Genomic DNA, 71,835 nt, shown 5'->3' on the forward strand with positions numbered 1-71,835 from the left:
TTCTATTGTTTTCTGTTCTCTATTTCATTCCTCTGCTGACTATGGATTAGTTTATTCTTTTTTCCCTGGTTCCTTGATGTGAAGCTAAGTTGTTTATTTGAGATCTTTCTTCTTTCTTAATGTAGTATCCATCATTATAACCTTCCTCTTAGAATTGCTTCTGCTATATTCATATGCGTTTGCATGTTGTATTTCCATTTCAGTTTGTTGCAAAATATTTTTTATTTCCTTTTTTTATCCTCATCTAAGTATATTTTTCTCATTACTTTTTAGAGAGAGTAGAAGGGAGGGAGGAGGTAGAGAGAAAGAGAGAGAGAGAGGAAAACATCTTTGTGAGAGAGATACATAGATTTGTTGCCTCCCACATGGGCCCTGACCAGCCTGGGAACCAAACTTGTGACCCTTCAATACATGGGCCAATGCTCAAACCACTGAGCGATAGTGGCCAGAGTTTTATTTCCTTTAGAGTTCTTCCTTAGCCCATTGGTTTTTCAGGAGTGTATTGTTTAATATTCATGTCTTTGTGAGGTTTTCAGTTTCCTCCCTGGTACCGACTTCTCTAGTTGCATAGTATTGTAGTCCGACAAGATACTTGGTGTTTTTTCAATATTTTGAAATTTGTTAAGACTTATTTATATATACACCATTTCAAGACACTGAACAAAAAGCTGCTCAGGACTGATCCAGAGATGATGAGTCAGGTGTGCAGAAAATGAAAATGGGTGACAGCTGGAACCTCCACAAAGGATTGAGCCACCTAAAATAGTGAATAGGTGGATAAACAGAAAAGATTTTTTTTATCATTTAAAATTTTCTTCAAAAGGCAATTGAATCTTAAAATCAAAATAACAATATATGGTTGTGTTGATATTTTACATACATGTTCAATGTATAATAAGACTAATGCACAAAATGGGAGGAGGAAGGAATAATATAATGTTATAGAGATCTTACAGTATTTGTGATGTGATATAATATTCACTGAAGGTAGATTATGGTTATTAAAGGAGCATATTGTAAACTGTGGAGCAACCATTAAGAAAATAAAATGAGGTACAGATAGTAAAGCAATATTTGAAATTAAATGGAATTTAAAAATTCACCAAAGAAGCAGAATAAAGGGACAAAAGTAAAATAAGTAGCAAGATGATGAATTTAAACACAACCATATCAATAATCCTATCTAATAAAAGAGTAATATGCAAATTAACCATCATTCTGCTACACCCACCAGCCATGCCCACCAGCCCAACAGGAGCAAATATGCAAATAAACCCAAACAAGATGGCTATGGCTACAGAGAGCAGGAGGGAGGCTTGGGTTTCCCTGGCAATGGAGGAAGCCAAGCTTTCTGCCTGCCCTTACCGACCTCCTTCTATCATTGAAACTCAAGGCTACAAAGTTTCAATGATAGAAGATACATAAATTCAAACAGAAATGGTGGCAGCCACAGAGCTGAAAAGAGCAGAAGGCTAGGGTTACCCCCGGCGATGGAGGAAGCCAAGCTTTCTGCACACCCTGGCCTGCCCAGGCCTCCATTTAAGGCTACAAAGTTTCAATTATAGAAGATACATAAATCCCAACAGAAATGGCTGCCACCACGGAGCAAGCAGAATGCTTGGCTCCACTCCAGGTTACAAAGTTTCAATTGTAGAAGATAAATAAACCCCAGATACCAGGGCCTCTGCTTGGGACACCAGGGGGCATGGCCAGCCTGCAAACCACCACAGGCCCCTCACCCATGCCCAAAGGGAACCCCCACCCTGATCTGGGACATCCTTGAGGGCAAACCAGCCAGCCCCGACCCATGCACTAGGCCTCTATCCTATCTAATAAAAGAGTAATATGCAGATTGACCATCACTCCAACACACAATATGGCTGCCCCCATGTGGTCAAAGATCGTACCCCCATGTGGCACAAGATGGCCACCACAAGATGGCCAGCAGGGGAGGGCAGTTGGGAGGCACCATGTCTGCAGGGAAGGGCAGTTGGGAGGGACCCAGGCCTGCAGGGGAGCGCAGTTGGGGGAGACCAGGCCTGCAGGGGAGGGAAGTTAGGGGCAAACAGGCTGGCAGGGGAGCAGTTTGGCATCAATCAGGCTGGCAGGGGAGTGGTTAAGGGGTGATCAGACTGGCAGGCAGAAGTGGTTAGGGGAAATCAGGAAGGCAGGCAGGCAAGCAGTTGGGAGCCAGCAGTCCTGGATTGTGAGAGAGATTTCCCAGATTGGAGAGGGTGCAGGCTGGGCTGAGAGACACCCCGCCCCCCCCCACCCTCCCGTGCACGCATTTCGTGCATTGGGCCTCTAGTCATCTATACTAATAAAAGGTTAATATGCTAATTAGACTGGGTTGACCACCCATCTTCCGAATGTCCAACTTCTTTCCGGACAAAGACATGGTGGTGGGGCTGAGGCAGAGGCAGTTAGAGGCTATCAGGCTGGCAGGGGAGAACAGTTAGGGGCGTGATTGGCTGACAGGGGAGGGCAGTTGGGAGCAAGATCAGGCCAGCAGGGGAGGGCAGTTGGGGGCATTAGGCAGGCAGGCAGGTGAATGGTTAGGAGCCAGTAGTCCTGGATTGCAAGAGGGATGTCCAACTGCCGGTTTAGGCCTGATCCCCAGGTTCGGGCCTAAACTGGCAGTCGGACATCCCCCGAGGTATCTTGGATTGGAGAAGATGCAGTCCAGGCTGAGGGATAACCCCCTCCCCGTGCACGAATTTTGTGCACCAGGTCTCTAGTATTATATATTAATTATCTAAATGCTCCAATTGTGAGATAGTCAAATTAGATAAAAAACTAAGCTTCCCCCTGGCTGGTTTGGCTCAGTGGGTAGAGCATCAGCCTGTGGACTGAAGGATCCAAATTTTGATTCCAGTCAAGGACACATACCCGGGTTGCGGGCTCGATCCCCAGTTGGGGGTGTGCAGGAGGCAGCCAATCAACAATTTTCTCTCATCATTGATGTTTCTATCTTTCTCTCCATCTCCCTTCCTCTATGAAATCAATAAATATATATTAAAAAAAGCAAGACTCAACTATTAGTATATGCTCTCTAAAGTAAATCTTACTTTATATTTAAGGACACAGAAGGGTTAAAGGAGAACTTAAAAAGATATACCATAAAAAGATATACTAGCACTAGCCAGTTTGGCTCAGTGTATAGAGTGTTGACCTGCGGACTGAAGGGTCCCAGGTTTGACTCCCATGAAGGGCACATGCCTGGGTTGCAGGCTTGATCTCCAGTAGGGGGTGTGCAGGAGGCAGAAATCAGTGATTCTCTCTCATCACTGATGTTTCTATCTCTCTCTCCCTCTCCCTTTCTCTCTGAAATAAATAAAAAAATATATTTTTAAAAAGATATACCATATACAATTAAACACATGAAATCTGCAGTGCTTGAATTAATATCAGATAAATGGGTTTCAGAGTGGTACCATCTTTATACCCAGATAAAGAAGGACCATTCATAATGATAAATAGATTAATTCATCAACAAGACAATAATATTGAATGTGCATGTACCTCTTAAGTAACTGAGCTTCAAAAAAATAATAGAACTTCATAATCAACAAGTAAATGCTGACACAAACAAAAGGAGGAATGGTCAAATCTATGTTTACAGTTGGAGATTTTAATTCTTCTTTCTCAATACTGGATATAATTTTCTGTTTTTCCTAAATTGAGCACAGACAAAAGGAGAGAAACTGTGTTTTCTCATTCATGTTTCACCCTATCCAACTCTGATTTGTGGTTTCATTTCCATACCAGTTGTAGCTGATCAAGCCATAGGGCTATTGTGAATAATGCTGCAATGAACATGGGAGTTCAAATGTCTTTTTGAGATCCTGTTTTCATTGACTTTGGATAGATTTTCATATGGATCATGTGGTGGTACTATTTTTTAATTTTCTGATGACTCTCCATACTGCTTTCCACAGTGGCTGTACCAATTTCCACAACAGTGTACAAAGGTTCCCTGTTCTCCACATCATAACCAACACTTACTATATCTTGTATTTGTTCTAATAGCTACTTTAACAGGTGTGGGGTGATGTCTCATTGAGGTTTTATTTGTATTTCTCTGTTAATTAGTGATGTTGGGTATCTTTCCCTTTGGTCATTTGTATGTCTTCTTTGGAAAAATGTCTATTCAGGTCCTATGCCCATTTTAAAAAAAACGGGGTTATTTATTTATTTTTTTAACTACTGAGCTATATGAGTTCCCTACATATTTTGGATATTCACCCCTTATCAGATATATGACTTGAAAATATTTTCTTTTCATTGTGTTAATAGTTTTCTTTGCTGTGCTGAAACTTCTTAATTTGATATAGTTGCATTTATTTATTTTTGCTTTGGTTTCCTTGTTTTTGGTGTTAAATCCAAAGAATCATTGCCAAGACCAATGTCAAATAGCTTACCCCCTTTGCCTTTTTCTAGGAAACTTAAAGTTTTTGGTAATATGTTCAAGTCTTTTTTTTTTTAATATGTTCAAGTCTTAATTCATTTTTGTATATGGTATCATATAGGAGTCCAATTTCATACTCTTGCATGTGGCTATCCAGTTTTCCCAGCACCATATATTGAAGAGATTGTCCTTTTTTCATCATATATTATTACTTCATTTGCTGTAAATTTATTTTGGGGGATCTCTGTTTTGTTTCATTGATCTGTCTCTCTGTTTTGATGCCAATACCATACTGTTTTGATTAGTATAGCTGTGCAATGTACTTTGAAATCAGGATGTGTGATGCTCCCAGCTTTGTTATTCTTTCTTAAGACTGCTTTGAATAAGCAGGATCTTTTGTGTTTCTGTAAGAAATTTAGGTTGTTTTTTTCAATTTCTGTGAAACACGCCATTGGAATCTTGATAGGAATTGCACTGAATCTATAGATCACTTTGAATAGTATGGGCATTTGAAAAACATTAATTCTTTCAATTCATAAGCACAAAATATCTTTCCACGTATTTGTGCCTTCTTCAATTGCTTTCATCAGTATCTTATAGTTTCCAGGTCTTTCAACTTCTTGGTTAAATTTACTCCTAGGTATTTTATTCTTTATGATATTGTTGTAAATGGGATTATTTTCTTAAAATTTTATTTCTGATAAATAATTATCAGCATATAAAAATGAAACTGTTTTTTATATTTTATATTGATTTTGTGTCTCACAAATTTACCGAATTTGCTTATTATTTTTCACAGTGTCTTGAGAGCAGCAGGCAAAGCAGGAACAGGACGCCCATCAGTGCAGCCTTGTGCAGCTTTCTCGCTGCCATCCACTAGTGCAGCTGCCCAGCAGTCCTGCCTCTGCTGCCCCAGGACACTGCGCATCAGGCTCTTGGCAATAAGGTGCCTCTGCTCCTCCTGGTCCTTGAAGGCCAGTGTCTGTGCCAGGTGGTACACCTCATGGGAGTAGGGGGCACCCAAGTGGCCCTGCATCAGGGTCATGGGCCCCTAAACTTGGGCCGCTCACTCCCTGACAACTGCCCAGATGTCCATGGTACAGACAGGGCCTCCCTGCACTGAGCCACTAGGGCCAGCACTGCTGGGTGTCCACGTCACCATAGAACTCCGGAAGGGAGCACCCAACCAGGTTCTCTTTGTGTGTAAACAATGTGACTGCACATGCCGCCATATCCTCCTCAAAGAGTTCTAAAGTGCGCTCAAGGCCAGCTGGTCCTGCTCCATGAAGCAGCCCAGCTGAATCACCAGGAGCACTGCGTGGGACCCGGGCTCCTCTAGCAGGTAGCAGTGGCTCACTACTCCCATCCAGGGCCTATCTTGGGGACTAGGGAGCTGAAAAGGTCTGGGGTGTACATGACTTCACTTGTCCCAGGTGATTGGAGCCTCTGACTCTGCTCTTGGCAAATCACTGTCCTGTCTCAATGTGTTTAAATATGTTCAGTTTCCTGGAGAGACTGGGACACTCCCCTCCAACTCCTGACATCCTGCCCCCAAGCTGAGGCTTCTCCAAGTAAAGTGGCTCCAGCCAATCAGTATTTAATACAATCGAACATTCTATGCTCACCGAGTCCCTGTGCACAGTGCAGTCTGTCCTCAGTCTACCTCTCCAGCCTCAGGACAACTAAGCCCCTCACTCATATGCTCCCCAGAGCAGAATCCGGGCTTTGCCAGCTGCCTTGTGCTCTGAGGCCTGTGACCATTCAGCCTCCCCCACACTCTGTCTGAGTCCTGTCTGCATTTCCCCTTCCATTTCTAACGCAAACTCTTCACATTGTCTACCTGGTTACCACAGTGACTGTTCTCTCCAGTTGGCACCGCACAAGGAGAAGCCAAGGGAAGGTGGGCTGAATACCTTGTCTCTGGCCAAAGGACTTAGATGATGGGCTGGCCTGGTCCTCAATCCATAGATGTAAATGTCTCTGCAGGAACTTCCCTTCCCCCACCAAAGCCTTCAGTAATGTTCACACCACCCCCTTCCCAGCATTATGTGATCAGTTGTTTTGTGTGTAGAAATCAACACACTCTCAAGACTGACATGAAGAGCAGAAATGGAGAAAGAGCCACAGATGCAGAACAAAGACAAGGAATTTAGCTAAAGTTGAGGTGTCCTGGGCAAAGGTGGAGATGGGAAGGTACAGGAAACTCACAGTACCTGTGGGTAAGCCCTCTAGAATTCCCCACAGAGTTTAGAGTAGGATTCAGAAAGTTCTGGTAAAGGTCCAGAGACTGAAATCTGGGGTTACAAACAGTGTCACTGAGGAATGGAAAGGATGTAGGATTCATATGTTAAACCTCCAAAGGACCGAGTCTATTTACCGAGTCCAGAGCTTCCTGAACCTCCTGTCTTCAGGAATTATAGGGCATTCTGTAATTGCCTCTTTCCTTTATCTCTCAGTTAATCTGTGTTAATCTGTGTGTCTCTATTGATATTACACACAGCTGTTAGGCCTGTTAATGACAAACTGATTACTCTCTTGTTTTATGACAATGTCTTTGGGCATAAATTGCTCCACAATTTTTTGTAGGGGTGGTTTTTGTGGCCAGTATTTAAGGTTTTTTCTGACCCCAGAAGACCCTTTGTACCTGTCTCTTTTCTAGGTTGTCTCTGGTAAAATAGTGGGCCTATAGTTTCTCTTGTAACTCCTATAAGATACTAGTCCCCTCTACATTACCTACCAATAAAATCTTCACTGTTTTCAAGAGAACCCTTTGTTCTCCCCACACTCTGCTTCAAATAAAGTCATTTCCTTTGAGGAGAGCTTTGGAATTATCTGTAATTATGGACTTCATCTTCTCCTGAATAAAATCACTGACCCACAGCTCTGGGCTTTATCAGGGGATGGTAGCCTCTGCTCTTCTCAACCTGGCTCTTCCAGTATGGACCCTCCATCACATGAGGGAGTATGGGCAGCTGGGCTCCAATTTTGTTGACCACATCTGCACAGAATGGAATTTTTTTCAAGCTGAGCTGAAGGTGAGTTGAGAAGGGAGAAATGAAGTAATGACTCAAGCACTATATAGACTCTCAGTCTGCTTATTAAGATTTAGTAGACTTAAAATTAAATGAATATTTCTTCATTTTCTACATGGCCTTTATGGCAATTTTTGAGATTTTCTACATCAAAATAAAAAGCTTCTGCATAGCAAAAGAAACCATCAACAAAACAATAAGAAAGCCCACTGCATGGGAGAACATATTTGCCAATGTTATCTCCAATAAGGGTTTAATCTCCAACATTTACAGGGAACTTATACAACTTAACAAAAGAAAGAAAAAATACAATAAAAAAATGGGCAAACGACCTAAATAGACACTTTTTGAAAGAGGACATTCAAAAAGCCAAGGGACACATGAAAACATGCTCAAAGTCACTAATTATCCAGGAGATAAAAATCAAAACGACAATGCGGTACCATCTCACACTTGTCAGAATGGCTTTCATCAACAAATCAACAAAGGACAAGTGCTGGAGAGGATGTGGAGAAAAAGGAACCCTCGTGCGCTGCTGGTGGGAATGCAGACTGGTGCAGCCACTGTGGAAGACAATATGGCATTCCCTCAAAAAATTAAAAATGGAACTGCCATTTGACTCAGTAATACCACTTCTAGGAATATATCCCAAGAAAACAGAAACACCGATCAGAAAGGATATATGCACCCCTATGTTCATAGCAGCACAATTTACAATAGCTAAGATTTGGAAACAGCCTAAATGTCCATCAGCAGATGAGTGGATTAAAAAACTGGTACATCTACTACGCTGCTGTAAAAAAGAAGGAATTCTTACCATTTGCAACAACATGAATGGAACTGGAGAGCATTATGCTAAGTGAAATAAGCCAGTCAGTGAAAGATAAATACCACACGATCTCACTCATTTACAGAATATAAAGAACATTATAAACTGTTGAACAAAAATAGAAGCAAAGAAGCATTGAACAGACTTTCAAACTACAGGGAGAATGTAGGGGAGGGTTGGGGAGTTAAGAGATCAACCTATGGGCTTATATGCATGCATATAAGCACAACCAATAGATGCAAGACACTGGCGGGTGGGGGAAGAGGAGGGCAAGTGCTGGGGGGTGGGTAGGGGAGGCCAAGGAGAGATCAAGGTGGGGGGAAGGAGACATATGTACTACTATTTGTAATACCTTAAACAATAAATTAAAAATAAAACAAATTAAAAAATAAATTTTAACCAGTTGTTGTTCTACCATCAATAATTCTGCAAGGTTCCTCATGATGTTGTCTGGATGTAGAAACCCTGGCTCTATTTTTAAAAATTTTTAATTACTATTATTATTATTTAATTAATATATATTATTATTTTTCCCATTTTTATTAAAGTATTATATGTGTACATATCTTACCATTGCTCTTCCACCCCACTCCCATACATGCCCTCACCCCCCAGTGTCTTGCATCCATTGGTTATGCTTATATGCATGCATACAAATCCTTCTGTTGATCTCTTGTCTCCCCCACCTCTCCCTAACCTTCTCGCTATAATTTGACAGTCTGCTTTACTGCCTCTGTATTTATCATTTTGTCCATCTATATATATAAAAGTCTAAGTGACCGTTACGATGGAACAACCAGTCGCTTGATGTGCACTGACCAGCAGGGGGCAGACGCTCAATGCAGGAGCTGCCCCCAGCCCACAGGCCCCGATCGCCTGATGGGGGCTGAGCCCCCAGGCTGGGATGGGGAACTGGGGTGGGTGGCAGTAGACACAGCCCCTTTCCCAGGGTGGGCCAAGGGCCAGCTCCCTCCCTCCATCCCTCCCCCGGAAGGCAGGCCCTGATCACCCGGGCTGGGACGGGGAACCGGGGTTAGGTGGCAGCGGATGTGGGAGCAAGGGAAAGAGGAGGCAGGGAGGCAGGGAGGTGGGGAACCTGATCAGCCCTGATCGCTGGCCAGGCCTAGGGACCCCACCCATGCACAAATTTTGTGCACCAGGCCTCTAGTCAGTTTATAATGTTCTTTTTTTGATGCTTTACTGCCTCTGTATCTATCTTTTTGTCCATCAGTTTATAATGTTCTTTTTTTATCCACAAATGAGTGAGATCATTGACTGGCTTATTTCCTTAGCATAATGTTCTTCAGTTCCATCCACGTTGCTGCAAATGGTAATAATTTCTTCTTTTTTATGGCAGTATAGTATTCTATTGTGTAGATGAACCATAGTTTTCTGATCCAGTCATCTACTGACAGGCACCTAGGTTGTTTCCAAATCTTAGCTGTTGTAAATTGTGCTGCTATGAGCATAGAGGTGCATATATCCTTTCTGATTGGTGTTTCTAATTTCTTAGGATATATTCCTAGGAGTGGTCACTGGGTCAAATGGGAGTTCTATTTTTATTTTTTTAAGGAAACTCCATACTGTTCTCCACAGTGGCTGCACCAGTCTGCATTCCTACCAGCAGTGCATGAGGGTTCCTTTTTCTCCACATCCTCGCCAGCACTTGTCATTTGTTGACTTGTTGATAATGGCCATTCTGACAGGTGTGAGATGGTACGGCATTGCTGTTTTGATTTGCATCTCTCTAATGATTAGTGATTTAGAGCAGGTTTTCATATGTCTCTTGGCCTTCTGTCTTCTTTCAAAAAGCGTCTCTTTAGATCAGTTGCCCATTTTTTGATTGGGTTGTTTATCTTCTTTTTGTTAAGCTGCATGAGTTCCCTGTAAATGTTGGAGATTAAACCCTTATCGTTGGCATCATTGGCAAATATATTCTTCCATGCATGGGCTTTCTTGTTTTGTTTTATTGATGGTTTTCATTGCTGTACAAAAGCTTTTTATTTTGATGTAATCCCATTTGTTTATTTTCTCTTTAGCTTCCATTGCCCTAGGAGCAGTATCAGCGAAGAAGTTCTTTTGGCATATGTCAGAGATTTTTCTGCCTGTAGATTCCTCTAGTATTTTTATGGTTTCCTGTCTTATGTTTAAGTCCTTGATCCATTTTGAGTTTATTTTTGTGTATGGTATAAGTTGGTGGTCTAGTTTCATTTTTTTTCATGTATCTGTCCAATTTTCCCAACACCATTTATTGAAGAGACTGTCTTGACTCCATTGTATGTTCATGCCTCCTTTGTCAAATATTAGTTGAGCATAGTGATTTGGATCTATTTCTGGGTTCTCTATTCTATTCCATTGATCTATATGTCTGTTCTTGTGCCAATACCAGGCAGTTTTGAGAACAGTGGCTTTGTAATATAGATTGAAATCTGGTATTGAGATCCCACCTATTTTGTTCTTCTTTCTCAGGATTTCTGTAGCTATTCAGGGTCTTTTTTTATTTCAGATGAATTTTTGGAAAGTTCGTTCTAGGTCTGTGAAGTATGCCGTTGGTATTTTAATGGGAAGTGCATTGAAATTATAGATTGCTTTGGGTAGTATGGACATTTTGATGATGTTGATTCTACCAATCCATGAACATGGTATGTTCTTCCATCTGTTTATGTCTTCCTCTATCTCTTTTGTCAGTGTTGTGTAGTTTTCCGCTTATAGGTCTTTTACCTCCTTAGTTAAGTTTATTCCTAAGTATCTTAATTTTTTTGGTTTGATGGTAAATGGGATTGCTTTTTTAGTCTCTCTTTCTGTAAGTTCATTATTGGTGTATAGAAATGTCATATATTTCTTAGCATTTATTTTGTATCCTGCTATTCTGCTGAATTCATTTATTAAGTCTATTAATTTTTTGATGGAGTCTTTAGGGTTTTCTATGTACAATATCATGTCATCTGCAAATAAGGACAGTTTTATTTCTTCTTTTCCAATTTGGATGCCTTTTATTTCTTCTTCTTGTCTAATTGCAATGGCTAGTACTTCCAGTACTATGTCAAACAGGAGTGGTGAGAGTGGGCCTCCCTGTCTTGTTACTGTTCTTAGGGAAAAATGGTTTTAGTTTTTGCCCATTGAGTATGATGTTTGCTGTGGGTTTATCATATATGGCTTTTATTATGTTGAAGTATGATCCTTCTATTCCCATCTTGCTGAGAGTTTTTATCAAGAAAGGGTGTTGGATTTTGTCAAATGCTTTTTCTGCATCAATTGATATGGCTATATGGTTTTTATCTCTCAATTTGTTTATGTGATGTATCACGTTTATTGATTTGCGAATATTGTACCATCCTTGCATCCCAGGGATAAATCCTACTTGGTCATGGTGTATGATCTTTCTGATGTACTGCTGGAGCCGATTTGCTAGAATTTTGTTGAGGATTTTGGCATCTATGTTCATGAGGGCTATTGGTCTGTAATTCTCTTTCATTGTGTTATCTTTATCTGGTTTTGGTATTAGGGTGATGCTGGCTTTATAGAAGGAGCTTGGAAGTGTTCCTTCTTCTTGAATTTTCTGGAATAGTCTGAGGTGGATAAGTTTTAGCTCTTCCTTGAGTGTTTTGTGAAACTCCCCTGTAAAGCCATCTGGCCCTGTGTTTTTGTTTGCTGGAAGCTTTTTGATGACTGCTTCAATTTCGTCCATAGTTACTGTCCTATTGAGCTGTTTAGATTCTTCCTGATTGAGTTTTGGAAGGTTATATTTTTCTAGGAATATGTCCATTTCCTCCAGGTTGTCCAGTTTGTGGGAATAGAGTTGTTCATAGCATTTTGAAACAATACTTTGTATTTCAGCGGGGTCAGTTGTTATTTTGCTCCTTTCATTTCTGATTTTGTTTATTTGGTTCTCTCTCTTTGCTTCTTGGTGAGCCTGGCTAGAGGTTCATCAATCTTGTTTATCCTTTCAAAGAACCAGCTCTTGTTTTTTTTGATCTTTTGTATTGTTTCTTTGGTCTCTATGTCATTTATTTCCACTCTGTTCTTTATTATTTCCTTCCTTCTGCTTATACTGGGCTTTTCTTGTTGCTCTCTTCCTAACTCTTTGAGTTGTAGTGTTAGGTAATTTATTACCATTGTTTCTTGCTTTTTGCAGTAGGTTTGTAGAGCTATGAACTTCCCTCTCAAGACTGCTTTCACTGTGTCCCATAGATTTTGGATTGTTGTGTTTTCATTGTCATTTGTTGCCATGATGTTTTTTATTTCTTCCTTGATCTCTCTGTTAACACAGTAATTGTTTAATAGCATGCTGTTTAGTCTCCATGTGTTTGATTTCTTTGGATTGTTTTTATTATAGTTGATTTCCAGTTTTATGCCACTGTGATCTGATAATATGCTTGATATGATTTCTATCTTCTTGAATTTGAAGAGACTTTGCCTATGTCCCAACATATGGTCTGTCTTTGAAAATGATCCATGTGCACTTGAGAAGAATGTATATTCTTTGGCTTTGGGGTGAAATGTTCTGAAGATGTCATTTAATTACATCTGGTCTAATGAGTCACTTAGGATTGATGTTTCTTTGTTAATTTTTTGTTTAGAGGAGTTGTCCAATGGTGATAGTTGGGTATTAAAGTCTCCTACTATGATTGTATTGCTGTCAATCTCTCATTTGATATCTTCCAGGAGTTTTTTTTTTAATATATATATTTGGATGCTCCTGTATTGGATGCGTATATATTTACCAGAGCTATTTCTTCTTGTTGGATTGCTCCCTTTAGTATTATGAAGTGGCCTTCCTTATCTCTTGTTATGTCCTTCACTTTGAGATCTAATTTGTCAGATATAAATATTGCTATCCCAGCTTTTTTTTTTCATTTCCATTCACCTGGAAAACCTTTTTCCATCCCTTCACCCTCAGTCTGTGTGTGTCTTTTTTTCTGAGGTGGGTTTCTTGTAGATTTTCTAATCCAATCCGTTATCCTATGTCTTTATGTCTTTTGATTGGGGCATTTAATTCTTTTACATTTAAAGATATTATTGACAGGTACTTATTTGTCTCCATTTTTATTCTTTACCTCTGTCTTCCTTCTTTGCTTCATATATATATATATATATATATATATATATATTTTTTTTTTTTTTTTACAGCAGACCCTTTATTATTTCTTGCATTGCTGGCTTGGTGGTAAAAAATTCCCTTAATCCTTTTTTTGTCTGTGAAGCTCCTGATTTCACCTTCAATTTTGATTGATAGCCTTGCTGGATACAGTATTCTTGGATTCAGACCCTTCCGTTGCATGACCTTGTATATTTCATTCCATTCCCTTCTGGCCTGATGAGTTTCTATTGAGAAATCAGTTGCTAGTCTGATGGGGGTTCCTTTGTATGTAACTTTCTGTCTCTCTCTGGCCCTGGCTCTATTTTAGAGTGAACCTGTTAGCTCTTCTCATCTACCTCCCCGCTGAGTGCATGGATTTTTTATAATTTAGTTTTCCATTTTGTAGTTCTTTAGTGGAGTAGAATGAACTATTGCTAACTGGGCCTAGGTGACAGCTGCCATTGCCTTCCTGGTTGCTATGTTTATCTGGGGTCCTTGGCTTTCCAATCAATGCAGCTGTGTTATACTTGCAGAGGATAGGAGAAATGCTATATTTCCAGATAGTCATTTATGGTCTTTGACAGCTCAAAAAACGAGTTCCTTAATTCTAATTTTAGGTGATATTTCAAAGTGATATTTATTCAAGAAATATGAAAAAACAATGATGCTGAATCAGCTGTTTATTCACGAGTTAAGCTTTGATAATATAATTGTTAGAATTTGAAAAATGGCAACATCCATGAGCACTGGCTCCAGTTCGGAGCATTTTATTTTGTTTGGCTCAGGTCAGAGTCAAAGTGGAGGAGGAACAGGTGAGGGTTTGGAGACTCACAGGAAAACTCCTCCATTTCATCCTCAGGCCAGCACCAGCCTAGGAGGGGTCTGAATAGATCCTGAACACAGTTCAGGGTGATCTCCATGGTGAGGTTTCTTCTTGGCCCAACCTTCTCCTTTCACCCCTCTAAACACTTCAGCAGGTACAGATAAGGGGACATGGGCCCTGAAACCTAGCCATTCTAGCCTGTGTTGTGACCAAAACTTTAAGTGATGAGTTAAACAGAATAAAGATGTGATACATAAATGGGCTGTTGCAGAGGCAGGATGCATGCTTTCCTGTGCACAAGTATATTTACAATAAATCATCCTGTAGTTTATTTCTAGGAAATAGAATTATGAAAAATAAAAAGAATAGTATGCTGCCATATGCTGAGATATACATTAAAATTGTCCATCTTTACTTTGATAAGATGTATCTACAGCATTTATCAGTAGTCATAAAGCACTTAAGAACATAACTTTATGAGAGGATTGAATTGAATCAACCAAAGGTGTCAAACTAAAACCAAAAGGAAGAAATTCAGATAACAGCAGAAATTGTGCAAACCTAATTGAAAATCCCAGAAAGAGGGCAAGTGACTGAATGCTACCAGTATCAGAATTCTTTCCCTAGTTATTGTTATAAGCAGCCTCTTCTTCTGCCACTTGTATCATGGAATGGCTAGAATTGAGGGGTGTCCAAGGAGTCATGTGCATTTTGGAAAGAGGGGACTGAAAAGTGGGGGCAGATGAGTAAGGAAGGGAGTGGAGGGTGTGCTGAGAGTGGCAGAGACTGTGGGAGAAGCATACTTGTTTTTCTGCTTCCTGCCTTCTTGGCTGTTGGTGCCACATGGTAATGGGGCTGGGATCTGTCACTGTATCTAACTACACATGACTCTGATGACCCCCGGGACTCAAAGCATGGGAGCTGAGGCCCACAGTGATATTGCTCCTTCACACAGACCCTCAAGCCAAGAGGCCCAGTACTGGTCCCTCCAATGGTCTTCCATGAGGACCCCTGTTCGCTGTCACAGGTTTATCACTACAACCACCAACATCCGAGAAGAAGTGTGGGTAAGCAGTCATGGCTCAGGATTCAAACCAGTAGGAGAGTCTGAGGTCTTGATATGGGGCAAGACCCAGATATAGGTGCATGGTGTAAGTCCTTGGAGGCATCAGACTTGGATGTTCTGACATTTATCTATCTTCTTATCTGTAGAGATTCCAGGCCTCAGAGCGGTTATTATGTTGTCCAAAACCATAGATGCTGCTAGTGGCAGAACCAGACCCACATAACTTTTCTGACTGCATTTCACATGTTAATGGTGGAGACTAGTGCTGATGTGCTAATGTAATAATCTGTTCTGTCGCTCATGGAACAAAACCAATGTCACTGAGATTAACAGAAGGGGACACACTGTCAGACACATTAGCATTGTATGCTGCCAGCTGAGGAAGGTGGCACCTGTATATTTAAATGCATGAATGCTCTTTTTGTTTTACTTTGTAAGGGATGAGGCCCTATTCTATTTTTTTAGATGAAACTATTTATACTTTTCTAAATTAAATTTTATTTTAATTTAAAAATAAATTGGTTATTAATAGTATGTGTATTTCTAGGGTGAAATCCTATGGTACATTATCTGTATATTACATGGTGTTCCCACCACCAAAATTCTGGTCTCCTTCCATCACCATAGATTTGACTCCATTTACCCCTTACAAACCTCCATCCTCCTTTTCACTATTAACCACGATACTATTGTCTTTGTCTCTGAGTTTTTGTAAAACTATTTATTATTTTGTGTCAATTTGTTGTTCTGTTGGAGTGTGAGGTCGGCTCTTGCCAGTGAGCCTGGAGCATGCTCTCATGCAGTGGTGGTTTCAGGACCTGCTGTGCTCACATCATCCTGGTAGTCTGCCTATTCCCTTAAGAGTCCAGGAGCCCTTCATTTTCACTTTCTCTCTCAAAAAGAAAGAATTTGAGGTTTGTTTTGGTGCTGCATATCTCTGTTAACAACCACTAAATTCTTCAGTAAAGGGCCAGAGTTCAGACACTGTAAAAGTAAGAAGAATGGGGTGGTGCTGATTATAGGGCCTGGGAGCCCTGGACAGTGAGTCGTTGCTGACAGACAGGGTCAGGCAGAGTTTAAAGGCCTTTGTGAGAAAGCCAGTCCTTCCCTCATTAGCAGCCTCTGTGGTCCACCTGGGCCAGATGTACAGGTGTGGGTGGGAAGGACTACTGTAGTAAACACAAGCTCATGCAGAAGGGGAAATCTCTGGGATGCTGAGCTTACGGAACATGCGGAGGGAAGGAGAAAGGTGTGTGAGATTCCTAGGGCTGATGTAACACAGTACTCCTAACTGTGTAGCCTAAAGCCACAGAAACATATGGTCTCATAGTTCTAGGGGTCCAGCATCAAAAGGTTGGCAGAGCCACTCAATTTCTGAAGATGCTGGGGAGGATCATTGCTGGTTCCCAACTCCTTGTGGCTGCTGGCGACCCTTGGAGGTCCTTGGCTTATGGATGCATTGCTCTCATTTCTTGACTTTTGCATTTTACAAGGAGGAACCAGGCTGTACCCCCCAAACTGTCCTTGGAAACTCAAGTGTATTGCTTTCAAGCTCTTCTTTCCACCCAGCAGTAAAACATAACTCAGCAACTTCTCCCCCACTTTGTATCAAGTATCACCTTTCTTCCAGTAGCCAATATCACGGTCCTCACTTTGAACTGAGATCTCACCTTTAATATTCAAATTTCCAGCAACAGACTCAGCAAGGATATCTAGGCATTTTCTATTAAGTGCCCCAGAATGCCCCCAGTATCTGTGCATTACCCAACTTCACAACTACTTCCATATTTTAAGCATTTCTTTTACAGCAGAACCCCTCTTCCTGGTATAACCACTGACCCTATGAAGTCAATACTCCGTTTTAAAGATCAGTAAAGGGAGTTACAGAGAGGTTGACTTATCCACATGTGGTAGGTTGAAAATCACACACCCCTTATTTCCAAGATAACCATGTCCTAATCCTCAGAACATATAAATGTTACCTTATTGCAGTTGTGATGAAGTTAATGATTTTGAGATGAGAGATTGTCTTGGATTATCTGAGTGGGACCTACATGTAATTACAAAGGCCCTCAGAAGAGGGAGGCAAGATCAAAGGAGGAAGAAGGCAATGTGATGATGGCAGCAGAGATTGGAGTGATGTGATCACAAAACAAGGGATTCTGGAAGCTTCTAAAAGCTGGAAGAAGCAAGTGATGGATACTCTCTAGGAGATACCTTCAGCCGCGAGGATACCTTCATTTTATCTGCATAAGACTAATTTCAGGCTCCTGACCTACAGAACTCTAAGAAAATTAATTTGCATTGTCTCAGGACTCTAAATTTTTGGTAATTTGTTATGGCATCAATAGGCAACTGATATACCAAGTTAATTGTTCATTATGGAAGTGTCGTGACAGTTTAATAAACCATTCCTTTCACCTCCTGTTATTATTTTTGCAAAGCGGTAATAATTTTGAGCTTTGAATTTATCTAGAATATTTCAGCAGAAAAAGCCTTAAACTCTATAAAACAGACTTTGATAGAAATTAAAGAAATGTATTTAAACAACTCCCAATCTTTTGAAAATCCATATATTTTGACACTGCCTTGTATGACTATGATGTAAAGCATAAAGTGGGGGGGGGGTGCGGTGAGAATAATAGGGAAATGTAAAATAGGAATTCGTGGCTTTCTCTACATTCATATCTTTTCTTTTTTTTTTAATATTTTTATTGAGGTATTATATGTGTACATATCTTACTATTACCCCCCCCACTCCACACCCACACATGCCCTCCCCCCCCAGAGTTTTGTGTCCATTGTTTATGCTTATATGTATGCATACAAGTCCTTCGTTTGATTTCATAACTCCCCCACCTTTCCCAAACTTTCCCCCTGTACTTTGAAAGTCTGTTTGATGCTTTACTGTCTTTGTATCTATCTTTTTGTTCACCACTTTATAATGTTCTTTACTATCCCTAAATGAGTGAGATCATGTGGTATTTTTCTTTCATTGACTGGCTTATTTCACTTAGCATAATGTTCTCCAATTCCATCCAGGTTGCTGCAAATGATGAGAATTCCTTCTTTTTTATGGCAGCATAGTATTCCATTGTGTAGATGTACCACAGTTTTCCGATCCAGTCATCTTCTGATGGGCACCTAGGCTGTTTCCAAATCTTAGCTATTGTAAATTGTGCTGCTATGAACATAGTGGTGCATATATCCTTTCTGATTGGTGTTTCTAGTTTCTTCGGATATATTCCCAGGAGTGGGATTACTGGGTCAAATGGGAGTTCCATTTTCAGTTTTTTGAGGAAACTCCATACTGTTCTCCACAGTGGCTGCACCAGTCTGCATTCCCACCAGCAGTGCACGAGGGTTCCTTTTTCTCCGCATCCTCGCCAACACTTGTTGTTTGTTGATTTGTTGATGATAGCCATTCTGACAGGTGTGAGATGGTACCTCATTGTTGTTTTGATTTGCATCTCTCGGATAATAAGTGACTTTGAACATGTTTTCATGTGTCTCTTGGCCTTCCTTCTGTCTTCTTTTGAAAATATTCTGTTTAGGTCTGTTGCCCATTTTTTTTATTGGATCATTTATCTTCCTCTTATTGAGTTGCATAAGCTGCCTGTAGATGTTGGAGATTAAACCTTTATCAGTGATAGCATTTGCAAATATGTTTTCCCATGCAGTGGGCTTTCTTGTTGTTTTGTTGATGGTTTCTTTTGCTGTAAAAAAGCTTTTTATTTTGATGTAGTCCCATTTGTTAATTTTCTCTTTAGCTTCCATTGCCCTAGGGGCAGTGTCAGTGAAGAAGTTCTTGTGGCATATGTCTGAGATTTTGTTGCCTGTGGATTCCTCTAGTATTTTTATGGTTTCCCGTCTTATGTTTAAGTCCTGTATCCATTTTGAGTTTATTTTTGTGTATGGTGTAAGTTGGTGATCTAGTTTCATTTTTTTGCATGTATCTGTCCAGTTTTCCCAACACCATTTATTGAAGAGACTGTCTTGACTCCATTGTATGTTCATGCCTCCTTTGTCAAATATTAATTGAGCATAGTGGTTTGGGTCGATATCTGGGTTCTCTATTCTGTTCCATTGATCAATATGTCTGTTCTTGTGCCAGTACCAGGCTGTTTTGAGAACAGTGGCTTTGTAATACAGCTTGAAATCTGGTATTGAGATCCCACCTACTTTATTCTTCTTTCTGAGGATTGCTGAGGCTAGTCGGGGTCTTTTTTTATTCCAGATGAATTTTTGGAGAGTTCTTTCTAGGTCTGTGAAATATGCTGTTGGTATTTTGATGGGGAGTGCATTGAATCTGTAGATTGCTTTGGGTAGTATGGACATTTTAATGATGTTGATTCTACCAATCCAGGAACATGGTATGTTCTTCCATCTGTTTACGTCTTCCTCTATCTCTTTTTTCAGTGTCCTGTAGTTTTCTGCGTATAGGTCTTTTACCTCCTTAGTTAAGTTTATTCCTAGGTATCTTAATTTTTTTGGTGCGATGGTAAATGGGATTGCTTTTTTAGTCTCTCTTTCTGTAAGTTCATTATTGGTGTATAGAAAAGCCATAGATTTCTTGGCGTTAATTTTGTATCCCGCTACATTGCCGAATTCATTTATTAAGTCTATTAGTTTTTTGATGGAATCTTTTGGGTTTTTTATGTACAATATCATGTCATCTGCAAATAAGGACAGCTTCACTTCTTCTTTTCCAATTTGGATGCCTCTTATTTCTTCTTCTTGCCTAATTGCGATAGCTAATACTTCCAGTACTATGTCAAACAGGAGTGGTGAGAGTGGGCATCCCTGTCTTGTTCCTGTTCTTAGGGGAAATGGTTTTAGTTTTTGCCCATTGAGTATGATGTTTGCTGTGGGTTTATCATATATAGCTTTTATTATGTTGAGGTATGATCCTTCTATTCCCACCTTGTTGAGAGTTTTTATCAAGAAAGGGTGTTGGATTTTGTCAAATGCTTTTTCTGAATCTATTGATATGACTATGTGATTTTTATCTCTCAGTTTGTTTATGTGATGTATCATGTTTATTGATTTGCGGATATTGTACCATCCTTGCATTCCTGGGATAAATCCTACTTGGTCATGGTGTATGATCTTTCTGATGTACTGCTGGGGCCGATTTGCTAGAATTTTTTTGAGTATTTTGGCATCTATGTTCATGAGGGATATTGGCCTGTAATTCTCTTTCATTGAGTTGTCTTTATCTGGTTTTGGTATGAGGGTGATGCTGGCTTCATAGAAGGAGCCTGGAAGTGTTCCTTCCTCTTGAATTTTTTGGAATAGTCTGAGGAGGATAGGTTTTAGTTCTTCCTTGAAAGTTTGATAAAACTCTCCTGTGAAGCCATCTGGCCCCGGGCTTTTGTTTGCCGGAAGCTTTTTGATGACTGCTTCAATTTCTTCCATAGTTACTGGCATGTTGAGCTGTTTAGAATCTTCCTGATTGAGTTTTGGAAGGTTGTATTTTTCTAGGAATATGTCGATTTCCTCTAGGTTGTCCAGTTTGTTGGAATAGAGTTGTTCGTAGTATTTTGTAACAATCCTTTGTATTTCGTCGGGGTCTGTTGTTATTTCACCTCTTTCATTTCTGATTTTGTTTATTTGGGTCCTCTCTCTTTGCTTCTTGGTGAGCCTGGCTAGAGGTCCATCAATCTTGTTTATCCTTTCAAAGAACCAGCTCTTGGTTTTGTTGATCTTTTGTATTGTTTCTTTGGTCTCTATGTCGTTTATCTCCGCTCTGATCTTTATTATTTCTTTCCTTCTGCTTACACTGGGCTTATCTTGTTGCTCTCTCTCTAACTCTTTGAGTTGTTGGGTTAGGTAATTTATTACCATTGTTTCTGGTTTTTTGAAGTAGGCTTGTAGAGCTATGAACTTCCCTCTCAGGACTGCTTTCATTGTGTCCCATAGATTTTGGATTGTTGTGTTTTCATTGTCGTTTGTTGCCATGATGTTTTTTATTTCTTCCTTGATGTCTTTGGTAACCCAGTCATGGTTTAATAGCATGCTGTTTAGTCTCCAAGTGTTTGATTTCTTTGGGTTGTTTTTATTGTAGTTGATTTCCAGTTTTATGCCACTGTGATCTGAGAAGATACTTGATATGATTTATATCTTCTTGAATTTGGAGAGACTTTGCCTATGTCCTAACATATGGTCTATCTTTGAAAATGACCCATGTGCACTTGAGAAGAATGTATATTCTGTGGCTTTGGGGTGAAATGTTCTGAAGATGTCGATTAATTCCATCTGTTCTAGTGAGTCATTTAGGATTGATGTTTCTTTGCTGATTTTTTGTTTAGAGGATTTGTCCAATGGTGATAGTGGGGTATTGAAGTCTCCTACTATGATTGTATTACTGTCAATCTCTCCTTTGATATCTTCCAGGAGTTTTTTAATGTATCTTGGTGCTCCTGTATTGGGTGCATATATGTTTACCAGAGTTATTTCTTCTTGTTGGATTTCTCCCTTTAGTATTATGAAGTGGCCTTCATTATCTCTTGTTATGTCCTTCACTTTGAGATCTAATTTGTCAGATATAAGTATTGCAACCCCAGCTTTTTTTTCATTTCCATTTGCCTGGAAAACCTTTTTCCATCCCTTTACTCTCAGTCTGTATGCATCCTTTTTTTTGAGGTGGGTTTCCTGTAGACAGCAGATATCTGGGTTTTGTTTTCTTATCCAGTCTGTTACCCTGTGTCTTTTGATTGGGGCATTCAATCCATTTACATTTAAAGTTATTATTGATAGGTACTTATTTGATGCCATTTTTATTCTATACCCCTGTGTTCCTTCTTTGCTTCCTATTTCTTTCTTTCTTTCTTTTTTTACAGCAGACCCTTTAGCATTTCTTTCATTGCTGGTTTGGTGGTGATAAACTCCCTTAGTCCTTTTTTGTCTCTGAAGCTCCTGATTTCACCTTCAATTTTGATTGATAGCCTTGCTGGGTACAGTATTCTTGGATTTAGACCCTTCCTTTGCATGACTTGGTATATTTCATTCCATTCCCTTCTGGCCTGATGAGTTTCTGTTGAGAAATCAGTTGCTAGTCTGATGGGGGTTCCTTTGTATGTAACTGTCTGTCTCTCTCTGGCCGCTTGTAAGATTCTTACTTTGTCGTTGGTGTTTGCCAACTTAACTATAATGTGCCTTGGCGTCGGTCTTTTGGGGTTCATTTTGCTTGGAACTCTGTGAGCTTCTTGGATTTGTGTGGGTTTTTTCTTCCCTATATCAGGGAAGTTTTCTGTTATTATTTCTTCAAACAGGTTTTCTATTCCTTGCTCAGTTTCCTTTCCTTCTGGCACCCCTATTATCCTGATGTTGTTTTGTTTTGTATTGTCCCGAAGTTCCCTTACGCTCTCCTCAATCTTTCTAATTTTTGTTTCTAGAAGCTGTTGTAATTGGGTATTTTTTTCCATCTTGTCTTCTAGCTCACTTATGCGGTCCTCTGCTTAATCTAGTCTACTCTTGATGCTTTCTATTGAGTTCTTTACAGGAGCGATGTCATTTTTCATTTCTTCTTGGTTCTTCTTCATTTCTTCTTGGTTCTTACTCATATTGTCGAATTTGTCTTCCAACCTTTTCAGCCACTTTATGACCATTTCTCTGAATTCTTTCTCTGATAGGTTGTTTGCCTCTAAATCGTTTACTTCCTTTTCTGGTGATGCCTGCTTCTCTTTCCTGTGGGGGCTGTTTCTTTGTCTCCCCATGGTCTCTCCTCTCCAGATGTCTGGTTATATAGATTTCTCTCTCTGGCGTTGATCCAAAGGTATAAAATACAACACAACCAGGCACAACAGACAAGGCACTGAACAGAATTGTATTCACGATATTAATAACCTCCAATAAAGGTAACCACCAGAGAAAGACAAATTAGGGAATAGGAGTGGAAGAGGGAGAGTAAAAAGAAAGAACAACAACGAAGAAAAAAACAACAACAAAGAGTGTGAATCTGAACTTGGGAAAAGAGCAGAAAGAAAGAAAAGAAATAACAGAAAAGAAAAAGAAAAGAAAAAAAAAAGTAAGAGAGACAAGAATGATACTAAGAGAGAAAAGGGGAACAAACTATATATATGGGGAGTAAACTCCACTAGAACAACCACTATTCCCAGCAAATTCCAGCAACACGAGCCTGGAGATTAATACAAACTGCAACAGCAGCTAATATCAAGTGAGGCAAGGGAAAACAAAAGTAAAAAACAAACAAAAACAAAGCAAACAAAAGAACCAACCAAACCAACAAAAAGAATAATCAAAACAATCTCATAAAAAAGCATAAAAATTCAATCTAATCAACATTCAAGCAAACAACAACAAAAGGCCCGAGAGAAAAATAATTTTTTAAAGGTAGCGTAGAGAGAGGTTTGTATGGATTTGGAGCAGGGGGTTGGGAATTAGATATATAAGTAGGGTGAAGTTTTAGCAGGGAGTAAACTGAAAAAGTAGGGAAAATCTAAAGCCAGAAAGGGTTAAGATAAACTGGGGACCAAAAGGGGAAAGGTTAGGAGGAGAGTGATGGCATAATTTTAGCTTTGAGATAGGGTAAAGCGATTGTAAGGGAGAGATGCAAATCGAATGTAGGACACTAATCCAAAAATAAAAGAAAGAGAAAATCAAATGACATTAAAAAAAAAAAAGGTAAAATAATAGTAATAATAGTGCTGATTGAAAATAAAAATGTAATAATTAAAAAGGTGAAAATCAAGTGAGGAAAAAGAAAAAAATATTAGTTTCTTAAGTAAAAGATGCAAAAAATGAAAATAAAAAAATATGAGAATAAAAAATTTAAAAAATTGAAAAAAGAATTGAAAATTAAAAAATAGGAAGACTAAAATGTGCAGTAGCGGCTGTCATTCACTTCCTCTATTATTCTGTTTGGTACGCCTTTTTCCCAGTCTGGGCGGTATTTCAGTTCAGCTTCATTCCAGGGCTCCTCAGTGTTGGAAGCCAGTCCTGCTTTTTAAGCCAGCCCTGTCTTAATTTCTCGTATTTATTTTTGATTACACCAGAGACAATTAGCGTTTCAGCCCCTAGGTGGCAGTGTTTCTGAATTGACTTCCGGGCCTCTCTAGCTCTTTTTTCGTTTTTTTTCCCCTTCTATGGCTCTCACTACCGGTTTGTGGAGGTGTGCGCCTCAGAGCTGCCTCTCTGATGGTCACACGCAGCTCTGGCCCCAGGTTCCGAAAAAACACCTTCCCCCTGCAGTCTTTCAGGGTTTCCACCTGGGTTTTTCTATGTGTTGGGCTTAGCAATCAGAGTCGGAAAGAGCCCAGGTGTGCGGACCGTGGGTCTGTGCCCCAGACTAAGGAGCCTGCACTCCTTTGAAAATTCTTAGTCTGACCCTCCTCGTCAGATTAAAATGAGTTGCTTTCAAGAGGTCACTTCTGTTAGCAGCTCAGAAGACCCCCCTCCTCATTCACGGATCAGGGCAGTTCCAACTGCCGCCGATTTTTCTAGGCACGGACCTCCCGGCTCCTGCCGGTCCTGCGGCTGCCGCGCTTCCCTCACCCAGCGCTTCTCTCACCCACCGCGGGGATTAGAAACTGCCCCTCATTTCAGGCGAAATCTGACCTTTCCGTGGTGCAGTGAAGAGTTTCTTTGAATCCAAATGTTTGCGCTGATAGGGGACCGGTGGTCTGGTGCTCCCAGCAGTTCAGTGTTTGCAGTTGTCGCGGAAAGTCAGGTTTCCACTAAAATCCTCCTTTCCTTGCAAGATGGCGAGGCGCCCGGCGAGCCCGCAGCTCCAGGAGGGGACCCAGCCCCTGTGGGTGCTGCGCGGTCAGAGGAACACTGCCCAGCACTCCCCCGCCTTCTCCTGGAGTTTAGCTGTCCCTTGGCTTGCCCACATACACTCCCTCTGCGAGCCTCTGCTGCTCCGACTCTCCGCCCCAGGAATAGACTCCAAACCCGACTCTATTCCGTCGCCATTTTTTTCGACCTTCCCCATATCTTTTCTTCTGAGTATGTGGAAGGAGCAGCATCCTGGGAGGGGGGAGAGCACCTTCATGGAGTTACAGCTGGGGACCAGCAGCATAGATACAGGTGACTCACAGCAGAGCTGGACGTGGAAAGGAGTTCCTAAAGATGAGAAGCATGGCCAACTGAACAGCACGGGAGAGACATGAGGCATAATTCCTTCTATGAAAAGTCTCCTAGAAGGAGGTCACTCCAAAGAGAGGGTTCAGGGGTGGGAGCCATGTTCCAAATGTTCCTCCATGGCCAATGACCTCAGGTCTATGACCACTCAAGACTGGCATCCTATTCCCTGTAGCATCTCTGGATTCTATTTCTACCACTTCCCTCTTCCCTTTTGGGGAACTATGAGTGTGAGTTAGTTGTCAAAGAAAATGTAAAAGGTAGCTTCTGGCAGGACAAGTTTTATTCAGGAAATACCAGGAATGAAGGGAAACTGGGCTGTGGTGGAGATATTTTGAGCAAGAGATGCAGTTTTGACTGTGCTCTTGACTCACATATATGCAGCCTGTCAAGGTGAGCTTCCTCTATGTGTGACTTGTTGCTCAAGGTCCTGTGCTTAGAGTGTTTAAAGCTCTGTAATGTCATCTTGAAATTCTTCATGATTTTTAAACAATGGGCTTGGTATTTTCTTTTTGAGCTAGACCTTGTGAATTACATAACTGGTCCTGATCTGTGTCTTTATTGGAAATAGAAAATGTTCCTTCAAGGTGACTGAAGTCATCAATACCAATAATTGGTCCAATAATATGACCATTTACACCATCATTTCCAAATCTATCTGCTTCCCTCCATTGGTAGCAATCCCATTCTCCACTATTTCTGCCACATTTGGTCCTCTTAGTACCTACCCTCAAGTTTAAGCATTGACTAATCCACTTTCTCAATCTAGTGAAGCAAATCCTATATAGTAAAGAGGTAATATACATATTGACCGTCACCCCTCACAGAAGATGGCCACCCCTATTGGTCACAAGATGGCCACCCCAATGTGGTCACAAGATGGCCACCCCCATATGCTCATAAGATGGCCACCTCCCATGTGGTCTCAACATGGCCATGCCCATGTCGTCACAAGATGCCTGTAAAAAGATGGCCGGCAGGGGAGGGTGGTTGGAGACAAGTAGGCCAGCAGGGGAGGGCAGTTGGGGGCAAACAGACCTGCAGGGGAGGGCAGTTGGGGGCAACTGGGCCTGCAGGGGAGGGCAGTTTGGAGGATCCAGGCCTGCAGGGGAGGACAATTGGCAGAGGGCAGTTAGGGGTGACCAGGCCTGCAGGGCAGAACAGTTAGGGGTGACCAGGCCAGCAAGTGATAGCAGTTAGGGGTGACCAGGACAGCAGGAGAGGACAGTTAAGGGCAATCTGGTCTGCAGGGGAGGACAGTTAAGGGCAACCAGTCCTGCAGGGGAGGGTAGTTGGGGGCAACCAGGCCAGCAGGGGATGGCAGTTTGGGGGAACCAGGTCTGAAGGGGAAGGCAGTTAGGGGTGACCAACCCAGCAGGGGAGGGCAGTTAGGAGTGACCAGGCCTGCAGGGCAGAACAGTTAAGGGTGACCAGGCCTGCAGGGGAAGACAGTTAGGATGACCAGGCCTGCAGAGGAGGGCAGTTAGGGGTGACCAGACCATCATGGGAGGGCAGTTAGGGGTGACCAGGCCAGCAGGTGAGGGCAGTTAGGGGTGACCAGGCCTGCAGGGGAGGGCAGGTGGGGCCAACCAGGCCAGCAGGGGAGGGCAGTTTGGGGGAACCAGGTCTGAAGGGGAGGACAGTCAGGGGTGACCAACCCAGCAGGGCAGGGCAGTTAGGGGTGACCAGGGCTGCAGGGAAGGACAGTTAGGGGTGACCAGGCCAGCAGGGGAGGGCAGTTGGAAGCAACCAGGCCTACAGGGGAGGACAATTAAGGGAAACCAGGCCAGCAGGGGAGGGCAGTTGAGGGTGACAAGGCCTGCAGGGGAAGACAGTTAAGGGCAACCAGGCCTGCATAGGAGGGCAGGTGGGGGCAACCAGGTCTGAAGGGGAGGGCAGTTAGTGGTGACCATCCCGGCATTAGAGGGCAGTTAGGGGTAACAGGTCTGCAGGGCAGAACAGTTAAGGGTGACCAGGCCTGCAGGGGAGGTCAGTTAGGGTGACCAGGCCTGCAGGGTAGGACAGTTTTGGGGGCCAGGCCTGCAGGGAGGGCAGTTAGGGGTGACCAGGCTGTCAGGGAAGGGCAGTTAGGGGTGACCAGGCTGTCAGGGAAGGGCAGTTAAGAGCAACCAGGCCTGCAGGGGAGGACAGTTAAGGGCAACCAGTCCTGCAGGGAAAGGCAGTTGGGGGCAACCAGGCCAGCAGGTGAGGGCAGTTCGGGATGACCAGGTCTGCAGGGAAGGACAGTTAAGAGTGACCAAGCTGGCAGCGGAGGGCAGTTAGGGGTGACCAAGTCTGCAGGGGAGGGCAGTTAGGGGTGATCAGGCCATCTGGGGAGGCAGTTGGTGGCAACCAGGCCAGCAGGGGAGGGCAGTTAGGGGTGACCAAGCCTGCAGGAGAGGGCAGTTAGGCACAACCAGGCCTGTAGGGGAGGGAAGTTAGTGGCGACCAGGCGGGCAAAGGAGGGCAGTTACAGGCGATTGGGACAGCAGGGTATGGCATTTGGGGGTGATCAGGCTAGCAGGGGAGCAATTAGGCATCGATCAGGCTGAGTGGATAGGGGGCAATCAGGCTGGCAAGCAGAAGCTGTTATGGGCAATGAGGCAGGCAGACAGGTGAGCAGTTGGGAGCCAACAGTCCTGGATTGTGAGAGGGATTGTCAGTTTACAGGGATTGGGCCTAAACTGGCAGTCAGACATCCCTGGAGGGGTCCCAGATTGGAGAGGGTGCAGGCTGGGCTGAGGGACACACGCCCCACAGCATGAAATTTGCACTGGGCCACTAAGCCTATCTAATAAAAGAGTAATATGCAAATTGACCATACCTCTGCTACACCCACAAGCCACGCCCATAAGCCATGCCCACCAGACAATCAGGAGCAAATATGCAAATAAATCCAACCAAGATGGCTGCAGCTACAGAGAGAACAGGAAGGAGGCTTGGGTTTCCCCAGCAATGGAGGAAGACAAGATTTCCACCTGCTCTTGCCAGCCTAGGCCTCCACTCAAAGCTACAAAGTTTCAATGATAGAAGATAAATAAATCCCAACAAAAATGTCGGCAGCCACAGAGCTGGAGAGAGCAGGAAGCTTGAGTTGCCCCTGGAAATGGAGGAAGCCAAGCATTCCACCTGCCCTGGCTGGCCAAGGGCTCCACTCTAGACTACAAAGTTTCAATGATAGAAGATAAATAAGTCCCAACAAAAATGGCTGCAGCCATGGAGCGAGCAGGAGGTTTGGCTCCACTCAAGGCTACAAAGTTTGAATTATAGAAGATAAATAAATCCCAGATACCAGGGCCTCCGCTTGGGTTGCTGGGGGGTGTGGCTGGCCTGCAAACTACCACAGGCTCTTCACCAAGGCCACCCCACACCCCAAGGAAACTCCCACCCTGATTCGGGACACCCTTCAGGGCAAACCACCTGGCCCCCACCCATGCACCAGGCCTCTATCCTATCTAATAAAATAATAATATGCAAATTAACCATCACTCCAACACACAAGATGACTGCCCCATGTGGACACAAGATGGCAGCCACAAGATGGCTAGCAGAGGAGGGCAGTTGGGAGGGACCAGGTCTGCAAGGGAGGGCAGTTGTGGGTGATCAGGCCATCAGTGGAGGGCAGTTGGGAGGGACCAGGCTGGCAGAGGAGAGAAGTTGGGGGCGGCCGGGCCTGCAGGGAAGGGCAGTTGGGGGGGACCAGGCCTGCAGGGGAGGGAAGTTAGGAGTGACCAGGCCTACAGGGGAGGGCAGTTAGGGGCAAACAGGCTGGCAGGGGAGCAGTTAGGCATCAATCAGGCTGGCAGGGGAGTGGTTAGTGGGTGATCAGGCTGGCAGGCAGAAGCAGTTAGGGGCAATCAAGAAGGCAGGCAGGCGAGCAGTTGGGAGCCAGCAGTCCTGGATTGTGAGAGGGATGTCTGACTTCCCGTTTAGGCCCCATTCTACTGGGATCGGGCCTAAACAGGAAGTTGGACATCCCTGGAAGGGTCCCAGATTGGAGAGGGTGCAGGCTGGGCTGAGGGACACCTCCTGCCCCCCTTGCACAAATTTCGTGCACCAGGCCTCTAGTATAAATATAAAAGCCTAATATGCTAAGTGTCAGACCATTCGACTCTTAGACCGGTCGCTATGACATGCACTGACCACCAGGGGGCAGACACTATGTGTGGTAGGTTAGCTTTCTGCTGAGGTCTGTCTCATTGGGACTGGGCAAGATGGCCAGACATGTCCTGGAGCCCTCCTATGGTCCTCCCTGGCAGGCCAATCTCCTGTGATCCCTCCCTGGCCTTTAAAATATTTCTTCTAATTAATTTCCTTTCAATGTGCACAAATGTATGCACCAGGTCTCTAGTGTATAATAAAAAACTCAATGTTTTTTTGGTGATACAACAACAAGTAGAACATCTTGTCAACCATGAGAGATTCAATAGTCTGTCTCTCACCTGAAAGTAATTTCTAGATCCTTTTGGATCCATTTGCTGGTAAATCTAGGATAAGTTGCCTCTGTCTGGGCTGGAGTGGGAGAAGGTAGAAAGGCTGGGAGGAAAGGTTGCATCTACTCCCTAGGTACATCTTTATATGTCATGTAATGTAGACTTTCAATCATGCAAGAACCATATGAAACAAACAAACAAACAAACAAACAAACAAACAAACAAAGATATTGTGATCATTGGAAGACTTTTCCCAGGCCTCTCCTTCCTCTTTTCCACTTGACTCATGATTTATACCCCTTTGGCTTTGTACCTGAGTTTTGTTAATTTCTGAATGAGTAACTTGAGACCCTTCTGAAAGAGTAGGGTCAAAATCCATATTGTACTATCACTAGCAAGATCCACGAATATTCCAAACCCCATGTTAAACTTTCTTCTTTCAGATGACCCCAGAGTCTCCCACTGCACCAGGGAAGATGACGGACACTTGTACCTGTTTTTTTTGTTTTGTTTGTTTGTTTATTTGTGTGTGTGTGTGTGTGTGTGTTTGCAAGATTTATGTAATTTAATAAGGGCCTTTGGATCCACTACTATAACCAAAAACACCAAATATAGCTTTGGTAATTTTGGTACAAGAGCAAGCACATGGAGGAAAAGGTTTCAACTTGGCAAAACCGAAGCACCCTCCAAATTAGAGGCAATATTACTGACTCTTTAAAGGCAACGGTTTCTCCACTGGCTCCACCCAATCTGAGCTTCCTGCCTTCATGGTTTCAGAGGGTGTGAACACTTTTTCTTCAGTTAAAACAAAAGCACCAGCTGGAAGAGTGTCTTTGGAGAAAATCTGAGAACTCACCAACTCGTTGAAAAGAAGGTGAGTCTGGCTGAGAAGCAGCCCAGAGCACTAGCGTTCTTTGGGCAGTAGGTCCATGGAGTGAGTGTTCATGGTGTGGGTTCTCATCCCAGGAAGGACCAGGTTCTGTGCCCGAAGCACAGCAGGGGGGATGCTGTCTGAGGGTAGTGAAGGGGGTAGGGAGGGGAGTCAGGAGTGTTATTAGCACAATGTCCCACGTCTCATATTGAACAGGACACATTTGTGCTGAGTGGTGCACCTTCATGCATTTGCTGTTGTGATAGACACTGAGGGCTGTCTGACAAGCCCTCCTTTTCCCTGGATAGGAAATGAGTGTCCCCAACGCAGGTCTTTAGAGTTCAAAAGCAATCTAGAGACCACCCTGTCTAACTTCCTCTTTTTACTGAAAAAGAAGCAGGATCCCAGGAAGTGTGGTGACCCTAGGAGTTGCCCCTGTCACTAAGGTCAGAGGAAATCTGCACTGCAGTTTTCTGAATTCTTTCCATCATTTAGCAGAGCGAAGCACTGACCTGAGTGCATGACATGTGAGGTGAGGAGAGGGTGTCATGGGTAGAGGTTTGGCTATTCTTCAGGAACAATGTATGTGAAACCCTCCAGTTAATGCCCCTAGTTACAGGTTTCCTAAAAGTGTTCTGTTCTGGAAAGAATGTGGACTTTTCTCCCTGCCTTCTCTTGATCTGGCTCTGATTCGATGTAATTTTAGAATTCTGGGTCTGAGAAGACCCTGAGAGGAGGCCGACGTGTGCAGTGCTTAGGAGAGAAGGAGGTAGTCAGACAGACTTTGAATTTGATGCCTGCTCTGCCCAATACCTGTTAGCACTGTGACCTTGGGCAAGTGTCTCCGCATTTTCAAGGTACATCAATGTCTCTATTTAAAAAAGTTAGAAAAATAAAATTAGCTTTTTGCAGGCTACTATAGTGGAGTAGGTGAGATAATGTACAAAAAATTATCAGGGTGTTTGGTATAGAGTGTCAGCAGTGGTTCTATTACACACATATCACATTTTTTTATTGTTGAAAAATGTTAATTTACTCAAACATGAATGAACAATACAAGGAACTTTCTTGTACCTAGACCAAGCTTCCACAATTATTAAGTGATGACAATAGGGTTACACTAATGTATACACACCACTCCCCAGGCACTCCACATTATTTTGAAGCAAATATAAGACATTGATTCATTTTATCAGTAAATACTTGAAACCATTTAAAAATATGACCATAATCAGACTTCAAAAAGCACATAGAATTTTTTTACAAAGTTACCAGTTGCCTTCAGATTTCCTGATTGTCTCATACTTAAAACAAAGAAAAAATTGTTTGAAGTTGGATCCAATTAAGATTCATAAATTACAATTGTTTGGTTTCTCTTATATTTAATTTAATATATAGCTTTCTCACCTTCCCTGTTTCCTTCTGCAGGAAGTCTTTTTTCCAAAAGAACGGTGCAATTTACATTTTGTTGATTGACATTCTCCTGGGTTCATTTCACCTCCTTTTCTAGTTCCAGTGTTTTGTGTGAAGTTATATTTAAGGAGAGGCTTGATCTGACTCAGGTTTGACTATTTGGTGGGAATACATCATAGGTTCAGCTGTAAAGTTCCCTCTGAAAGCACATAATCTTTGGTTGTCTCTCTTTCTTTGACATTAATTGATGTTAATGGTGGCTGAAATTTAATTAAGGGTCAGAAGTAATGATATCAAATTCTATCATTCTTCCCTTATTTATTAGGTGGAAAAATCCTATATAAAGAAAGTTCCCTCCAACCATTCTTTCATTTCCACGAGGTACAATTGTATCTGAAAGACAAGATAAATGCTCATTTTTTTCCTTTTATTTGCAATGTTCATAACAATGAAATGCTTTCCTAGCACACTCCCTAGGGAGCGATTGAATATTTTAAGCATAAGGCCTTGTTATGAACTCCTGTATTTTAAGATATCTGATATATTTTGATTCATTGGAGTTATTATTAATGCTCACAAAAATGTCCAGTTGCATTTTCTTGAGGTTGGCTCTTAAGTCCTTTCCATAAGACCCCAGTGATTTTTGAGAGCATCCTGGCTTTCTTGTTTACAACTCTGCCTATTCCTAGAATCAGTAGTTTATTTATAAAACTCTAATTTTTGGGTGGTAAGTGGCATTTGAAAACCACACTCCAGGTACTGAGGGTGGTCATTGTCACTGAGTTCATTATTATCTCTATGCCTTTAAATAGACTTCAAAACTGTGTGTGTGTGTGTGTGTGTGTGTGTGCGCGCGCACACACACACACACACAAACAAGAATAGAATTTTTGAAAATAATTTTATATTTTTTCAGGTTATTTTTTTAAACTTTAAGTTAATATCATTAAAGATGGACAATGAAAATATGGCTTTTTTAAGTGTCTTGGACCAATTCCTTATATGGTTCACCCACTCCACAATATAAAATCAGATATGTTTGCCATTTGCTTTTTGTTTTAGTATTTTAAAATACAATTTTCCTTGTATAATTATGTAAACTACCTACATGGTTTCAAGATCAAATCTATGCAATTTTAGTGTAACCAAGACATCCAGTTTTCAGGTTCTGTCCCTGTCCTCTCCACCCTGCTTCTCCCATCCCCATGTAAGTAAATTTTTGTTGGTTTAGTTTTCAGAGTATCTTGCTATTGCCTTTTGATATATATAAAAATATATGTATTATATTTTATATATGTAGTGCATATTCCTCGTTATTAGATAAATGGTAGGTAAACTCTACATTATTTTCTTTACTTTGCTTTTCCCACTTAATGATGTATCCTGGAGACCTCTCCATGCGTGTATAGAGAGAAACATTCCTTTTCACAGTTGGATAGCCCCTCACTGTGTGAATATATCTTAGGTAATTCAACCAATCCCTACTGATGGCCATTTGAAAGGTTTTTGGTCTTCTGCTAATACAAGTAATGATGCAATAAATAGCCTTATATGTAATTTTTCTGCATTTTTGTCAGTGTAGTTAAGGGATAAATATTAAACTGGGGGACTGATAATGAATGGGAAAATGCATATATACTTTTGCAGAACAGTGCTGACTTCCCTTCAGTAGAGTTTGGACTGTTTTTCCATTCTCACCAGCCATGCAGGAGAGGACTTGCTTCCCTCATACCTTTACCAACAGATTATGCTAGCAAACGTTTGGACTTTTGCCATACCTGGAGGTGTCAAATAGTATCTCACCTCAGAAATAGAGGCGTAATTTAATTAATATTTTTAGTGATTTTATTTTTTCTGTTTTGATTTATTTTTCTCTGAGCATATGTTAATGTCTTTTGATATATTCAAGGTAAATTTAAATTCATTTTTCTCTGAATGTTTATTCCCACCTCTTGCTCCATATTCTATCATGTTCCTAGAATTTGGTTTCTGTACTTTATAATTTTCTGAGTATAACAGGAACATTTACCCCCTTTGTTGTAAGCTGAAAAGTATTACGTCCTCTAATTTGACATTTTTTGCTTTAATTTTTCTAAGGTGTCTTTTGTTCCACATTATCTGTGATATTTTTATGTAATCACACTTATTAATTCTTTTCCTTACTTTATTTCAAATCTTAGAAATAGTTTCCTTACCTCCAGGTTACAAATAATGTATCCATGTTTTTTCTTTTATTTATGTGCATTATTTTTTACATTTAAACTTCTAATCTGCTTGCAATTTGAATGGCATGAGGCAATGGATGCAATTTTATCTTTTTTCTGTATGATTATATGATTACCCTAAAGTTGCTTTATTACAACATCTTTGGCCCCTTTGATGTGGTATGCTGCCATATTGAATCTAACTGTAACAGAGTGTAATTGAATTAATATAAATGAATAAGGTATGATTAATTTGGTCTGTTTCTGAATTTTCTGTTTTTGGTTCACTGTTCTATCTATTCGTGCACCATCATCACACTTCTGTAATCATAGAAACTACAAAGCTTGACTCCTGGCAGAGCTAGTCCTTCCTCCTTATTCTTTTTCTTCATGGTGCTGAATAAGTTTCTTTTTTTCTTCATCCAAATGAAGTTTATAATCCACCATTTAACTTTATAATACACTATGTTTCACTTGCCTAAAAAAATGGTGATGACAAAAGTTTTAATTTTAGCCGAAACTGGTTTGGCTCAGTGGATAGAGCATCGGCCTGCGGACTGAAAGGTCCCAGGTTCGATTCCGGTCAAGGGCATGTACCTTGGTTGCGGGCACATCCCCAGTAGGGGGTGTGCAAGAGGCAGCTGGTCGATGTTTCTCTCTCATCGATGTTTCTAACTCTCTATCCCTCTCTCTTCCTCACTGTAATAAATAAAATATATTTTAAAAAAAGTTTTAATTTTATATTTATCCTATCTAATAAAAGAGTAATATGAAAATTAACCATCACTCCGCTACACTCACAAGCCACTTCCACCAGCCACGCCCCACCAGCCAATCAGGAGAGAGTATGCAAACTAACCCAACCAAGATGGCTGCGGCCTCAGAGAGAGGGAGCCTTGGGTTTCCCCGGCAATGGATGAAGCCAAGCTTTCTGAACACCCTGGCTGGCCCAGGCCTCCACTCAATGCTACAAAGTTTCAATGATAGAAGATAAATAAATCCCAACAAAAATGGCCATGGAGCTGGAGAGAGCAGGAGGCTAGGGTTGCCCCCGGCGATAGAGGAAGCCAAGCTCTGCAGCCCTGGCCTGCTTTGGCCTACGCTTAAGGCTAAAAAGTTTCATTTATAGAAGATAAATAAATCCCAACAGAAATGGCTGCCACCACTGAGCGAGCAGAAGTCTTGGCTCAGCTCCAGGCTATGAAGTTTCAATTGTAGAAGATAAATAAATCGCAGATACAAGAGCTTCTTCTTGGGTCACTGGGGGGTGTGGCCAGTCTACAAACCAAGACAGGCCCCTCACCCAGGCTGCCCCACATCCCAAGGGCACCTCCACCCTGATCCGGGACAACCTTCAGGGCAACCAGCTGGTCCCCACCCATGCACCAGGTCACTATCCTATCTAAAAAAGAGTAATATGCAAATTGACCATCACTCCAACACACAAGATGGCTGCCCCCATGTGGTCAAAGATCCTGCCCCCATGTGAACACAAGATGGCCAGCAGGTGAGGGCAGTTGGGAGGAATCAAGCCTGCAGGGGAGAGCAGTTAGGGATGACCAATCTGGCAGAGGAGGGAAGTTGGGGGGAAACAGGCTGGCAGGGGAGCAGTTAGACATCAATCAGGCTGGCAGGAGAGTGGTTAGGTAGTGATCAAGCTGGCAGGCAGAAGAGGTTAGGGGCAATCAGGAAGGCAGGCAGGTGAGCAGTTTAAATCCAGCAGTTCTGGATTGTGAGAGGGATGTCTGACTGCCCGTTTAGGCCTGAAACGGGCAGTCAGACATCCCTCAAGGGTTCCCAGATTGGAGAGGGTGCAGGCTGGGCTGAGGGACACACACCCCTGTGAATGATTTTCGTGCACCGGGCCTCTAGTCCTGTACAATAAAAGCCTAATATGTAAATTGGCCAAACAGTGGAACTATCAGTGGAATGACTGGTTGCTATGATGTGCATTGACCACCAGGAGGCAGACGCTCAATGCAGGATCTGCCACTTGGTGGTGAGTATGCGTTGGCTGGTGAGTGCAGTGGTGGTGGCAGGAGCCTCTCCTGCCTCTGTGGCAGTGCTAAGGAGCAGAGCATCAAGTGATAAGGAGCAATGAGCAGGTGGACGGACATAATCCAAGAGCCCCCAGACTGTAAGAGGGTGCAGGCTGGGCTGAGAGACCCCCCCTCAGTGCACAGATTTTGTGTGCCAGGCCTCTACTATAAAATAATGTTAGAGAAATATTTACTTTTTCTTCATCCTAAAACTTTATAACTCATTATTTTAACTTTATAGTCCACTCTTTCTCAGCTAGGGGAAAAAGTTATGATAAAAAATTTAAATTTATAGTTATATAAGATCATGTTAGATAATTATCTATAATTCCAATGTATAAAATGCTTTAAACATGGATCAGTTTTTAATTCGGTCAAATGTCTTGACTGCACTAGGTAATTTTCTACTTCATCTATTAATAAGATGTGTTGTAACAACAAATTTTGGTATGAATATTTCTAAATGAGATAGGTCTATAGCTTTATTTATTGGTCAAATCTCTGTTAGCCTTCAGAATTGACATCACACTTGATTCATAAAAGAATTGAAAGATTTTCCTCTTTTTCTTTATGATCAAGAATATCTTACATAATATTGAGATGATCAACTTTGTAGAGATTTAAGTGAATTCTCCTGTGAAAGCACCTGGGCATTGTACTCTTTTGTGGGAAAATTCTGCTTTATTATTTCCTCCAGATGAGTAATAGATGATAACAAATTTTCATGGAAGACAAGAACAAAGAAAATAGGTTTGAGAATGGTCCCCACTTACCTAAGTATCCTTTTCTCTTCTCCTTCCCTTCGTTGAGGTCTTGTTGGTACCTGCACCCCAGAGCCTCTTGAAAGAAGATGGCTGGCCTTCAGGACAACACTCTGAGGATTGTTCTGGTGGGGACAATTGGAAATGGAAAAAGTGCAACAGCAAACACCATCCTTGGGAGAGAAGCATTTGAATCTAAAATTGCTCCTCACGCTGTTACCAAGAGCTGCCAGAAAGCAATGCGACACTGGAAGGGGAGAGAACTTCTTGTCGTGGACACCCCAGGGCTCTTTGAAACCAAGGAGACACTGAAGACCACCTGTGAGGAAATCACTAAGTGTGTCCTCTTCTCATACCCTGGGCCCCACGCTATCATCTTGGTTCTACAGCTGGGCCACTACACGGAGGAGGAGCAGAAAACAGTTGCATTGATCAAGATCCTCTTTGGGGAGCAAGCCATGAAGCACATGATCATCTTGTTTACTCGCAAAGATGATTTGGGTGATCACACACTCTCTGAGTTTATAGCAGCATCAAAGGTAAACCTGCAAAGCATCATCAAGGAATGTGGGAACCGCTGCTGTGCCTTCAATAACAGGCAAAGTGCAAATGAGGCTGAGAAGGAAGCTCAACTGCAGGAGCTGGTGGAGCTGATAGAGGAAATGGTACAGAAGAATGGAGGGGCTTACTTTTCTGATGCCATCTACAAGGATGTAGGGGAAAAGCTGCAATGTCAGAAAGAGGCCTTGAAGAAAATCTATGCTGATCAATTACAGTAGGAAACTAAACTACTTGAAGAGCAATGTGCTGAGGGAAAAATATCAAAGCAAGCAATGGAGGAGAAAAATATATTGGAGAACTATAATGAAAAAAATTAAAAAATATTAGGGAAGAAGCTGGAAGAAATATATTTAAGGATGTTAATTGGATTTGGAATACATTTGCAAAAATATGGAATATGTTTTGAAAATATGTAAATTTTATTTCTTAGTTTAGTATGATTTGTTAATGTGGTTAATTGTGTTTTCCAAAGATGACTACAACAATGTATTCTATCCCACCCATTCTTCTTGTAATCTGAGTTTATTTTTCCTTCTGTTGAATTATAGGGTTTGTCCCCTACCTTGAAATACAATGGACTTTGTGACTGTTTTGACAACCAGTGTGTGGTTGTGACTTCAAAAGTGAGATAGGAAAAATGCCTCTTTGTTCCCTAGGGTTTGTGGGCTTGGCACTTGTCAACTATGTGGTGAGGAAGCCCAAGTTGCTTATTGAGAGACCATGTGAAGAGGACTTGAAGTCACTGGCTCACTCCCCTGGCTGGTCTTTCATCTGCCAGCAGAACCAACTTGCCAGCCATGCAAGTGAGGCAATATGGAAGCAGATTCTCCAGCTGCCAAGTGAGCCACCTCTGGTGAAGCTGCAAAGAGCAAAGATGGGCCACCCCCAATGCATCCTGCCCAGATTGCAGATTCATGAAAAAAATAAAGTTTGTTGATTTAAACTACTAGGCTTTGGGATGGTTTGTTATGCTGTGATAGTAACCACCAGCACCTTCCCTGCTCACTCACCACCAATACCCACAATGCTAACAAATGGAAGAAGTTACAAAATCGGCATAATCAGGCAATAATATATTATGAAGAGTTCACAGACTCAATTTAGGAAAATTCAAATGAGAAATCCTTCATGTGTCAAGTGTTAGCACGCACATTTCTTCAGGCCACGCCTCTGAGCACCTTGTTAGTGAAGCAGTTGGTTTCTCCAGCAAGATGATTCTGTGGTCCATGTGAGGCAGGATGGTAAGAAGCTAGGAAAATTCCCGGATGAATGGAATAAGAAAACTGAGATGAGAAGATGGGCAGCTTGTAGCCAGTTTGTTAATCACAAAATCTTATCTTCCCCAACCAGGGGCACTTGAGAGCAAATGGTTTATACATCTCCTCCCTAACCAAAGAATACATAGATTAAATCAGTCTGGTCTGGGAAGTAGAGCACAAAGACCCGATTCATGACATTTGTGCCAGCTAAACCCAAGGGCAGATGAAGTCAGGGAAAAATATCAAAAACCACATCAAAGCCAGGCACAATTAAGATAAAATAAAACAGTGAAACAGACAAAAGAATAATCCAAAACTCCCCTATACACTTATCTTGATGCATAAGCATATTAAAAATGCACCTGGATAGCTGATTGGAAAAAAAAAAGGATAAAATGTCCTCAAGACAAAAACTCGCTCTAGCACAGGCCCATGCCCTGTACCAGGCATGAACTTTTTATTTCTTCCTAAACTCTGTGGATCCCCATGAGGGACTTGCAACCAGGGGAGCAGTGGGCAGTGGCACCCAGCCTCAGCCCCTGACCCTGTCTCCAAGGCCACCTTTTCCCTGACTTCCCACTAAGCTGAAGCAGTCCCACCTTGGCTCAATTCTTTTTTATAACATTTCTAGAGCCAAAGCAGCCCCGCCTAGACTCTCTGCTATTGCTTCTTTTATCCTAAACCCTTCCTCTATTTCACTGCCTCCAGCTTTAAAGAACATCCTCTTTCCAAGTCAAGAACTCACACACTATGGGCCAGTACCTGTCTGGTAACACATGGATGTTTGTAAGTTGCTAAATTCTCTTCTTGATGTTCTCTCTTCTTTTATAGGTACCGTCCTAAAATGTCCTTGACTGTAACTTAAAAATATCTAATGTGCTAAATATTTTTCATTTGCATCTGTAGATCCAGACTTTGCCCTCCTTTAACATGGCTCTTTGTCCCAGGAGGCTGATCTATGTGGATCATATTGTTACCAAACTCAAGGGATGCTCCACTTGGGGTGTCCTATTCCAGAAGGAGACATGGTTGTCACAGGGTAGTTTTATTTACTTGTAGCAAGTTAAGGAGACAGGGGATTCATATCAAAAGCTCTGTCTCCCCAGAGGGAAAGGCTTAGCCATTCTTTACACTATTTGGTCAATTACACATTTTTTTTCTTTCTTTCTTTTTCTGTTGGCTACATTTGTCCTGTTGAGTTCTTGTCAAGCTCATCTTGTTTCCAGTTGGTATCATAAATTTAACGTTTAACACCAGTAGCATTTAGTAAGAATGGCCCATACATTGAGACCCTTGTCCTATCTAACAACATCAGTGGAATCTCTGGCTCTCTGACTTATGCTTGACTTCTGCCAATGGGAAGTTCAAGCAGGAGATCTCTTCTGGGTAGAAAAGCAAGGTTGGGGTGTTTGTTCCCTTGCCTCTCTCCCTGCAAGTTAATCTCTGACCAGCTGCAACATTAAGTTGAAGATCACACCTTCTCTAAGGTGTGGGTTCCAGGCCTCACCCCCTTAGGGTTAGCGTGTAATTTCCTCACTGTTGCCAGCAGTCTCCCTTGTCATTTGCATCCCTGAGTCTGCAGCTTGTAGGAAACCATGCACTTAACTCTGCCCCAATTACCTAATTAGAGTGGGCCATCTCTGCTGCTAGAATCCTGATTGAGAAATCTTAATGATAATCACTCTCTTTTTTCTTTCAGAAATGCCCTGATCTTTGTTAATGTTTCTTTAAAAAATTCCCTCTAGTGTTTCTTGTGGACAGTGGCTACAGCCTTTGGATAGGTTCAAGCATTGGACTAATGAGAGGACACGATTCTCTCATGGCACAATTATAGTCAAAGGCTATAGTTCTAAGTTGGACCTTATGGTCCGAACCTGTGGTGCCATGTGGCTGAATAATATGGGCTGCAGGAGGTGCAGCAAGTAAACAAAGCTTGATCAGGTGCATGTAATTGAGTAGATTTGAAACCCACAAGAACATTATAAACATCTTGACCATGCCCTTACTTTGACTCCTGTAATCTGGCTATAAAATAAAGATGGGCTTGCAGGCTGGGGCACTGTCTCTCTATCAGAGAGCACAGCATCCCACCTAGCCCCACCTTTATTCTCTTGTAAAACACAGAGAGTGCTAATTATCAAGATTGCTAATGTTGGTAAAGGTCTAAAAATGCTCACAAAGCAATAATCACAGGCAATTAAATAGGTGGAAAACTTATTTATTTGGATAAAGGAAAAGGAGTTATCAGGTGACAGCATTTTAGAGGCAATGATATATGAAAAATTCCTTGGAGGCAAATAGGGGGTGGTTCCATAAATTTAAGAAAATATGTGTTTATTTATAAACTAGGGGCCCATTGCAGGAATTTGTGCATCTTAAAAGGAACTGTGGGCCTCGAGGCTGTGGTAGACACAGGGGCGGGTCTCAGCCCATCCTCTGTGCCTCTGCCTGGCCCTTGCCACCATGCCCTGGTACCCTGTCTGCTAGCAGCCCTGCTCCTGCTGCCACCGCTCCCACCCACTGATGGTGCTGAGCAATTGGGGCCTAGCGCCAGCAGCAGGTGCGAGTGGGGCTGTGCTGGCGGCGGGTGAGAGGGGCGGCTGCTGCCACAATTGCCCCTCAGGACTGGGGGATATGGAGAAGCCCTCAGGGGCGATCAGGGCTGGCAGCTGCCACTTGTACCTGCTGATGGTGCCAAGTGATTGAGACTGGCGCTGGGCACCAGCAGCAGGTGTGAGCAGCAGATCTGGTGCAGGCAGAATGTGGGAGCAGGGCCAGTGGTATGCAGGAGCAAAGAATTTTTAGTAACCACCAGAGGCTTGCCTTGATGACATTGACTAGCGCCCTGCCTTGGTCTGGTGCCCCCATTCACCTACTCCACCATCACACAGCAGCCAATGCCTACCATGTTTTGTACACACCCTCTGGTGGTCAGTGCATGTCATAGCGACTGGTTGTTTGGTTGTTCCACCATTCAATCTATTTGCATATTAGCTTTTTATTATATAGGATTAAACAGTGCATTAGACATGCACTGTATATAAGAAATGTTTAAACAAGGAATAATTTGGGATCTGGAACAGATTAATTCAATTTACATTTTTTCTAATGGAAAAAAAAAGATTTGGTTTTTTAACAAATTGGTTCCACTATAATTGAAGTGCATAAGAAATTTCATCAAATAAAGAATAATAATTATATTCTATTTGTATACATATAGTTTTATTATTAAAGTGGATGTTCTAGAAATTATATAATTGTTACCTTAAAATGCTGTTAAAAGGAGTATAGAGACAGGGAAGGTAGTTTTAGGAAAGGGGGTCCATGGGAGAGGAAGACATATGTAATGGGCATAGATAGATCCAAGCTACCAGAATGTTTGTCTCACATACACAGAGGATGGAGGGATATTATAAGACTAGAGGCCCGGTGCATGAAAATTCATGCACTGGAGGGGGGGGGGTTCCTCAGCTTGGCCTGCCCCCTCTCACAGTCTGGGAGCCCTCAGGGGCAGAAGGAGACCTGGTGATCAGGAGAAGGTGATGTCCCCATCACACCTCTGCTGCTGCCACTGCCAGCAGCAAAAGCCTCAGCCGGTCCTGGTTACCTGAGCCTCAGGCGGCCCTGGGGGGCTGAGGGCGGGTCTGGCCACAATGCACATCTGCCGTTCACCGCATCTCCCCCAGTTGGGATGAAAAGACTGTGGGACTCCAGTGGGGCTGAAGGGACTGGGCGCCACCATCTTTGTGATGGTGTGATGGTCAATTTGCATATTCCCTTTTTATTAGATAGACTAGAGGCCTGGTGCATGAAATTCGTGCATAGGGAGGGATGTATCAGCCCAGCCTGCACCCTCTCCAATCTGGGACATCCCTCTCACAATCCAGAACTGCTGGCTAAAAACACTTGCCTGCCTGCCTGCCTGATTTCTCCTAATTGCTTCTGCGTGCCAGCTTGATGACCCCCCAACTGCCCTCCCCTGCATGCCTGGTTCCCCCCCACCCAACTTCCCTCCCCTGATGGCATGATTGTCCCTAACTGTCCTCCCCTGCCGGCCTGGTCACCCCTAATTATTCTCCCCGGCTGGTCTGGTTTCCCCCCAACTTCCCTTCCTTGCAGGCCTGGTCCCCCCCCCCCCCAACTGCCCTATCCTGCCAGCCTGGTCACCCCTAACTGCCCTCCCCTGCAGGCCTGGTTCCTCCCAACTGCCTTCCCCTGCAGGCCTGGTCCCCCCCAACTGCCCTCCCTTGCAGGCCTGGTTCCCCCCCAACTGTGATCCCCTGCATGCATGGTTCCTGCCAACTGCACTCCCCTGCAGGCCTGGTCCCCCCCAACTGCCCTCCCTTGCAGGCCTGGTTTCCCCCAACTGCCCTCCCCTGCCAGCCTGGTTACTCCTAACTGTCCTCCCCTGCAGGACTGGTCACCCCCAACTGCCCTCCCCTGCTGGCCTGATTCCCTCCAAATGCCCTCCCCTGCAGGCCTGGTTCCCCCCAACTGCACTCCCCTGCCAGCCTGGTCCCCCTCAACTGCCTTCCCCTGCAGGCCTGGTGCCCCGCAACTGTCCTCCCTTGCAGGCCTAGTCGATTCCAACTGACCTCCTCTGCCAGCCTGGTTGATCCCAACTGACCTCCCCTGCAGGCCTGGTTGCTCCCAACTGTCCTACCCTGCAGATCTGGTCCCCCCAACTTCCCTTCCCTGCTGGCCTGATTGCCCACAACTGCCCTCCTCCCCTGCCAGCCATCTTGCGGCAATCATCTTGTGTCCACATGGGGCAGCCGTCTTGTGTGTTGGAGTGATGGTCAATTTGCATATTACTCTTTTATTAGATAGGTAAGAGAAAGAAGAAGAGGGGGGCACCAGGTGAGCTTTGAAACTTTGGAACTAGTACCATGTAAGGAAAAGGGTGGGAAGAGCCAATTAGAAGAGCACAGAGTACATAAAATGGGAAAGGGGTCCAAGAAGAAGGTAGCATATATAGACAAAGAGCTGCCAGCATTTATAAACCTTTAGACAAAGAGGCTTCACTGGTTACCTGCTTGGGAACCCCTCCCAACTCACAAGTTTGATATGCTTCCAAAAATGTTTCATACTTAAAAAAAAAAAAAAGTCTTTTAGTGCACAAATTTTTTCCCTCAAACTTCATGAAGAACTTGGGAGGAGAGTTTGAGTTCACCAAATTCTGCATTTCAGATTTGAAGTATCATCTCTCCATTCCAAGTAGTAAGTAAATGAACTCTGTAGCCTTTTCATTGTCCCCTTTGTAGTTTTGGAGATGATGCAGGGCCCATGGACCACTTAATTTGGCTGTAGCTGCTCTCTCAAGCAGCTGCTGCCTTAAGCAGGCAGTTCTCTTTCACCTTCCTTTTTCAGCTGTTACCCATTGATTGCTAGATTACCTGCTTTATATTTATTGCCAAGGTCTGTAGAGTGGATTTAGAACCGTTATAAGGTCTTCTGCTTTGTTAAAATTGTACTTTGAAACTAAGTGTTTGAAATGTGCATAAGAATCAATTTAAGGAATGCTGGTTATTTGCTTTTCTTGGTAACTAGAAAGAAGGCTTCTAAGAGTTATTAGTTAAAAATGATACAGTGGGATTATAGAAAGTATAAGGCATGGAGATGCATTTTGAAGGAAATAGAAAATGGGTTCTTAATTTTCACACTTATACTGAAATAAAAAAGCTGTTTAGTCCACAAATTTATTCTTCAAAGTTCATGAGACAAGAACCTGTGAGGAGAGTCTGAGTTCACCCAATTCCATGTATTACTGTTACAAAAAAGCAAATTCCTTTGACAGTTCCATTATATGTAAATCTATAACCATGCCATTTTAATTTATTTTGTCATTTGGAGTCACTTATTGTTCTACTCTGATGCATTTGCAAATATGTTACATCTTCAAAAAGATCAATGGAATGGACTCTGACTTCTTTTCAAATATAGGTTCTGAGAATAAATGTTCAGATAATATTTTTTGAACTAAATGAAAATGTATACAACTCTAAGGAATAAGTGGACTCATGGACATACTGGCAAATAATCAGTTAAATAAAAATTGATTAGGGGTTGGATGAACTGAAGATAATTATTATTTTTATGAATTTGTTAAAATATTGCTGATTTCTAAATCTTTTTTTGTTTGTGTACCAGATATAATGAAACATATTTGTTTGTTTCTTTGCTTGTTTACAATTTGGTGAATTATACCTTGACTAGAGGCCCAGTACACAAAATTCATACACTCAGTGTGGGGGCGGGGGGAAGGTTCCCCCAGCCTGGCCAGTGCCCTGTCACAGTGTGGGAGCCACACGATCGATCACCCCAAAGAGGTAGGCCACACCCACCCATCTGGGGCTCCTCAATGGGTTGCCCCAAAGAGGTAGGCTGGAGCCGGGTGGCCCATGTCTGTGCTGCACAGAGCTTGGAGGCAGGACCCTCAGCATCCCCAGGCAGGCCTCGCTGCATGTAGCCAGGAAGAGGTGGGACCTCCAGGCAGATTCCATGCAGTGCATGCAGTGTCAAGCCCAGCCCTGCCCACCTGCGTGTGCCCGCTGATGCAGGCACAAGATTGCAGCCATCTTGTGATGGCATGAGGGCATCATAGTGTGACAACCACTTAGGCTTTTATTAGTAAGGATAAGCAATATTAGACCATTTAAATTTTTCTCTCTACTTAACCCTCTAGAATTTATAAGCCCAACTAGGGGCCTGGTGCATAAAACTCATGCACGGTTGGGGGTCCCCAGGACTGGCTGGCGATCAGGGCCTATTAGGGCCATCTTGCCCAGTCCCAATTGGGGCTAGACTAGCTGAGGCCTGCCGGACAGAGCCTGCCAGATGAGGGGGTGAGATGAGGAGGGGCCACGGGAGGTTTGCCAGCTGTGGGGAGGTTGGCTGGCCATGGGAGGCTGGCTGTGGGAGTGGCTGATCAACAGGGGGCAGCTCCTGCATTGAGTGTCTGCCTCCTGATGGTCAGTGCATGTCATAGTGACTGGTCGACTGGCCATTCTGGTCATTTGGTCATAATGATTGCTTAGGCTTTTATATATAGAGACTAGAAGCCCAGTGCACAAAATTGTGTGCAAGTAGCTCCTTGCTGCTTGCCACTGCTTGCAGCCCCGCCCCTGCAGCTCTCCACTCACCGCCACTCACACACCTGCCACCGCTCACTGCTCACCAATCTGTCCACCACTGCTCACCACTTGCTGCCCCGCCTGCCACCACTTGCTGATTGCCATCCCACTGCCACCACTTGTGGGCAAGGGGGGAGGGACCGAGAGGTGGTCAATGCACCTCATGGCGACTGGTCGAGCAGTCATTCCAGTCATTATGCTTATGATCCCTGGCCTTTTATTATATAGGGTAATAATCTGTTTTCTTTATAAAGGACACAATTGGAAAGTGGTTTTATTAACCAAGACTTTGACTGGAATGTCATGTTTGGGAGAAACAGGACTAGATTCTGGATGTCACCAGAAACCTTTAAGGATTTCAGATTGACTTTGAAGCTGATAAAAGCCTTTAAAAAAACAGCCTGGTACATGGTTCATGGCATTCTTTTCAGGGAAGGAACAAAAGTTGCTTTCCTGGGAGATGGTAAAGAAAGAACCTGGGAGAAACCAAGATGGCGGCATAGGTTAAACACCTAACCTGCAGCCGGGCACAACAATTTCAAAAATACAACTAGAGGTGAGAACGGACATCGTCCAGAACCACAGGAGAGCTGGCGGACTGAAATGCCCACAGCTGGGGGGAAGGAGAAGGCCACGGGGACAGTCGGGGAAGCCGTAAAAGCCTGAGGTATGGAGAAACGGGCGGAGACACGAGCACACGCGCCTGCGGGGAGGATGGAACCAGAGAGGAGGGGGCGGCTGATGACCTGGCCGGAGTTCACTGGCAGGAAGGAGATAAAGGCTCCGGAGTGCGCTGAGCACCGGCTCCGATTGCACTGAACCCCATTCCGGGCGAAACCCTGGGAAACTCACTCACTTTCGCAACTCCGCCGCCCCCGCAGGCTGCCCGGCCCGGGACGCTGGGGACGCCGCCGCAGCGGCGGCGCCCGGAGCCCGGCGGCCTCCCAGCACCCGTCCCCGCCGCGCAGCCCCCGCGCACCTGGTGCCGCGGGCCGCGTGCCCCGCACACCAGACGGAGGCCCGGGCGCCCTCTCCGTGCACCTCCCGGCGGCGCTAGACTTCAGTAGAGTTGACTTAATTCAAGGGATTAAGAAGTATAAATTGGGGGGACGCCGCGGCGGCGACGTCCGGAACACGGCGATGGCGGTGCCTGGAGCTCGGCGGCCGCCCAGCGCCCGTCCCAGCCGCGCGGCCCTCACGCGCCTGGTTCCGCGGGACGCGCGCACCGCGCACCGGACGGAGGCCCGGGCGCCCTTTCCGTGCACCTCCCGGCGGCGCTAGACTTCAGTAAAGTTGACTGAAATGAAGGGATTAAGAAGTACAAATTGAGAAGTTTGAAAAAGATGGCGGCGGAGGTTAAAGGCTGTTCTGTTGCCTCGCACCCAGCGAAATCGGAGGGGATGAGGTGTGGAGGTGCGTGGGTCTGGCTGGTGGCGGGGGAAAGGGGCTTTTGTTCCAAGCCTAAGGGAGATTAGCTCTCCATCACCCTGAAACCCATCTTCTGGCGAACCCCGGGAGACCCAGATGCCTGCGGGGAGAGGCGGGACTCTTGCAGAGGTGCGCCCAGCAATCAGTGTTTGCTGCGCTGGAGTGCGGAACGAGGGGACTTAGATACATGGAAGGCAGAAGGACCAGACTCACAGCCATCGAGGCTCGCCACACCATGGCCTGTTGGCGCCCTGAGACCCCGCCCCGCCCTGGGACCCGCCCCGCACGTCTTGAAGACCTGCCCCGCAAGTCTTGCAGGCACACCTGCGCCCCAAGCAACGGCTTATGCATGTGGGTGGACTTCCCTCTGGCAGCGGACCAGATGATCTGCTGTTCTAGTCGGACTGCTCCAGGGCCACTCAGACAGGAGGAAGAAACTACAGTTTTTGCTGTAATCCTTGCTGAGTGCCTAAGGCAGTAGCTGATCTACACCCCATTGGAGACCCAGAAACGAGGGCATCTAGTGGTCTGTGGGAGATGACACCAGATTTCAACCACGTGCATAAGGGACACATTCAACGGGAATATTCAGTGAGCGCCAAAGCTTTGCTGCACCAAGACCCGGCCCATAAACGTATCTCCTGCACAGCAACTCTTCCTTTATAGACAAAGAGAGCCCCCCCAGTGACACCAACACCAATCAAGACTTAACTATACAAAGGAGGACCAAGATGGAGGCATAGGGCGGAAGCCTGATTGTTGCCTACCACAACAACTTTGAGACTACGACAAGAGAGCAGAGCAGACACCATCCAAGACCACCATAGGGCTGGCTGAGTAGATGCTCTACAACTAGAATAAAAGAGGGGGATGTGGGATGATGCTGATGCCGGTGACCCAAAGACCACACTTTAAGAACTACAGCTCAGGCGACACAAAAGAACTATGGCTCAGGCGATACAACAGCGGCCTGGAACGTGCTCGGCTCAGTTCCCCCGGCGGTCTCCGGCTGAGGGGACGGCTCCACTGGCAGCCAAGCACGGACAGACGAGCCCCTATGAGACATGGGGTGGGAGACTCCGCGCTTGCTGACCTCTGAGTCCGTCAAGAATCTCAACGCCCCGGAAGCGGCCAGGTGCGCATGCTCGGCGACCGGCCACCGATGCAGACCCAAGGGCCGACACAGCGACGCCAGACTGGCCCACCGCCATGCACCGGGTGCACCGGAGCTTCGCCGAGCCGCCGCCCGACGAGTTCTGCAGCAGCCATACTGGAGCTCCGGAAGGATGGCCAGGGGAATTGCTGAGGGGGGATTGACCGGCAGGAATTGGGATCGGGAAGACGGGGCCCCACTGAGACCCGGGTGCGGGCGGGGTTGCGCGCCTCTGGGCTCGGGTGTGGTCACACGCCTCTGGGTATAAGTGAGGCCTCACGTCCCTGGGTCTAGGTGAGGCCACATGCCCCTGGGTCCAGGTGAGGCCGGACTCCGGGTCCGGGTGAGGCCAAGTGCCCCTGGACCCGGATGACGCTGGATCCCGTGCCCGGGCGAGGCCAAGCGCCCCTGGGTCAGGGAGAGCCCACACACCCCTGGGTCCAGGGGAGACCATGTGTCCCTGGATCCGGGTGAGGCCGCGTGCACCTAGGCCCGGGTGAGCCCAAGTGGCCCTGGGTCTGGGAGAGGCCAAGCGTCCCTGGGTCCGGGTGAGACCATGTGTCCCTGGATCCGGGTGAGGCCTCGGGCACCTAGGCCCGGGTGAGGCCACGTGCCCCTGGGTCTGGGAGAGGCCAAGCGTCCCTGGGTCCGGGCGAGACCATGCGACCCTGGATCCGGATGAGGCCTCGTGCACCTAGGCCCGGGTGAGCCCAAGTGGCCCTGGGTCGGGGAGAGGCCACGCGTCCCTGGGTCCGGGTGAGACCATGTGTCCCTGGATCCGGGTGAGGCCTCGTGCACCTAGGCCCGGGTGAGCCCAAATGGCCCTGGGTCGGGGAGAGGCCAAGCGTCCCTGGGTCCGGGTGAGACCATGTGTCCCTGGATCCGGGTGAGGCCTCGTGCACCTAGGCCCGGGTGAGCCCAAGTGGCCCTGGGTCTGGGAGAGGCCAAGCGTCCCTGGGTCCGGGTGAGACCATGTGTCCCTGGATCCGGGTGAGGCCTCGTGCACCTAGGCCCGGGTGAGCCCAAGTGGCCCTGGGTCGGGGAGAGGCCAAGCGTCCCTGGGTCCGGGTGAGACCATGTGTCCCTGGATCCGGGTGAGGCCTCGTGCACCTAGGCCCGGGTGAGCCCAAGTGGCCCTGGGTCTGGGATAGGCCAAGCATCCCTGGGTCCAGGTGAGACCATGTGTCCCTGGATCCGGGTGAGGCCTCGTGCACCTAGGCCCGGGTGAGCCCAAGTGGCCCTGGGTCTGGGAGAGGCCAAGCGTCCCTGGGTCCGGGTGAGACCATGTGTCCCTGGATCCGGGTGAGGCCTCGTGCACCTAGGCCCGGGTGAGCCCAAGTGGCCCTGGGTCTGGGAGAGGCCAAGCGTCCCTGGGTCCGGGTGAGACCATGTGTCCCTGGATCCGGGTGAGGCCTCGTGCACCTAGGCCCGGGTGAGCCCAAGTGGCCCTGGGTCGGGGAGAGGCCAAGCGTCCCTGGGTCCGGGTGAGACCATGTGTCCCTGGATCCGGGTGAGGCCTCGTGCACCTAGGCCCGGGTGAGCCCAAGTGGCCCTGGGTCTGGGAGAGGCCAAGCGTCCCTGGGTCCGGGTGAGACCATGTGTCCCTGGATCCGGGTGAGGCCTCGTGCACCTAGGCCCAGGTGAGCCCAAGTGGCCCTGGGTCTGGGAGAGGCCAAGCGTCCCTGGGTCCGGGTGAGACCATGTGTCCCTGGATCCGGGTGAGGCCTCGTGCACCTAGGCCCGGGTGAGCCCAAGTGGCCCTGGGTCGGGGAGAGGCCAAGCGTCCCTGGGTCCGGGTGAGACCATGTGTCCCTGGATCCGGGTGAGGCCTCGTGCACCTAGGCCCGGGTGCGCCCAAGGGGCCCTGGGTCTGGGAGAGGCCAAGCGTCCCTGGGTCCGGGTGAGACCATGTGTCCCTGGATCCGGGTGAGGCCTCGTGCACCTAGGCCCGGGTGAGCCCAAGTGGCCCTGGGTCTGGGAGAGGCCAAGCGTCCCTGGGTCCGGGTGAGACCATGTGTCCCTGGATCCGGGTGAGGCCTCGTGCACCTAGGCCCGGGTGAGCCCAAGTGGCCCTGGGTCTGGGAGAGGCCAAGCGTCCCTGGGTCCGGGTGAGACCATGTGTCCCTGGATCCGGGTGAGGCCTCGTGCACCTAGGCCCGGGTGAGCCCAAGTGGCCCTGGGTCTGGGAGAGGCCAAGCGTCCCTGGGTCCGGGTGAGACCATGTGTCCCTGGATCCGGGTGAGGCCTCGTGCACCTAGGCCCGGGTGAGCCCAAGTGGCCCTGGGTCTGGGAGAGGCCAAGCGTCATTGGGTCCGGGTGAGACCATGTGTCCCTGGATCCGGGTGAGGCCTCGTGCACCTAGGCCCGGGTGAGCCCAAGTGGCCCTGGGTCTGGGAGAGGCCAAGCGTCCCTGGGTCCGGGTGAGACCATGTGTCCCAGGATCCGGGTGAGGCCTCGTGCACCTAGGCCCGGGTGAGCCCAAGTGGCCCTGGGTCTGGGAGAGGCCAAGCATCCCTTGGTCCGGCTGAGACCATGTGTCCCTGGATCCGGGTGAGGCCTCGTGCACCTAGGCCCGGGTGAGCCCAAGTGGCCCTGGGTCGGGGAGAGGCCAAGCGTCCCTGGGTCTGGGTGAGACCATGTGTCCCTGGATCCGGGTGAGGCCTCATGCACCTAGGCCCGGGTGAGCCCAAGTGGCCCTGGGTCTGGGAGAGGCCAAGCGTCCCTGGGTCCAGGTGAGACCATGTGTCCCTGGATCCGGGTGAGGCCTCGTGCACCTAGGCCCGGGTGAGCCCAAGTGGCCCTGGGTCTGGGAGAGGCCAAGCGTCCCTGGTTCCGGGTGAGACCATATGTCCCAGGATCCGGGTGAGGCCTCGTGCACCTAGGCCCGGGTGAGCCCAAGTGGCCCTGGGTCTGGGGGAGGCCAAGCGTCCCTGGTTCCGGGTGAGACCATATGTCCCTGGATCCGGATGAGTCCTCGTGCACCTAGGCCCGGGTGAGCCCAAGTGGCCCTGGGTCTGGGAGTGGCCAAACGTTCCTGGGTCCGGGAGAGACCATGTGTCCCTGGATCCAGGTGAGGCCTTGTGCAACTAAGCCCGGGTGAGGCCACGTGCCCCTGGGTCTGGGAGAGGCCAAGCGTCCCTGGGTACGGGTGAAGCCAGATCCTGGGTCCGGGTGAGGCCGTGCGCCCCTGGATCCATCCGGGTGAGGCTGGGTCCCAGGCCCGGGTGAGACCACGCGCCCCTTGGGTATGGGTGAGGCCACGTGCCCCTTAGTCCAGGTGACGCCGTGCCCCTGGGTTCGGCCGAGACCAAACCAGAGGGAGTCGGACCTCCATTACCACCATTTGTCCACCATCCAGAGCTGAGGGGTCAGTGCTGACATGTACACATAAGGAACTACTGGACATCGAAATTGGGTCTCAAAAGAACTGTTGGTCCAGGGGGAAGCTCGCTACAGATTGATTCATTTGCCTGTCAGCATAAATATTATTGCTCGTCTCACATTCAGTTCTTATTAGTATATATCTAGTGACATTTGATCTCATTCATCTAGAGGAAATGATGAACAACATAGACTGAGGAACAAGAACAGAACCAGAATCAAGGAGGCATCGATCGGACTATCGGGCCTCAGAGGGAGGATAGGGGAGGGTAGGGAGAGGGTGGGGGGAGGGGGAGAGTTCAACCAAAGGACCTGTATGCATGCATATAAGCCTATCCAACGGTTAAGTTCAACAGGGGATTGGGGCATGCGTGGGGAGAGGGGTGGGATGGGAATGGGGGGATGAGGACAAATATGTGACACCTTAATCAATAAAGAAATTTAAAAAAAAAAAAAAGAAAGAACCTGAAGACATTTTGAGGGACTAAAAAACTAGAGGAATTTACCAAAAACTATGAGTATTGCAGTCAAACTTTGATGGGCAACTATAGGGCTTGGTTTCTTCTCCCAGAAAGGCTAACTAAAGTTCAATTTTCCTTATGATATTGCAGCAAAGCAGATTTATGAGAGCCTAGATGGTCAATTGCTAATCTTTTTTTTCCCCCTCTGTACATGGCTTTTATTATTTACATAATACAATATAGCATCAATGCTGAATAGCATGATTATGTGCAATACATAAATATGAACTATCTGTACACATCTGCAAATCTAACTCAGAACTAAGGTACAAAGATTTGAAAGCAAAATTGAGTGCTTTAAGGACAAAAGTAAAACTAAGACTGAACACTGCAATAAATCAGAAGTAGTGCCTCGTGTACATACTTAACTATTTACAGATGAAAACAAGCATTACCACAACACTCATCTAACTATACTCATTTATATATAAAAAACACAAGTTTCATGTATCACAGAAAACCTTCCATTATAACACAGAAGTGATATTACCAGACAAGCATCAATGAAGTATACTGCCTCTTCTAGTTGTTATTGTACAATGCTGTAAATAATGCAGCCCATGCAACACACCCAAGAACACTAGTCCTATACCCAAGTACAATTAATGATAAAGCAGCCCTCTGCAAGTGGTGCTGGATACCACTAAGTAAGAAGTCTACTGCAGCCATGTTGGTTATGATTTTCCATGCAGAAGGGTAGTTACATTAAGAACTGAAGTCTTTTAAAAAAGCTCTAAACATTCTTTCTTCAACCAAAACATTCAACAAAAGATGCACATGAAAAATTAACTGTTCAGAAACCTTTGCAACTTAAAATTCAGATGCATGTTACTCAACAGAGCTGCTGTATGTGAAAACCAAATGCAGTTTCAATTTCTTCTTGTAAACAAATTAATCCTAGTGCAGTTCTGTGTTACACATTTTTAGCAATAAGTAATGCAGACATCTTCTGGTGCAGGCCAACAATAAAGCTTCAAAGACAGCTCCAGACCCTGTTGCTTGATGGTTTTACTCTTATAACCAGTTGCAATGTTTACCTTTCACAGAACGTCTTTGACAGCTTTTAGACCAATTAGCCATGCTTATATATGGTATCAAATACTGGTTTCATGGAAAGGTCTGATCCTCTTTATCACCTTCTTCCTGCTTCCAAAGAACATGTTGTGGAAATGAACAGTGAAGTTTAACTATGGTAGAAGTAGACTGCCAGTCCTTTTCTGGTGTACCATTTTTTAGAAAAATACAGGCACATAACACTAGCCAAAGATTATACCTTGATACATTCCCAAGAGGCAGATATGCTGCAAACATGCAGAGATTTCATGTGTTTTGTTTTGCACGTGGGAGCTAAATTTTGTCCTTATTATCTGTGAAATTCAATTTGATATGCAGATTTCATCCAATTTTATTCAAGGGAGGGCATATACATTTTGTAGGGCTGTATCTGTCCAATTCTGCCTGTAACAAACACCCAAACATCCTAAAATATCAATTATAAGACAGACAAGTAGTATAAAGTAAAACTCTGGAGAACATCAAAGGAAAATGGCCATGCATCTGCTCTTTAATGTTTTCCTACGATATATTAAAATAAAAACAAAGTTTCAGTCTCTTCACAAGTAGTAATTTATATTCTCTGTATTTTTTCAGCCACAACAACTGGATTCTCTTTTCTGATTTTTGCTGCAGCTTCTGCTTTGTAATCATACAGACAGTTGTGCTTGTCAGAGTAACGGTGAAGTCCACAAAAACAAATTTCCACATCGGCAGTCAAACCCTGTAAGGGCCAACTTTCTTTCTGCACATGAAACATCTATTCTTCTTTGGTTTGGGTAACTCAGGAGCTTTTTCTTCACTTTGAGAAGTACTGGGTTGAGAAACTGATGAACTGGGCTGAGTGACAACTGGCTCTGACACCTCTGTTTTCGGGGTAGTTATTTTGTCCTCTCTTGAAATGCTCATTTCTGTCATTTGCTGAATTACAGGCAAGGCAGCCACAGGCACATTTCTTGATTTTTCAGATGTGCTGCCAGCAGCACCTTCACAGTTGTTTAAACTAGCGTCTGCTCTTTGCACAGATGCAGAATCTGAGGTAGGACTGTTGGAACCACTAGCTGTCCCCATTGGGCTCATTCTGCCACTATTCTGCTGCCTCTGAAGATGCTCTTTGTAGCAAACAGAACACATTCCATTTGTCCTAGGATTCCCATAAAAGCCACATCCTGTACTACACAGCATGGGCCCTGGGGTCTGGTTAGTCTCTTGAGCCATAGTTTTCCTGCGTGAGCAGGAGGCAGGAGCCGGGCCTGTGCGCGAAGCCGGCGCAGTGGGGCCGGGCCGAAGCCTGAGGGGGGCGAGCCGGACGCCCTGGAGCCGCTGCCCCGGGCAGGGAGCGGGTAGGAGCCGCGGGCGGAGGTGGCGCTGCCGCCGCCGCAGGGGCTTTTTTTTTTTTTTTTTTTTTTAAATATATTTTATTGATTTTTTACAGAGAGGAAGAGAGAGGGATAGAGAGTTAGAAACATCGATGAGAGAGAAACATCGATCAGCTGCCTCTTGCACACCCCCTACTAGGGATGTGCCCGCAACCAAGGTACATGCCCTTGACCGGAATCGAACCTGGGACCCTTGAGTCCGCAGGCCGACGCTCTATCCACTGAGCCAAACCGGTTTCGGCCGCAGGGGCCTTCTTTTTTCCAATTGCTAATCTTGTGTTTATGGAAATAATCAGGCAAAATGAAAACTGGACTTAATGCAGCAAATAGTCTTGATTTGGCTAACTTTAATATCAATGATGATGATTTTAGGGGGAGAAATTGTCTTTCAAAAGTATTTGTAACACATTTTGTGGATATCAGATTCTTGTTCAAATTATCTTGGAAGTTTTATTTTCCACTTATAAATCCACTGGATCCTGATTTTTTCCAGTTTTCTTAAATCTTTGGGCCACAACCTTCTGCACTAATGCTTTATTTTTCTCTCATCATTTGACTTGAAGTTACTGAAACCTAAAAATTCCCCCCCAGCTTTGCAATTGCAAATTGCAGCTACTGTGCATGATATAAGCTTGAAAAATCGCCACAAAAGTATCTTAAACAATCTCAGTGACTGATCCTGTGTAAACCACGCAGAATGTACCTGAGCACCTCATCGCATCACCAGAGACATTCAAACTGCAGAGGAGGAGGATCTGTCAGATTGTCACTGCTTGCTTTCATTCCAGCAGAAGGAACCTTAAGCCCCGCATCTGGAAATAGTCTTTATTGACAGCTTTGCAGAGTCAGAAACTATAGTGACTATTTATCGCTATATAATGTCCTTCTCTGTGTCTGTTCTGAAATCTAATGTATTTGCTATCAATAAAGTCTTTCCTTCCTTTTTCATGAGTAATATTTATACCATTTATCTTTCCCTTCTTTTAATTTTTACCTTTTTTGTACCATAATATTTGGAAAAAATTTTCTGTAAGCAGGCTATGGTTGGCTCATGTTTTGTGTGTTTTTATTTTATTTTAATTATTTATTGTTTAAAGTATTACATATGTGTTCTTTTTCCCCATTGACTTCTCCCTGGCCATTCCCACTTCCCAGCACACCCTCATCCCTGACTGTCTGTGTCCATGGGTTATGCTTATATGCATGCATACAAATCCTTTGGTTGATCTCTTAACCACCCCCACCCCCAGCAACCTTCTCTCTCAGGTTAGATGGTCTGTTTGATTCTTCTATGTCTCTGGATCTATTTTTTGTTCATCAGTTTATGTTCATTATACTCCATAAATGAGTGAGAGCATATGACATTTATCTTTCTCTGACTGGCTTATTTCACTTAGCATAATGCTCTCCAATTCCATCCATGCTATTGCAAGTGGTAAGAGTTCCCTTTTTATTTATTTTTTTTACAGCAGTGTAGTATTCTATTGTGTAGTTGTACCACAGGTTTTTAATCCACTCATGCTGATGGGCACTTAGGCTGTTTCCAAATCTTAGCTATGGTGAATTGTGCTACTGTGAACATAGGGATGCATATGTCCTTTCTTAATGGTGTTTCTGATTTCTTGGGATATATTCCTAGAAGTGGGTTACTGGGTCAAATAGGAGTTCCATTTTTAATTTTTGAAGGAAACTCCATACTGTTCTCCACAGAGGCTGCACCAATCTGCATTCTCACCAGCAGTGTAGGAGGGTTCCTTTTTCTCTGCATCCTACCAGCACCTGTCCTTTGTTGATTTATTGATTATAGACTCATTGTTGTTTTCATTTGCACCTCTTGGATGATTAGTGACTTTGAGCATATTTTCATATGTCTCTTGGACATCTGTATGTCCTCTTTCGAAAAGTCCTTTGCCCATTTTTTGATTGGATTGTTTATTTTGCTTTTGTTAAATTGTATGAGTTCCATATAAATTTTGGAGATTAAACCCTTTTTGGATATAATATTGACAAATATGTTCTCCATGAAGTGGGCTCTCTTGTTGTTTTGTTATTGGTTTCTTTTGCTGTGCAGAAGCTTTTTATTTTGATGTATTTTGTCTTTAGTTTCCATTGTCCTAGGAGCTGTAATGGTAAAGAAATTGCTACAATATATGTCTGATATTTTGCTGCCTATGGATTCTTCTAAGATTTTTATGGTTTCCCATCTTATATTTAAGCCCTTTATTCATTTTGAGTTTATTTTTCATATGGTCTAAGTTGGTGGTCTAGTTTCATTTTTTTTTTTGCAAGTATCTGTCCAATTTTCCCAACACCATTTATTGAAGAGACTGTCTTGACTTCATTCTTTGCTCTTGCCTCCTTTGTCAAATATTAATTGAGCATAATGGCTTGGGTGGATTTCTGGGTTCTCTGTTATTTTCCATTGCTCTATATGTCAGTCCTTGTGCCAGTACCAGGCAGTTTTGAGAACCGTGACTTCGTAGTATAGCTTGATTTCTGGTATTGTGATTCCCCCCAAATTTATTCTTCTTTCACAAGATTGCTGTGGCTATTCGGGGTCTTTTTTATTCCAGATAAATTTTTGGAGAGCTTGTTCTATGTCTTTGAAATATGTTATTGATATTTTAATAGGAATTGCATTGAATCTATAAATTGATTTGGGTAATATGGACATTTTAATGATGTTGATTGTACCAACCCATGAAAATGGTATATTCTTTCATTTGTTTACTTCTCCCTCTATCTCTCTTTTTCAATATCCTATAGTTTTCAAAGTATAGGTCTTTTACCCCCTTAGTTAACTTTATTCTTAGATATCTTATTATTTTTTGTTGCAATGGTAAATTGGATAGTTTTTTTAGTTTTTCTTTCTGTGAGTTCATTATTAGTGTACAAAAAAGCCATACATTTTAGAGTGTTAATTTTGTATCCTGCTACATTGCCAAATTCATTTATTAAGTCCAGTAGTTGTGTGTTTTTTTTATGGAGTCTCTACGGTTTTCTATGTATAATATCATATCATCTGCAAATAATGACAGTTTTATTTCTTTTCCATTTTGGATGCCTTTTATATATTCTTGTCTGATCGCAATGGCTAACACTTCCAGTACTATGTTGAACCAGAGTGGTGAAATTGAGTATCACTGTCTTGTTCCTGTTCTTAGGGGAAATGGTTTTCATTTTTGCCCATTGAGTATGATGTTGGCTGTAGGGTTGTCATATAAGGCTTTTATTATGTTGAGGTATGAGCCCTCTATTCCCACTTTGCTGAGAGTTTTTATCAAGAAAAGGTGTTGGATTTTGTCAAATGTTTTTTTCTGCATCAATTGATATGATCATGTGATTTTTGCTCTCAATTTGTTTATGTGATATATCACACACATTTATTAATTTGCAGACACTGTAACAGCCTTGCAGCCCCAAAATAAATCCCACTTGGTCATGGTGTATGGTCTTTAATGTAATGCTGGATTTGGTAGAATTTTGTTGAGGATTTTAGCATCTATGTTCATCGGGGATATTGGTCTGTAATTCTCTTTTTTTGAAATATTCTTATCTGGTTTTGGTATTAAAGTAATGCTGGCTTCATAAAAAGAGCTTGGATATGTACCTTCCTCTTGAATTTTTTGGAATATTCTGAGAAGGATAGGTTTTAATTCTTCTTTGGATGTTTGATAAAACTCCTCAGTGAAGCCATCCAGATCAGGGCTTTTGTTTGCTGGAAGTTTTTAGATTACTGCTTCAATTTAATCAATAGTTATCAGCCTATTCAGGTTTTTTTTTTTTTTTATTCTTCCTGATTGAGTTTTGGAAGATTGTATTTTTCTAGGAATATGTCCATTTCTTCTAGGTTGTCCAGTTTGTTGGAAGTGTTGTTCACAGTATTTTTTTTTTTTTTTTTTACAATCCTTTGTATGTCTGTGGGGTCAGTTATTACTTCACATATTTCATTTCTGATTTTATTTATTTGGGTTCTCTCTCATTGTTTCTTTGTGAGCCTGGCAGGAGGCTCATCAATCTTGTTTATCCTCAAAGAAGCAGCTCTTGGTTTTATTGATCTTTTGTATTTATTTTTGTCTCTATGTCCTTTATTTGCACTCTCATCTTCATTATGTCTTTCCTTCTGCTTATTATGGGCTTTTCTTGTTGCTCTCTTTCTACTTCTTTAAGCTGTAGCATTAGATAATATATTACCATTTTTATCTTTTTTTTTTTTTTTTGAGGTAGGCCTGAAGAGCTATGAACTTCCCTCTCAGGACTATTTTCACTCTGTCCCATAGATTTTTTATTTTTGTTTTTTTCATTGCCATTGTTTCCGGGATGCTTTTTATTTCTTCTTTGGTTACCCAATCATCATTTAATAGCATGATATTTAGCCTACAAATGCTTGATTTTTTCATTGTTTTTATTGTGTGTTGATTTCTAATTTTATGGCATTGTGATCTGAGAAGATGCTTGCTATGATTTATATCTTCTTGAATTTGAAGACACTTTGCCCGTGTCTGAATATGTGGTCTATCTTTGAAAATGTCCCATGTACACTTGAGAAGAATGTATACTCTGTAGCATGTGGTGACATGCTCTGAATATGTCAGTTTATTCCATCTCTTTTAGTGTGTCACTTAGAATTGCTGTTTATCTGCTGATTTTTTGTTTAGGGATTTATCCAGTGTTGTCAATGGGGTATTAGAGTCCCCTACTATGATTGTATTGCTCTAGAACTCTCCCTTGATACCTTCCAGAAGTTTTTTTTATGTATTTGGGTGCTCCTGTATTGGGTGCATATATGTTTATCGGAGTTATATCCTCTTGTTGAATTGTTCCCTTTAATATTATGAAGCAGTCCTCCTTATCTCTTGCTATGGCCTTCACTTTGAGGTCTATTTTGTCAGTTATAAGTATTGCTACCCCGGCTTGTTTTTTTCATTTTCATTTACCTGAAAAAATTTTCCCCATCCCTTCACCATCAGTCTATGTGAGTCCTTTGTTCTAAGTTGGGTCTCTTGTGGACAGAAAATATATGGGTCATGTTTTCTGATCCATTCAGCTACCCTTTGTCTTTTGATTAGAGCGTTTGGTCCATTTACATTTAAGATTATTATTGATAGGTATTGTTTGTTGCCATTTTTATTCTTTACGCCTGTGTTCCTTCTTCCCTTCCTATTTATTCTTTTTACAGCAGTCCCTTTATCATTTCTTGCATTGCTGGCTTGGTAGTAATAAACTCCCTTAGCCCTATTTTTGTCTCTGCAGCTCCTGATTTCACCTTCAACTTGAATGATAGCTTTGCTGGTATAGTATTCTTGAAGCAGTCCTTTGCTTTGCAACATTTTGTATATTTCATCCCATTGCCTTCTGGCATGATGTGTTTCTGTTGAGAAATCAGTTGATAGTCTAATGCAGTGGTTCTCAACCTTTTTTAATGCTACGACCCTTTAATACAGTTCCTAATGTTGTGGTGACCCCCAACCATAAAATTATTTTCATTGCTACTTCATAACTGTAATTTCACTACTTGTTAATAAATCATAATGTAAATATCTGTGTTTTCCGATGTTCTTAGGCTCTACAGCAGCGATTCTCAACCTGTGGGTCATGACCCACAGATTGAGAACCGCTAGCAGGGTTGCCTAAGACCATCGGAAAACACAGATATTTACATTACGATTCATAACAGTAGCAAAATTACAGTTATGAAGTAGCAATGAAAATAATTTTATGATTGGGGGTCACCACAACATGAGGAACTGTATTAAAGGGTCACGGCATTAGAAAGGTTGAGAACCACTGGTCTAATGGGAAATCCCTTGTAGGTAACTTTCTGTCTCTCTTTGGCAGCCTTTATGATTCTTACTTTATCATTGATGTTTGCCAATTTAATTATGATATGTCTTCTTGGGTTAATCTTGTTTAGGACTCTGTGTGCTTCTTGGACTTGTGTGACTTTTTTCTTCCCCAAGTCAAGGAAGTTTTCTGTCATTATTTCTTCAAATAGGTTTTCTAATTCATGCTCCTCTTCTTGTCCATTTGGCACCCCTATTATGTGGATGTTATTTCATTTCGTGTTGTCACAAAGCTCCATTACGCTCTTCTCTGGCTTTTTAACTTTTTTGTTTGTTTTGTTTTTTAATTTTTTTCCAGTTGCTGCTCTGCTTGGGTGTTTTTTCTACATTTTCTTCTAACTCACTGATGTGGTCCTTAGCTTCTTCTAGTCTACCGTTGAAACTTTCCATTGTGTTCTTTACTGCATTCTTCATTTCCTCTTGCTTCTTAATTTCCTCTAGATTCTTACACATGTTGTTGAATTTATCTTTTATCCTTTTCAGTGTCCTTATATCCATTGCTCTGAATTCATTATCTGAAAAATGCTTGCCTCCATTCTATTTATTTCCTTTTTTGGTGATTCCTCCATTTATTTTGAATGGGGGCTATTTTTTTGCCTCCCTATTTTTGCTGTTTCTTTGTGATAGTTTCTAGATCACACTTCTATTTCACCAAGATTTTTTTAGTTTTTCTTATAGAGTAGATGTTCTGTGGGACACAGTGGTGCAATCTCTCAGGTCTTCTGTGCTGGGTATGCTGGGGATGCCCCCTACTTTGGATATTTGGGTTCTCTTGGTGTAGTACAGTGGTTGGCAAATCACAGCTTGTGAGCCACATGAGGCTCTTTGGCCCCTTGAGTGTGGCTCTTCCACAAAATACCACGGCCTGGGCGAGTCTATTTTGAAGAAGTGGCAGTAGAAGAAGTTTAAGTTTAAAAATTTGGCTCTCAAAAGAAATTTCAATCATTGTACTGTTGATATTTGGCTCTGTTGACTAAAGAGTTTGCCGACCACTGGTGTAGTACATACAACTTGAGTATTATTGTTCCATCGTGGTTGGAGTCTCCTCTCAGGGTGTCTGGTTATGTGGCTCACTCTACCCATTCTCCAGGCATCCTCTGCCCTTCCAGGCTGTGAATTTTCTTACCAGCTGTGTCTAATTCCCCAATTCTGGTGGATGTTATTCTATTTAGTTGCTCCTTCTATCTGCTCTGGGACAAGGTGCAGAATATGTCTGCCTATTTGGCCCCCATTTTTCTCTTTTGTTTGTTTCTTGAAGCCCCTCCTCACCACAGAGCTGCATTTCTGCTGCTCCACTGCTTGCAGTATTCCCTTGCCAAGCACAGTGCTCCCCTGCACGCCCCTTCTTAGCTGAGAAATGGGGACTCTGCTTTGTGACAGCAGTAGACTCAGTGAAGTCAGGCTGTGAGATAGTCCCTCAGCCAGCTTGGTGCCCCCACAAAGCCTGGGTCATGTGTTTTAATTTACTCTGACAATATCTGTCTTGTAATTAGTGTATAGACAGTAAACAGACTCTCTTCCTTAAAGTGTCCTGATTGCAGCCTTATTGGGGTGTGCCTGCCTCTAACACCCATGCTCCTTCATACATTCCAAGGCTTAATCACTGTCCCTTGGGAACTCTCTGGGCTTCATTTCTCCACAACCAAAGAGCAATATTCAAATGTTTCTTTGCTTACACTGAACATTGCTATTCTTATTTTCCCCCCTTAATTCTCACTAGTGACCATTGCCTTTCTTAGCAAGTGATAATGGTAGAGTTTTGTTCCTTGCAAAAGGATATAATAAAGTGGACAAGACCAAAATCCAGATTACCTATCAGTGCCTCTGCTGAGATAAATGCACAACCCTTAAACCACAATGACATTGGCAGCAGAGGAAACGTCCAGTCTCAGTATTTGGCACTGGCTGTCCCCTTTGTGTTCCCAATGGTTTCCAGGCAGGGCTGTGGGCCTTATGCTACAATATGCACTCAGCTGTTGCATATTATTATGTCTCCCTTTTATGTGTCTCTTTAGTGATGTGAAGGCACCAGGGACTTGGGAGACTTTGTAAAGACACAAGACAAAGGATACTGTAGGGAGGAGATCTGGAATTAACCAGCAGTTTTAGAGGTGAGCCTGAGTTTGTTTGTGAGTGTAGAGACATCGGGGGCAGAGCAAGTGTGTGTGAACAGGTGAGCCATGCTAACCTGGCTCATTTAGCTGTACTAGAGAGCTGTGTCCTCCAGATCTGCAGGGAAGAGAGGGGATGACTCTTTATCCCACCTTGTATCACCAGTTCTCAGCCCACCAAGACCTGCTTGCCCTTTATTTTGAAATTGAAATAAAAATATCCAAACCTCTCAATTTCTTTTTATTTTCCTGTGACTTGAAAAGCCTATGCTCACCCTATCAGTGTGTCAGCCAGTGAGAAGACTCCTTTTTGGAAGTAGACTTTCTGCCGGCCTCAATGGCTCCTAGGAACTCGAGTCTTTAGTTAAGTCTAGTTAAATTTTCCTTGAACTTGTAGAAGACTCTGCATTCAAGTTGCTGAAGGGTCTGCATGAAGATGCAGGGAGGGTGGTTAGGAATGACAGAGCAGTGTCTTTGTTCAATGGACATATATGGCAGATGAACAAATATCTACAAATATTGATTTCCATTAACATAACGCAAATGTTCAAGGCATTTTTTAGAAATATATTTTTATTGATTTCAGAGAGGAAGAGAGAGGGGGAGAGAGATAAAAACATCAATGATGAGAGAGAATCATTGATCGGCTGCCTCCTGCATGCCTCCTACTGGGGATCAAGTCCAAAACCCAGGCATGTGCCCTTGACTGGAATCAAACCCGGGACCCTTCAGTCCACAGCGGATGCTCTATCCATTGAGCCTAACCAGCTAGGGCATCAAGGCATTTATTCATGTAATTGAGATTCAATTGAAATAAATGGGTCTGGATTGAGGCTTTGTGTTGGCTCTGGCTCTTGATCCCCTGGGGAGACCCAGGGATGATTCCAGGAACCTAAGGCAGCCTGAGGTCAGTGGAAAACAGGCAAGAGCAAAAACAGTTGTTGGGCTTCTGTAAGAGACGAGTTCAGGGAGGGCCAGGTCCCATGAGATGGGTATTTTTTTGGGCGGGAGTGAGGAGGATGGGAGTGGGCAGGACTTTTGTCTTTGGGTTGGTAGGTTACTGCCAGGTGAGGGACACAAGGAAAACCTGAGGGTCTCTGAGGCACAGACACCAGGGAAGGATGTGATTGTCAGGTGAAGGGTCCAAATCCTACATAGATACACTCTGTCACTCAGGACGGACCTCCTCCACAGCCTGGAACCAGCCTCTGGAAAACAGTCTCCAAGGCTTGAACAGGACGCCCAGCAGCGCAGATATGCGCCGCTTCCAAGCCATCACCCAGTCCCACAGCTTCCACCTTCCTCGCCCCCAGGTGCTGCCCACCAGCCTCTCTGCCACCCATCGCAGCTGTTCCTCAGGCCTTAAGAAAGCCAGCTCCTGCAACAGGCGGTACACGTTGTTGGAGTAGGGGGCACCTGCGTGGTCCGCCACCAAGCGCTCCACCAGCAGCAGCAGCTCCTCCACCTGGGCCTCCTGCTCCCTGCCCACTGCCCTGTTGTCAAAGGCACACACTCGACCCCCACAATCCGACACCAGAGCCCTCAGCGCATGGTTGTCAGTGTGTCGCACATACTCCTGCAGAGAGTCCCCACCCAGGTCCTCCTTGCGCGTGAACAGCACGATGGTGCGAGACACCACTTGGTCCTCAAACAGGACCTTGAGCGCTCTCACAGCCTGCTGGTCCTGCTCAGTGAAGCGGCCCAGCTGAGTCACCAGGAGCAGCGCGTGGGGCCCAGGCGCTGACAGCAGGTAGCAGTGGGCTCGTTCCTGGCACCCTGGGTCTGTCTTGGGGACCAGGGAGCTAAAAAGGTCCGGGGTGTCCATGACGTCTACATTCCACCTGTTCCACCTGCGGCTCCCCACCTCACAGGTTCTGGTCACAGAGGTGGCTCCGAGTCTGGAGACGAAGCGCCTGTGGCCCAGGATGCTGTTCCCGGTGGCGCTCTTCCCAGCCCCTGTCTTCCCCACCAGGATGAGCCTCAGCCCGGGATTCTGCAGGGCCTTCATGCTGTCAGAACCTGGAGGACAAGTGATCTGTGAGTTTCCAAACCTTAAAGCAATGTATCCTGGTTACCTGGACTCCCCAGGCCTTTGAACAAGAACATCAGTGCCTCAACTCTGCTTTCCAACCAAAGCCTTACTGAGGTCATTGGTCAGAGCTTTCTGAACTCCGAGGGCTCTTCACCACCTTTTTCTGGTTTCACCACATGCATCTGTAGATGCTCAACACCTGGTGGGCTTTACTCTAGAGCAGGGGTGGGTAACCTTTCCTCTTCCAAGGGCTATTTGGATATTTATAACCTCATTCAGTTAATATAATTCACTTAATATAAATGTATGTTGCTATGAAAAAAGCTCCTAGGTTTATTGAATTTTGAGAACTGACTACTGTTGCCCTGGCAGGGCCAGATCAAATGATTTAGCGGGCCTTAAACAGCCTGAGGGCAAGATGTTCTCCAACATTGTTCCAGAGGATGCCCCTTCTTAACTCCAGGTATGGCCTCACCCATTATCCCTGCTCCCCCACAACCTGTGAGCTGGCCCTATTTGAGGCTTCAGTGGCCTCTGCCATACTTCTCCCAGATTCCAGCCTGCCTGTGGAAGACGGGCATGAGGGGGCAGTAGGCCTGGGGGTGAAGGGCTGTCTAGAGTCCCAGACACCCTGGGTTTGATTCACTGCCCTTTCATGGGCCAGCCATGCCATCTTGGAAGTTGCCAATCAAGTGTTAAAACTTTGTACAAAAAATAGGAATAATAGTAAAGTTGTTTCTTCCAGGGCTGTTGAGAGGGTTGAATGAGATCACCTTTTTCCTTCTTCCTTCTCTCCCTTCCTCCTTCCTTCTTCTTCCCCTCCCTCCTCATACCTCCCGTCCCTCATAATCCTGCAGCCTGCTAATAAGACACCTGCTTAACCCTCCATGTTCTCTAACATTCTACCTGGTGTATCCCTCTCTAGTGCATGATATGATACCCTGTACATCCTCTTCTGTGCAGATCAGAGTAGGTTTATTATCCTCATTTTACATTGGGGAATGGAGGCCCAGGCTAGTCAAGGAAGTTCATATTCTCCCAGTTTGACAGAGGCAAGGACCCAACTAAAATGAACATCTCAGAGCTCTTGCTGTTTTTACCTGAGACACTTCAGAGACATGTTTGGGGTTATCTGCTCAGTCCTGAGTTTTCCAATTTTTATCATTATCCAGGACTCATACCTGGAGGTAAGTATTCAGTGCACATGTCCTTACCATAGGCACTTTCTTCATCTCTTGCCATCTTCCGTCCTCCCATGCTTACCTGAAAGAGTTCCAAACACTGTTCATTCATTCTTCAAATAGGTTTAACTACCTATGATGTGTCAGCTCAACTCCAAAGAGCTGGTGACACCACAGTGACAAAGTCATCTTTCTTACTTCCCCTGAACATCAGAATCGAAGGGAAAACACTGGAAGGGCTGGGAAGTGGTGGGAATAATATTGTGAGAGCATTTCATGAGCTTGATGTTTTTTTTTTCAGGGACATAAAATCCAAGGGGCAGAATGGAGATTTAACACTCATGCCAGTGAGAAAGCTATTGTTATTATTTTTCCTTGGTAGTTCTATGTCTATGAAAAAAAATCTGTAGATACTAAAATTTTCCAGGAGATTTAGAATAGAGGGGAGACTTTGGAAATAGAGGGGAGACTTTGAGAACTTGAAAATTTTCTCAGCGAACGAAGGATCCAATTAGGGTAGATGGCCTGGGAGATGTACAAGAACAGAACAGAAATTTTTGTTTTGAAAATTGGAAAAGAAACATGTGTTAGGTGATCTGGAGCCTCTGACAATGCTCTTGGGAAGTCAACTCACTGTCCTGTCTCAATGTGTCTAAATATGATCAGTGTCCTGGAGAGACTAGGACACTCCCCTCCAACTCCTGACATCCTGGCCCAAAGCTGAGGCTTCTCCAAGTAAAGTGACTCCAGCCAGTCAGTCATCATTTAACACAATGGAACTTTCTGTGCTCACCGAGTTCCTGTGCACAGTGCACAGTCCCGAGTAAGACAGTGGGTATCCAGGCTAGAGGAGATATTTGCTGATGCTCCTGAAGCTACTGTGTGTGAAACTCAGACATCCTTACACACCTGGGAGTGTGGAGTTACTATTTCTAGGTCCCGCTCCCCTTCCTGGTACTTATTAGAACCAAGGTACTTACTCAGCAAGCTTCTTACAGGCACTGAATTCTTCCCTGTCCTCACAACTCCTACTCCCTTGCCGCTCCCTTCCCCTGCTGGGGCTCACCTTTCCTGCAGAATTGGTGACAGGCTCTGACGCTGGCCCCAGAAGCCCCTGACCTACTGCTGTCCTCTGGTTGTGAGTTCAGCAGACTCTTCCTCCCAGCACACAGGGAAGTGACTTGACTTTCAGACCTCAGAGGCAGGAAGCCCCAGGGGGTGGGGCCCACGGGTGACAAATTAAAGAGACAGGAACACTCACCACTGAAGCATTGGGTTGGGAAGTTCCCACTGTGAAGCCCTGCTTGGGGCTGTGGTGATGTCCTCAGAAGGTTCCTGTGACACAACAGCTTGTCCCCCTCAGGGGCTATAGCCTCAGAGAAGAGCATTTTAGGTTTCTGAGCCCTGTTTTAACTTCTAGCCTTGATCACTAATCTTAACTCCTTTTGCTTTTAGGTCTTTACCTATAAACTGGCCTCTTGAGACCCTTCTTCCTTGGGACAGTGCCACCAAGGTGGTCCTTGTGCCAGGAATCACATGAAAAACCTCATCTTTCTCAAAGGAAAGGAATGTTTTCCCAACTATTAAAAATGGAACAGCAGGGAGAGTGTGAAAACTTTCCTTGAGGGATTACTCTGGCCACCTTTGTAGGTCTCTTCCACCAGAAGGTCATGAAAAGGTGAGGAAAATTGCCAGTTACTGCATGAAGGGAGGGAGACCACCACAGGCGGGCACCTGACCTGGTTAGGTCATTAACAAGGATGTGACCTTGCCTAACTCATACACACTCCTGGAGTTGACTTTGCCCATATAGTGAGAGGTTTCACTTAATCTGAAGCTAATCGCCTGGCGTCTGATTTTCACCCATTCTTGCCAGCTCCTTATCTCTAGTGAAGAAACCAGCTCCACCTAGTTTTTCCCCATCAGCTTTATCGAGATATAGTTGACGAGGTGCCATTGTATAAGTTTGAAGTATACAATGTGTTGATTTGATAAATTTATATATTTAAAAAATAACCACTATCATACTGTTTGTTAACTCCTGCATTAGGTGCCACAATTACTATATCTTTTCTGTATTGAGAACATTAAAAATCTACTCTCTTAGCAACTTTCAAGTACATAATACAGGGTTGTTAGCTATAACCACTATGCTGTGCATTCAATCCCCAGAATGTGTTAATCTCTAACTGGAAGTTTTTACTGTTTGACCAACATCTCCCCATTTCTCCCATCTACCAGCCCTTGGTAACCAGCATTCTACCCTCCATTTCTATCAGTTTTTATTTTAAAAGTACACACACACACACACACACACACACACACACACACACACAAAGGACATCATATAGTATTTATTTTCCTCATTAATACTAGCGTTACTTTGCAAGTGCCCTCAAGTTCCATCTGTAAATGGCAAGATGTCTTCTTATTTTCATGGCAGAAAACACACACACCACACACACACCACACACACACACACACACACACACACACACACACACACACACAAACACAGGCAAAAGTATGCTTACAGTTATGAGTACTCAAAACACAAAATTGAATCTTTCATTTTTTATTAATTACTAGAGGCCCGGTGCATGAAATTCGTGCACAAGATGGGTTTCCCTCAGCCTAGCCTGCACCCTCTCCAATCCAGGACTGCTGGCTCCCAACTGCTTGCCTGCCTGCCTTCCTTATTGCCCCTAACCGCTTCTGTCTGCCAACCTGATTTCCCCCTAACCAGTCCCCTGCCAGCCTGATTGATGTCTAACTGCTCCCCTGCCAGCCTGTTTACCCCCAACTTCCCTCCTCTGCTGGCCTGGTCACCCCTAACTGCCATCTCCTGCAGGCTTGATAGCCCCAACTGCCCTCCCTTGCAGGTATGGTCCCTCCAAACTGCCCTCCCCTGCAGGCCATCTTGTGGTGGTCATCTTGTGTCCACATGGGGGCAGCCATCTTGTGTGTTCGAATGATGGTCAATCTGCATATTACTCTTTTATTAGATAGGATAGAGGCCTGGTGCACAGGTGGGGACTAGCTGGTTTGCCCTGAAGGGTGTCCCAGATCAAGGTGGGGGTTCCCTTGGGGTGTGGGGCAGCCTGGGCGAGGGGCCTGTGGTGGTTTGCAAGCTGGCCACACCCCCCAGCGACCCAAGCAGAGGCCCTGGTATCTGGGGTTTATTTATCTTCTACAATTGAAACTTTGTAGCCTGGAGTGGAGCCAAGCCTTCTGCTTGCTCCATGGTGGCAGGGGATTTATTTACCTTCTATAATTGAAACTTTGTAGCATTAAGCGGAGGCCTGGGCTGGCCAGGGTGTGCAGAAAGCTTGGCTTCCTCCATTGCCTGGGAAACCCAAGCCTCCCTCCTGCTTTCTCTGTGGCCACAGCCATCTTGGTTGGGTTAATTTGCATGCTTGCTCTGATTGGCTGGTGGGTGTGGTTTATGGTTGTGGCTTGTGGGTGTAGCGGAGTGATGGTTAATTTGCATATCATTCTTTTCTTAGATAGGCCTAGAGGCTTGGTGCACGAAATTCATGCATGGGGATGGGGGGGGGGCATGTCCGTCAGGCCAGCCTGCACCCTCTCCAATCTGGGACCCCTCAAGGGATGTCCGACTGCCTGTTTAGGCCCGATTCTGGTGGGATCGGGCCTAAACGGGCAGTCGGACTTCCCTCTCACAATCCAGAACTGCTGGCTCCCAACTGCTTGCCTGCCTGCCTTCCTGATTGCCTCTAACTGCTTCTGCCTGCCAGCCTGATCACCTGCTAACCACTCCCCTGCCAGCCTGATTGATTCCTAACTGCTCCCTTGCAGCGTGTTTGCCCCTAACTGCCCTCCCCTTTAGGCCTGCTCACCCCTAACTGCCCTCCCCTGCAGGCCTGGTCCCCCCAACTGCTCTCCTCTGCAGGCCTGGTTCCCACCCAACTGCCCTTCTCTGCAGGCCCGGTCACCCCCAACTTTCCTCCTCTGCTGGCCTGGTCACCCCTAACTGCCTTCCTCTGCAGGCTTGATTGCCCCCAATTGCCCTCCCTTGCAGGCCTGGTCCCTCCCAACTGCCCTCCCATGCTGGTCTGATTGCCCCCATTGCCCTCCCTTGCAGGCCTGGGTCACCCCCAACAGCCCTCCCCTGCTTGCCATCTTGTGGTGGCCATCTTGTGTCCACATGGGGGCAGGATCTTTGACCACATGGGGGCAGCCATCTTGTGTGTTGGAGTGATGGTCAATCTGCATATTACTCTTTTATTAGATAGGATAGAGGCCTGGTGCGTGGGTGGGGGCCAGCTGGTTTGCCCTGAAGGGTATCCTGGATCAGGGTGGGGGTTTCCTTGGGGTGTGGGGCAGCCTGGATGAAGGGCCTGTAGTGGTTTGCAGGCTGGCCACAACCCCTGGTGATGCAAGCAGAGGCCCTAGTATCTGGGATTTATGTACCTTCTACAATTGAAACTTTGTAGCCTGTTGCAGAGCCAAGTCTCCTGCTCACTCCGAGGCTGGCAGCCATTTCTTTTGGGGTTTGTGTATATCTTCTATAATTGAAACTTTGTAGCCTGGAGTGGAGGTCTGGCTGGCCAGGGCTGCAGAAGCTTTGCTTCCTCCATTGCCGGGGGCAACCCTTGCCTCCTGCTCTTTCCAGCTCCGTAGCTGCCTCCATTTCTATTTGCATTTGTTTACCTTCTTAATTGAAACTTTGTAGCCTTGAGTGGAGGCTTAGACCTGCCAAGGGCAGGCGGAAAGCTTGGCTTCCTTTGTTACTGGGGAAACCCAAGCCTCCCTTCTGCTCTCTGTGGCTGTAGCCATCTTGGTTTGGGTTTATTTGCATATTTGCTCCTGATTGGCTGGTGTGCGTGGCTTATGGTTGTAGCGGTGTTAGGGTCAATTTGCATATTACTATTTTATTAGGTAGGATTATATGATTCATTTTGCACACTAACAACTGTAAACCTACTTTTGCCCAACTGTGTGTATCATACCTAATAATAGACAAACATGTAAACTGACCGTACCTCCGCTACTTCCACATCCAATCAGAGTGAGTATGCAAGTTAATCTAACAAAGATGGAGGTTTATTTGCATATGTAAGCACCCATCAGCCTGGGTCTTGGGAACTTTCTCAGCACCCAGGTCACTCTGAGGTAGGCACATAGGTCCTGAGCAACCTGAGAAGGGCCTGAGCCAGGGGGCTCCTGGGTAGGGGCGGAGCCCGTGATCAGAGGGAGCAGCCCCCAGCCTTTGCCAGAGGCTTGGTCCTAGGCAGGGGTGGAGCAGGTTATTGGAGGGAGCTGGAGGGCCCCTGCCCAGGCCGAAAGAGTGGGGAGTGGGCCTAAGCCACAGACTGGCCTTCCTTTGTGGAAGGTGACCAGACTGATCAGGGAAAGGCACCAGCCCCATCACCCCACTGCTTCAGCCACTGCCAGTCACTGCAGCCACCAAGATATTTTCATCAACATGGACTCCATTCCCTTCACCATGAAAAATAACAACTTTCTTTAGGCATTTTCAAGATGTATCTTTCATAGGCTATGACATTTCTTTCTTTCTTTTTTTTTTCCTCACCTGAGGATATGATTCCATTGATTTATAGAGAATGTGAAGAGAAAGGGGAAGACAGAGGGAAACATCAAAGTGAGAGGAACACTTTGATTGGTTGCCTCCTGAATGATCCCTGACCAGGGCCCCAGCCAGGGAGGAGCCTGCAGCCTAGGTACATGCCCTTGATCAGAATCAAACCCGGACCCT

General features: G+C 44.6%; 1 protein-coding gene and 2 pseudogenes across 1 annotated transcript; 1 reads left to right on the forward strand and 2 right to left on the reverse strand.

Moving 5' to 3' along the window:
- The first annotated feature begins 30,536 nt into the window (after positions 1-30,536).
- Positions 30,537-38,536, forward strand: LOC103295940 (GTPase IMAP family member 7-like; annotated as a pseudogene).
- A 15,500-nt stretch (positions 38,537-54,036) lies between these two features.
- LOC103295913 (AN1-type zinc finger protein 5-like) lies at positions 54,037-54,787 on the reverse strand (annotated as a pseudogene).
- An 8,916-nt stretch (positions 54,788-63,703) lies between these two features.
- On the reverse strand, positions 63,704-67,235 carry LOC103295912 (GTPase IMAP family member 1-like). Its single transcript, XM_008152394.3, has 3 exons — positions 67,165-67,235; positions 66,132-66,180; positions 63,704-64,904 (listed from the first exon to the last, which is right to left on the reverse strand). Exons 2-3 carry the CDS (start codon positions 66,172-66,174, stop codon positions 64,054-64,056), a joined length of 894 nt encoding a protein of 297 aa, XP_008150616.2. The 5' UTR covers positions 66,175-66,180; positions 67,165-67,235; the 3' UTR covers positions 63,704-64,053.
- Positions 67,236-71,835: the final 4,600 nt, after the last annotated feature.

Source organism: Eptesicus fuscus, chromosome 14 (genome assembly GCF_027574615.1).
Source record: "Eptesicus fuscus isolate TK198812 chromosome 14, DD_ASM_mEF_20220401, whole genome shotgun sequence".
NCBI lineage: Eukaryota > Metazoa > Chordata > Mammalia > Chiroptera > Vespertilionidae > Eptesicus > Eptesicus fuscus.

What these genes read in the sequence shown, in the direction of transcription:
- LOC103295912 (XM_008152394.3), bottom strand. Translation starts at nt 66,174, where the DNA reads ATGGGAGGACGGAAGATGGCAAGAGATGAAGAAAGTGCCTATG. An exon ending in AGATGAAGAAAGTGCCTATG is followed by an intron (nt 64,905 to 66,131) that starts GTAAGGACATGT and finishes CTTGTCCTCCAG; the next exon opens with GTTCTGACAGCATGAAGGCC.